The 72089-nt window shown below is 46.7% G+C and overlaps 1 protein-coding gene across 1 annotated transcript; it reads left to right on the top strand.

Annotated features, from left to right (window-relative positions):
• Nucleotides 1–17701: 17701 nt before the first annotated feature.
• Nucleotides 17702–50886, top strand: LOC131287008 (lachesin). Its single transcript, XM_058316059.1, has 11 exons — nucleotides 17702–17705; nucleotides 17781–17825; nucleotides 19224–19327; nucleotides 35078–35285; nucleotides 37415–37570; nucleotides 37654–37782; nucleotides 37866–38003; nucleotides 44741–44905; nucleotides 46636–46695; nucleotides 48112–48183; nucleotides 50723–50886. Exons 1-11 carry the CDS (start codon nucleotides 17702–17704, stop codon nucleotides 50884–50886), a joined length of 1245 nt encoding a protein of 414 aa, XP_058172042.1.
• The last annotated feature ends 21203 nt before the right edge of the window (nucleotides 50887–72089 follow it).

The raw sequence follows: 72089 nt of genomic DNA, 5'->3' as shown, positions 1-72089 counted from the left end.
AATTTATCATCTATACGTGGCGCTTGTATCAAATAAAAATTCATTATCAATACTTCACGGTATCTTGGCCACTTTCCCACTCTTTTTACTCGTTCAAATTTTCCAGTTTTTGCTGGCATCGTGAACTTTTCTCCTCTTGTACACGTTTTCCAAAATCAGATCGCCACTCATGATTGATGTTTAGAGGTGTTCTTTTTTGTGGCCTTTTAAGTTTTTAGATGGAGAAAAAAATCTGTTCTCCCTCGTCACCATCAGTCATCATCGATCGTATCGATGTTCGTTTTCTATTCGGTAAGCGAGCTTTCCGTCTGAAAATGCAGTACAACACCGACCAGAGCAGGTTCGGAAGAAGGTCAAGAGACTAATCAGTTTGACAAAAACAGACCAGTCTGCCGAGAGCTGTCAAACTCGGGATGTGACCAATAACGCTGACCGACGTTCGTCAATCGAGTGTCTCTCGCTAATTTCTAGCTCGCCAAACTCACCGGCCGCTGCAAGTTTGATGCGCTTTCGTGTCACTCGAGCTTGCGATTGATATTAAACATGCACCGAGGTTCTCCTTGAAGTTTGGCCTACCACCATATTCCGAAGCAATGTACAACCTCCGGGTTGACAAGTTCAAGCGAAGTTTCTAAAACCAATATTGATTATCTTTTTTGCTGGGGCTTTTTATTAATTTTTCTTCTCGATGATTTTCAACCGTCATAGCCCACAGCGTGTCCTGTTCGGATCATCGGTATTGGGAGTATTTCAAACCCACGATTGTTTTGTTTTGTTTATGGCAAATGGAAAAGAGCATGACGTCAGGAACGTCACGCTGCTCCAAAAGAGACGCACATTTTTATTGATATGCGTTCAAGCTTGTTCCAGTCATCTGTTAAACCCGGTTTGAAAAGCGGGTTGATATGGAAAACGAAGAAAAAAGAGGGAAAACCTATCCGAGCGTGTGCTGGAATGGAGACAATCCATATGTCAAATGTCATATTCATGAACTGGGAAATCATTGGCGCTTCGTTGCGATTGGCCTCGTTCCAAGGGTCCGTCCGTCAGTCAGGCTCGATCGAGGTTTTGCTCGCTTCGACGAGTCTCGAACGACGACGGCTGGATGCTGCGACTGGAGTTGGTTGGAGCTTCTGCGGTGGCCAACGATCAAAGGCAGGAAATTGTTTTGTCAAAATGACCCACTTGCGGCAGCTTCTCGTCGGTCCGAGAGGTCGGTGGTTTGGAGTCCGGAGTTGTCCCGGTGCCGGGACAACCACAACCAGCCGTACGATTGTGTGCGTGTGGTTTTGTGAGGCTCCGCTCGATTCTCGTGACATCAAAGCCCGTGAATGGGCACATTCGTTTTCCCGAGGCACAAATCGGGTAGTCGTCGTCCCCTAACACGGGGAATGGGGGGTGAGATCCCGGACCCTTCCGTCCGCCCGAGGACATCGGAAACGGAACTTTGTCTTACTTTTTTCCGGAAAGACGCGCCGGAGCGACGGAAAAAAATGGAACCCGCACGCAATATGGGGCAACTTTATTCCACCGGCCTTCCATCGGGTTACCTTCGGCGCCTTCTTGAGAGTTTGTTTCGTTTGTGGATGTGTTTGTTTTCTTTTATACTGTTTCGCTTCCCTTTGCACTGCACCCTTCCACGAAAAAAGCTTCCAAAACAAACAAATTCGATGGCAAGAAGTTTGCTGCCCCGAAAACCTCCCCCCCCTTGGCCCGAGCCTCATGACGAATGGCGTCATAAATATCCGGCCGTTGCAGTAAAGTAAAGCTCGTGTAACCACTGACGGCAAACCTATGGGTTCTCGCTGGCCGGGAGTTGCTGGCCACCGCTTTTTTTTCTCTCCGCGCAACCAACGACGGAACTCCGTTCCGGGGTGGCAACGTGCGTCACCTTGATATGATAATTTATTCAGCCGCTTCTGCAACTGGCAACGTTCGACTTTTCGGGGAGGGGGGCTGCAGAAGAAGGCGCCGTCGGGTGCCATAGTTTATTTATGACGGTATGGTTTCGGGCCGCCGCTGTGGTGAACTTGTTTCACCGTTCTTTTCCTGTTGTCTTTTTAGCGTATCCATAATGGTTTCTTTCCTTTTCCTCGTGTCGTTCTTTTGTCATGAGAAGCTAGTTGTGGTCCAATGGTAGTTTTATTGTGTATCTCCTCTAGGCTGCGTTTGGCGTTCCTTCCTGACAAGCCGGCACTCCAATGATGGGCAAGAATAATCGATGTCATTCGATGTCTCTGTTTGTTTGCGTTCTTTTAACTGCTTGACATGACATGTTTGAGAGGGTGATGACTTTTATCCTTTCATTTCCTCGCTTGATTAGCCTGTAACTTCCTCCTTTCCCCGTTTGATTGATATGATACGATAAATGTGAAAACATAAACGATACTGAGTCGCGCGTCGTTGGCTTCGATTGGTTTTCTATTGCTTGGAAATGAGTAGCAATTCGATATTGTTGTTTGTTGTACTGGTTGGTTTTTGAACATGTTTACTTAAATATATTGAAAGGAAGAAAAAAGACCAGGACCGATTATGTCAAAAGATTAAAAGACTCATGAAGAAGTGATGTTCGGTCAATCATTCAAACTTGACCCTTCTATTAAGCGTACCATTTTGTTCCATTCGTCTAAGAAGAACGGCTTGTTTTTATTGTCATGTACATTTAAATGAATTCATGAAAAAGCTTTTTCCGGAAGTTCATTAGCCGATTTTTGGCTCAACTTCGTCACTTTCGTAAATCAGAATGTTGTCCATCGTTGTCCTTTTTTTCCTTGCCTCAAGGCAAACACAAAAAGAATGTTTTTTTCTTCATTCTGATTCGTGTGCATTTTCTTTCTTCATTTCACCTCAATTAATTTACATCCTGCTGATGGGGAGAATCCTGCACTTACCCTCACCCCGACCGTACCGCTTCTGGTTTCGTCCGTCGTTCATCAAAAATCATTACCTTGAGGCGTTAATTCTTAACAAGCTTTCAGACTCAAGACGTTGAGTCGGGCGTCTCGAGAGAAGGGAGGAACAAAAACAACGATGAAAAATTCTCACCAGCAGAAAACAACGTAACAAACCGCAAGCACTCGGATAAAAAGCGCCCCATCGTCCCGTCGCTTGGTCGATTTCGGGGCGAGCAGGGGCGTGTTCTCGATCGTCACCTTGCGGTGTGAAAATCTCGCAGATGCCGCCTGAAAGCTGCTCCGATGATCGGCCTAAGCGGTGAGTTTATCGCTTTCAATTAACTAAACAAGGCCTGCCCGGGACCGCGAACTCGTGGCATGCAGATATTGTGGTGTAAAGTGTGTGTGTGTGTGTGGCACGGAGTGACGCAAAAAGCCTCCGCTGGCGAAACATGGAATGGAGAGAAGAAAACGAGACCGTACAAGAGCGGATCAAGCGCTGCCATGCAGTTGATTTTTTCTGCGTCTTCTTAGAATGATGTTCCTAATGTTCTGATGGTTGAGATTGAAGTAACAAAAAAAAGGGCCGACTAATGGTCACGGCTCAAGAAGGCTTTCCAAGATGTGGACTATTATGACGAGAGGAGCTTCGAGAACGGTGGAACCCCGTCTCGGAGGAAAGTTGAAAACATTTCAAACCGCAGAAATTTCATCAGCAAAGCCCCAAATGGACGAGCAGAGTTGCTGGTGCGCTGGTGAAACGTTCCGGCATGCGCCAGGGCACGGGGAAAAACTCCCGAAAAGATTCATTCTCAGCGGGCCCAGGCAGGGGAAAGCGGGAAGTGAGAAACGCACCGTAATTCATTATTTACGTTAAATTGTGCTACTGAATAAATTAAAATACTCCCTGTCAGCTCAGGCACTGTTGTGGTAGGGTGGGCGTCGGAGGGAAGGAGTAAATTGAAAGGCAGATGGAAAATTAAGCCAAGGCATGGGAAACATTCCGCTTTGCCTTACACGGGGCGAAGAAAATTGCAACGAGACGAGCAAAAGGAAAGCCTGCGACCGCGATGCAGGCAAGAAAAAAAAGTCCAACAGAGGAAAAACTTTCCCTGACTTATGCTCACGACCGCGGACAGTGAAAAGCGAGTGAATGATGAGATGATCGACCCGGATGGAAGGAAAAACGACAGGGGAAGCAAAACAAACTTCCATCTAGCGTGGTTGGTTTGTGGAAATTTCCTTTTTCCTCCTGATCTGCTAGTTGAATAGACTGCCTTGACTTTGATATTCCTCTATTTTTATCTTGGCGGTTTCTTTCAAAACAAGTTTAGAACTTTTTTTTGGTGTGCTTTTTTGTAAGACTAACAATCTCCATCGGAGTGGTATTTACATTTGAAGGAAAAAGTGCGAACGCAAATTGAGTGCAGGAAGTTGATTTAATGAACGGTGAATTTAGTACGAAGGTAACACAGTAGACTTTGACTTTGAATGTCTTAATGCTCTGCTCAATGCATTCCACTTCGTTCTATTTTTTCGTAAAGTAAGAAAATGAAAAGGAGGATTTAGGTTTTTTTTACATTCTTCTTTGTGGGTAATAATACGTTGCTATTTATTTGGCTTCTTTATTAAGTAATGACTTTTTGTGATGATTTACCTTCAAATAATACCAACTTATCATTCCAAGTAATCAATATTTTCTCTACATGCCTTTTACTTGTGTTAACAACCTCAAGCTTGTTTATTTGATCAACCTTGGTTCATTTCGGTTTCGCAAAATAAGAATATCACCTCCTTCTCCCACTTCCTCCTCTTCAAAGTTCCATGAATCTGTTCACTTAATTATCATAAAACGAGAAACATTACTCTTGCCGTAAAAGAAATAAAATCGTACTTTATGTTTCACCATCCAACTCTGCATTGGAATGGAAAAGGGGGGTTTTCTCCAAAGTACGAAGGGTTTGCAATCGTTCAGTCGTTCACCATCATGGTGCCTTTTGTGCAATCTGGCTCTCTTACAGACAGCATCCTCTTGATGGGCAATGGTTGTATCGCAGCTGGAGTTCTCCACCGGTGTGTGTTGTTTAAAGAGTTCTGGGCGCATTCACGCCGTGTGTATTTCATGCTGTAATTTCCCAACGTTTTTTTCGTTCTTTTTCTCAGAAAATTGTAGCTTGCACACTCATGGCACTCAAGGCACCTTATCGCCGCGTGCACGGACGAAAATCCAAACCGAACGGGATGGGAAATTTCTTCTTCCCGCAGTGGAAATGGAAAGGTGCAAAATAAGTTCCGGTAGCGAAGCATTTCCCGTTGGTCAGTTGCTGCAATGTTTCTTTTTTTTCTCACCCCCTTCGGACCCAGTTTCGAGCTCTTCTTTTGCCACCTCTGAACCGTAACTAGCCGACAAATACTTTTACCGGCAGACAGTTCCGGTTATAAATAATCCATGTTTTGCTGCTGGCTGCCATTTGCAGTTCGTGCCCGTGTTTTTCTCTCCTCGACCCGTCGAGTGAGCAACTGCAGGTATTTCGTTTTCCTATTTGAATCTATGCTCCGTTGCGTTTTGCTTGCAGCAGTCGAAGCGTGGTGGACCCTGACCCTGGAGGTCGTGGAGGTACTTTGAAATGGCTATGTTCGGAAAACGGAACCTGACCACGACACCATGACATTCCTGACACCAAAACCAGCACCGGTGAAAAAGAATTCAATATCAAGCGAAATAGTTCACGATTTGCAAATGGTCGAATGGTCCGAGAAAGACTTCTCGAAAAGAATATAAAAAACACTAAGAAACAGGATGTACGAAATTCCACTTAGGACCAGAATGCATTCCGAATCGAAATCGTTCTCCCAAATGTTTAAAAAATGAAAAGTAAAACCCGTTTGACACTTTCCCAAAATGGCACCAATAGCCCTAAACGGCACACGGATCAGGCAAGGGATTTTACCGAAGGAAACTCTGTTTGTTCTTTCTTTTCCTTCTAATGCTCAAGCTCGGGCATGCAACAACCGATTCCAAGATCCACAAGGAAAAGAATCGCCCGAAGGTGATTCAAATCCACTTTCCCGTTCCGTTCCGCAGTGCATGTCGTCGACGTGTTGGTGTGATTTTCCTCGTAAACCGTTTGTTCTCCCTCGAGACCCATGCAGCTGGGGGAAAAGGGTTCGACTGGGCTGGGCAAGGGTAAAGCACTGACAAAGAAATGAGCTTTAACAAATCCGGAAGCGAATTAGGCGCCGGAATGGAAACCCCTTGGCGTGGGATTGTGTGTCGGGAGGGGGGGCTGGGGAAATTCATCCAAAGGGAAAAACCCAATAACATAATGTACGTCCTCTTGTTGCGGAATGGTACGCCGCATAATAGAATCATGACAATGAGTTTTTCCTATGCATTCACTTTGCCGGCGGTCGTCGGTCTGGGCTTTTGTATGTAAACACGCGGCGGCCCGCAAACCAAAACCCCGCCACGCTCATAACGACATTACCGACCGAGCTCTTCCTGCTCGTTCGTTCCTTTATGGCACGATGTTCCGTCGCTTTCCGCCGGTACGACAGATAAACAGGGAAAGGAAACCCCTTGGAGCAAAGGATACAAGCAAATCCTCGGAAGATTCCACCGAAACGGATTGTCCGGGAAAAGTGTTTTGCGGAGGCGAGAGGGAGTCGAAAAGAGCGTGGAAACAGACTGGCCCCAAAGTTGGAAGGAAAATTCTTGCGAACCGATTTTCCTCCAGCCCGATCCCAACGTTCACGGGACAGCCTTTCCTTGCTCGGGGAAATCCCTTCCCTCCGCACCTCCGGAAAGAACCGAAGTGGCGAGACCAGGGAAAATTGAAATTGAATAACTCTCATTGTTGTTGATAGAGACATTTTTCGATCGTCGCTTTACGGGAAGTGCTTCAGGCGCACCGCGGAGGGGGGAAGGATCGGTGAGGGCGCGGATTGTGGCACCTTCCTTTACAATCCCTTTGTCACTTCGTTCAAGGGCATGCAGGAATGTCGGACGGTTTTCCCGAGCCCTTGATCCCTTCGCACGTTCGGTATATTCGATTCATTTTCCACCACCATTCTCTTTTGCCCAGCTGTATCTCTTCCTCGTCGTGCTTTTGGATACTTGTGCTCGTTACATCCGGTTGGGAAAAAAGGACTAAAGGGAGGGGAGGGTGAGAAAAAGCGGACAAGACGCTCGTTAGAATGTATGTTAAAAGCCTGTGTCATCATCGCCAGGCAAAAGATTGCCTGCGACGTTCGACGTTACGACGTTCATCTTGAGCGATCGGGAAGGCACTCACTCGAACGTCTTAAGGCATTTTCCGAGCACGTTTGGCCGGTGTTTTTTTTCCCCCATGCTCGCCACCAACATCCACCAGCACGCGCCTACTCATTGTTGAACCTTTATGTGTTTATTATGCCGCACGTTGGCAAGGAAAGGATGGGAAATTTGTCGCAGGGCAATCGTTTGGCGCCGAACGAAGGGCAAGGGAGCATGAAGGACGGAAAAAAGTACCCGGGTAGTGTCGATGGGATGGATTTGTTTGTTTATTTACTTTATACTCCTCACGTAATCCTGCTGCTGGTGTTTGACACATCTGTAAACATGTCGTAAGATTGAGCGCATGGAATGGAAATTGAGAGTCGTCGAATGTGAAGTTGTTCACCAAGAAAGGGGGGAAAAACAACTTAGAAATACGATAAGGAAGTTGAAAACCTGCTGTTGCTTTCCGATACCTGGAGTACTGAAGGAATAACTTCAGAGCGAATGGGATTTCGGAATAAACTGTTGCTCACCTTGGTTTGCTATACAAACAAGGATGACATATATGATAAGGAGGCAATTTGGAAATTAAGTATAACAATAATTTATTTACCTATGTTTTCACTACAACTCTTAATATTGAATCAATTGATGGAAATTTTTCTTGTATTTACTAAACACGTTTTTACTTTAGTCATTAACTAACAAGCGAAGCAGCTTATTAAACAGCACTCTTTTAATTAACTTTCCCACTTCAACAACCACTAGCTAACACTTCGATTAGTTTCGAAAACCATTCCTTCCCGAATGGTTGCGGAGAAAAATTCAATTACGTTCGACCAAAAAGTGCCCAACCGGTTCGGTTGCATGGTCGAGTCGGAAAACTCTTCCTCCTTTCTCATGGCCTGACTTTAACGAACCATTTTCGGCTTCGGTTCAGTTACCTGCAAACCGTATTGGACAACTCCTGTGGCCCGTAAAGCTCGTCGATAGCCGAAACCACTCAATGGCCAACGCTCTGCTCCAGTTCCGGGCCGGGTTAATAGAACAATTTCAACACTTTCAACTACCCGTGGCCTGGGAAAAGGTTCACACAACGGTCAGCGGTTCCGTGCGATGGCTAACGAAGAAATCGAAGGTGTCAAAAGCATAAAATTTAATTGACCACTATCTTTGCCCCTCTTCGCCCGGTGGCTCCGTGTATTAGTCCTCTCCGTCGTCAGGTGGAAAAGGATAATTTTTCGATTCGATCCCGACCCCCGGAAGGCCACTTGGAGGTTGGAACGCTACCGCCCGCATGACATATCAAGATTTTCGTAAAATTGTTGCCCACCACCGACGTCGTCCCCGGTGGGGAATTTTACGAGCTGGTCGGGAGTTTTTCATCCCGGTTCGAGGTCGATCGGGTTGGGCCAACATTTTTGCCACCGACCACTGCCACGTTCGACCGGACGGACAAAAGGCTGAACACCCGATGAACCGACCTCCGAGCTTGGTGTATAATGGGTGAAAAGTTTCGATCCGGTCAAACGTGCGGACCCGGGGGATGGAAAACGAGGGCGAGGGCTTCGAAAATAAGTGACCGACTCCACTAGTGAAGCCTCGGTCAAAGGTGGAAAATTCAAAAACCGTCCGGTCATCGAGGGCTTCGACGTTCGAGGGCATCAGCTCAAAAGTGCTCCGAAACCGAGACGAACCAAAGGCCGTGGAAATACAGTTTCAAAAACACGGGCTCACTGCATCGTACCGCATGCAGGGGCCAACTGCAGCATGAACCGCGGCACCGGAGTACAACAAAAAAAAAGACGGCTGGTAACGAAAACCGATGTTCAACGCTTCGAAATTTCCCGACCATTTTACGCGATTCGTCGATGGGCGAAAAAATAGGCAGCGAAATACCCTTTTAAATGGGAAAATGTAACCCACGGTTGACCACATTTTATCAGCTGCACATTTCACCAAGGGGAAGGGGTAGAGGTTGTAATTTTCTACGGAGGAGGAGTACAACTGGCTCAATATGGAATTTCACCAAGGGGTCAACTTTATGGCCTCTGATGGTATCGGTGAGAAAATTATATATTATCAGCAAATTATTACCATTATGGAACGCCGAGGTTTCACGGTTTCCTAGGGGGAAGTAGTTTTTCATTGTGGTTTTTGAAAATTTTCCACCTCTCTCAATTGGATTCATTCGAGCATTTTCGTTTCCACTTATGTTTCTTTCTCTGCAAAGCCTTCCCACCACATTTGCTCGACAATCGGTGCAAAGGAGTTGCATGTGTGCATTCAAACTGCTGAACTTTAGCCGTTTCTTTACTTTTGATGAATGGAAATTTCCCGAGGAAAATTGAGCTAAGGAGTTCTCGGGCACGACCTCGAGTTGTAAAGAGAAAAAAATTGAACAACGATAGAAACAACCGGAAAATCCTGAAACACTTTCTCCACTGCCTTATGTGGTTTTGATGTTCATCTTTTGCGTGTGTGTGAATGTAATATTAGCAAGAAAACCATGCCGGATTTCATTTATTACTGCATGGAATGCATCTATTGCTTTTTTTACCAAATATATTTATTTCTAACTCTGTTTTGTCCGATTCAAATTCATATGAATATTGCAATGTTGTTTCAAAAGAGAATACATTTGGCAAAGAAATATAATGTTAAGTATTAGTAAAGTAGATTAACTGACTTCATATAAGTTTATTTATTAAACTTGTTTAAAGCTTATACTCATTTTGATTGTAACTGTCATTTGGAAACATCATGTTTTCATTTCAGCAAAACAACTCCCTTTAAAATCAATCGTTACCCAAATCGTCCATAAAACGTGCGCCTTCCGGGCGGATCATGTTTAATTGTTCCCCGTTCCCTCCGCCCGAACCATCCGCTACCGTGTCGGCATTGATTTGATAAATCAATTGGTACAAAAACCTTTTGCCTCCCTTTTATGTTCGGGGTCCCTTTCGCAAAGCCGTCGGAATGAAACGGCCGTGCACGAAATTAGAGCACCATTACAGGGCAATTAAAATATTTTATTGGATGCAATCGTGCCCGGTGGGATTTTTTTTGCGAAGGCGTAGGGTGTTGGGGGAATCGGGTAGGGAGAGATGCTTTGGAATGCCGAAAGGGAAAACAATTGCATATAAATTATAATCATGGTATTAAAATCTTTGTTTTATGAGCATTCTTTCGTAACGTTTCCGTGCGCAAACTTGCACGCGCAAAAAAAAAAGAGGATGGCGACAATTTTATGGAATGTGTTTTCCACTCGCTTTTTCCTTCGCCGAGAAAGAAAACGCAACGGAACGGACGCAAATTCTGGGACAAAATTGTGGACGGGTGCTTTTATTTACTTTTGATGGGCTTTCCTTTCGGCTCACTTTAACGTGTCTGGGTTGGCTCGGCCGTCCATTTCCGGCCAAAGCCATTTCCATCACCCATCGCGTCTCGGGTGGGGAAAGACCCGTCGAAGGTTGATTTGCTGCGATTCGCCCCTCTCTTTCGCTCCGCTCTGACCGGAAGCCCGGGGACCTGCTGGCGGGAAAAGGGAGAAAAGCGAAAAGGAATCATTAAAATAAAATCATAATTTATCGCTGCCAATTATTGACAACACGGTTCGTCGTCGTCGTTGCCGTCGGCAGGGTAGGCCCTTTACGATTTGATTGCGGCATGAAGGACTGGCCGTGCATTTGGGCCCTGTCGTGCCGCTTTATCGTTTGTCAACCATCGATGACAGACTAATTGGAATTAAATGATTTTATGGTCCATGTTCCGTCGCCAGCAAAGCGGCAGCTTTCATTAATGAAGGGAAATTGGTGTTGGTACCGCGAAGGACGGATTAATACCTTTCCTCTCGTGAACACTTGCTTTGTACCGTCGGGAAAGTCAATAGAAATATATCGACCAAGTTCGAACGTAACACTGCTGGAATGAGGTGTCGAAAAGCCCGAGAAAGTTATTCAAAACGATATTCTTAAACTGTTTCCGTAAGCCAGAGTCTGTGGTCTGGTAGAATGTTTGATTAAAGTTTCTTCTTATAAGTCTAAGATGCTTGGTAATTACACCCAGGGGAAAAGTTTGAGCTCCATTCTGTTTTTTGGGAACGTGAAAAGTTTGATCGAGTCTCGGGAAGAACTCATGCTTGCGTGCTTGAAAAATTCCAGCTTTGGCAAAGTTTGATGAAGCCAACAAAAATCATTAATTCCCAGTCGATCATCCTGGTGAAACTTCGAAAATCGGTCGAAAAAAAGAAGAGCAATTTAACATCGCTTGTGTGTGATGCCAAGGAAAAACCCCAACACACACACATTTCCGGGTGGTTCCTTCGTTCGAGAGGTCAGCCCGGTTCCCGGGGGGATTCAAACTGTCCCATTAAAAATAAACAACACTATTTTACTGCAACTTATTTTTAGTAACGGTTGTGCAATTTTCTACGATTTATTTTATTTGCCCGCAACGAGCCCAAGGGCTCGGCTCGTAACGAAGCGCTAGAGCGCGTCCCGTGCAGAATGTTGTCCCATTCTTTGCTCGTGGTGAGAGTGGTACGTGGTCACAAAAAAAAAAAGGAACAACCCCATTCTTAGTGACCAACACTGGGCAGCAGCGCGAAAGGTGAGCGGAAAACGATTTCGAAAGCGTTCGATTGGAGTTGGAATGGAGTCCTGGTTTCTGGACCCCGCCCGAGGTAGGATCGATTTGGGGCGGACGGAGGCAGCAGTACAATAGGAATTTATTTTTATGACCAGTCCGAACCCCGCTCCTTCCCTTCCCGTGGCAAAACGATTCCATTTGAGCACAAAATTGCCTCCGGCTGCCGGGAGAGCAATCATACGGGACTTTAAGATGAAGGGCGTCTCTATAAATATTTACTCGATGTTCCGGAGCGCCTTTCCCAGTATCGGGAGGTCTTAAGGAGCGATCCTTTATATTTCCCCGTCCAGCGGAACGGAAGATGCCCACGGAAAGAAACGGCAAGATGCGCACGGGAAGCAAAAGTACAACTCCAACTGCAAACGGCGTGACATGTGCTCGGACCGACCGACGGAGGATTAAAAAGGAATGTTTTGGGCGTGGAGCAAGCAACATCGTTGCTTTCCGTCTGGGACGCCTGGCAGGTATTAGATTTTGGGGTCGGCCGTTGCGTGGGCAGGAAATTTCTTGCCGGAAAATGCCATTTGAAATTGTGCCATACTCTTTAATGCGATTGGGTGCGATTGGAAACGGCCCACACGGAAGATTAATGGTTGCGCATGGCCATGTATTTATCTTCCGGGAAGCGTCTTTTAATTCCTTCCTAATGGACGGGTAGACTGTGCAATAAGCTGTTTTTATTTATTTATTTATTTATTTATAGGGCTCATTGGCATGTCTTTCACTTCCATTGGATGTTTGTTTGGATCTTTGTTTTTTTTTTAGGAAAGGACAGTAATTTGTGTTCATAATTGTGTGACATCCCAAAAATAAAAAAATCTTTCTCAATCGGTTTAAACTTGTTTCGGACTCTTAAGTTTAATTTTCCCTCAAAGAGCTTTCATATTAAAACACAATTTGCCACGCTCACTTCGCCGGCGATGCATGAGTTTTTAATATTCTAGGTCAGTCTGACTCCACATCATCATCGTTTGGTCCAGTCACGGCCCTCCAGAGCTGGTGGAGACGCCTAGCCTTCGGTAAAAAGGGCTGCAATAAATCAAAAGATCAATTTCTCAACGTCCTTCCCGCCATCACGAACGCAGCGAACGCGGAAGAAGAATCCCATTTTTTCCCAGTCACTTCAAGGCGACACAGTAGTCAACCCGTCTGGCAGTCAGTCATAAAGTCATGTTCGTCTCTTGCCACCCCCAACCCCCCGCACCCGTACCTCCCCAAAGAATAACCACGCCACAGCGCTTATCCACCGGAGGGAGATCCTTCAACCTCAGCGTGGACAACGATCTGATTCGGCGTGACTGGTTTTTGCAGTAGCCAACGGCTAGGATTTGTTCAACCGTGCCGGAGCATCCGGGACTGCCGCGTTGGGCGACGGAGTGGGGTTGGAAAAACCTGCCCTCCGGCCTGAGCTGCACGACATCTGTTGTCTTTCGCCGCCACGCCGGGCACGGATTTTCCAGCACTGTCAACTTTTTTTTTTTTTGCAACGTAAAGATGCAGCACGGTTTGTTGAATAAAAGATTACTTGCTACGATGTGGCGAGCGACGTCCGCTTTTCCCCAGTGCACTTTTCACACGCTTTTCCTACGTCGCGTCAGTCATCCGGGTGGATGTTGAGCCCCCGTTTTTTTGTCGCCGCTGGGTGAGCGAGAGTTTTTCCAAGTTCTTCCCCCTCCCCCGGTAGCTTCCGTGTCGGAAATGGAGGCTTTTGATTCTGTCGTTTCGAGGGGTTATTTTTTCCAAACATTTTCCCATTCAAGCTTCCGAAACCGAATGCCTGGCGGCGGGAGTAGAGCTGCGATTCAGAGAAAATATTAAATTTCTTTTCCTGGTGAAAATCCTTCCAACCAGAGTCTGTCATTTTAACGCGACTCGAAAGTCAAACGAAAAGCGAAATCGCTTGGAATGTAAAATGGACACACAAAAATTCTGTCACCATAATAACGTCGCTCATAAATTTTAAGAACAGCGCGCGAGCGCGCAACGTTGGAAAATGTGACGGATCTTTTTTAGTTTAGTTTCGCTCCAGCTTGAGCTTTCGCCACCTCCCGCTACGATCTGCGTCCAACTCCAGAGTGTCCGATTTTAAGTGCTGGAAAAGACGGCCACTGCTGCCACCGACGACGATTTTCATAGACGAGTTGTTAGAAAAGGAAAAAAAAAATATTCTGGAAGATTCCCATTGCATCTTAAGTATCTTTGCCTTCAACTGGCAAGAAAGTTCTGGTCAGGAAAATGCCCTAGAAAAAAAGGAAAAGTCTCTGCTCTTTTGGAAGCATCGTGTTGCTGACCCCAACACCTTAAGGTTGCATTGCGGTGTTCTTTTTCGCTTGCGGGTGAGAAAAGGGATTCTAAGCCTTCAGGCTGGATTTTAAAGTAGATTGGAAGCTACTTGGCATAAATTATGCATGATTCTTTGTTCTTTGCAACTGGCAACGAAGTTTAAACCTCAACCTGATGCCTGAAGAAATTCATTGTGTTTCTTCTTTCGATGAAGTGAAATATCGTCGGTTTGGATGTTTTCTGTGGAAGGTAGTGAAAGTAATCCTTTTTAACGGTTTGAATTCTTAACTGATTTCAATATAGATAACTTTCGAAAACAAATATTTATTCCATGCTCAAGTTCTTCTGGTTACTGAATACCGATCACGAAACAATTTTTTTCCGAGAAAAATACCCTTAAGAAACTAACCCGGTCATTCGGGAAATATGTTAAACTTGCATTTGCATCTGCTAACGTCCCCCTTTGCGAAAAACGATGCAAAACTGCATAAATGATCAATGCCACACGCAAGCACCTGCAGCGCTTGAGAAACGGAACATTCGTCGCCAGAATCCCGCAAGAAAACTCCACCCGTTCGGCATGGTTTTTTCCCACGAGGGGGAATTCACGCTTGGATTAGGGAAATTTAATGCCCCGCAGCATTTTGCGGAGAAAAGTGCAGCACTGCACACACTGCACAGTCGTGTTGGTGTGTTTGCCAATGGTCCGGAGGGCAGCAGCATCGTACCTCGGGGCCCTCGTGTCTTTTCGTACGGAGAGCGATCGAACGCTTCGATAAGGGAATAATAAATGAATGCGGTACTGTTTGCGTACCAGTGAGGGAGGGTAGAAAGGGGGAGGTATCGTAACGTGAGCGAGGACGTTTCTTATCGGGTTTATCCTGCTGGATTATGTTTCCCAAGGAGGCAAACGGGTCGAAATTCCCGCGCTTCCCTTCGAAAGCTTGTGGCATTTTCCGTCGGAAAAGAAGTGGAAAAGTTCAAAAGTGGTTGATCCGCTTGTCGGGTGAAGGCGATTATCGAAAACGATGAAATTAACTTCCCGAAAGCCCATCACATGCTCTCGTAAGTCAATTTTTATACCCCGAAAGGGACTTATTTGTGGTCATTGGCATCGTTTAACGTCCTACCGACAAATGATGCAAGGTCTGATCCGGTCGGACAATCATTAAAATTTTCCTCCCACCAGAACGCTCATCCACTTTTACTCCACTACTTCCTGGCTACGGAAAATACTGCTGATGCAAATGTGTTGTCTTTCAATTGGTTTTCCCTTTTCATCCCTTTACATCGGACGGACGAAACTACCTTTCCACCCGCCCGGAACGAGTGTCTAAAGTGACTTTCCTGCCGAAGCCGATAACTCTTTCGACCGTTTATTGCTTTTTCCTGAAACCTTGCGAAAACGTATCGGTTCGGCAAGAAGGGTAAAAGGCTCGGTTCGTTCCCTTTCGCATATCGTTTCGGAAGGCTTAAAAATCGATGATGCCGAAAAACTTTCCCGGAATTACCGACCGGAGAATGGGCGGCCGTGGAGGAGGGGAGATGGCGAGGAGTGATCGTTTTGCTAAATCTTTGCCAAACTCGATTCCATTCCGGTTCCGGTTGTGTTGTTTGTGTTGAACTATCTGTTTTTGATCCCGAAACCGGGAGCGTGGAAGGATGACGGGGAGGGAGGGTTTTTCTCGAAGAAATCGCCCATATTTCCCTCCTAAATCAACCGGAATCATCATTTTTCGGACAGTTCGTTGGAAAGCGGGAACCGGGCATCGGGCGGAATGTTTTCGGCTTTACCGTTCGAAGATTGTAACTTTTCCAACAACCCCAACCAGCCAACCACCCGGGAAAGTTCGAGTCTCGATGAAAACCGTTACGTTCGCAGCCCATCAACGTGTGCTGCAACGAAATGCTGGAATTGATAAATAAAAGTTAGCCAAAAATTGATATTTATTCGTCTGTTTGCTCGCTTCGATCAGCTTTTCCCATCCGGATCGATTGTGTCCCGGATGCTGCCAAGGAAAACTGGAGGAGCTGAGAAAATATCCGTAATTGGTCTCCTGGGGCTGGTGGGGTGGAAAACCGATTCTCGACCGAGTGTGGAAGGATTTTCCGGCAAGTCGGGAAGTCAAACACGAGAGCACTCACAATCGAAGAGTTCTCCAATCGGCTCCTCGTGTCGATGCTGGAAATTGAGTTTTCGCTACCTGCGGTAAGCCGAAAGCCTCTTATATTTGTGCAAAAACTCTTTCCACTTTTTCCCCTTTCCCTCCCCCAATCCGATGCTGGTGGTTTTTCCGGGAAGTTTCCCTTTTTTCGGGTGCGGTGAGGGTTCTTACATAAAAGCTTCCAGCGTTATGTACACGCGCGCGAGGAAAGCGACCGCCAAAGTATCATAAATTTTGTACGGAATTTCTTACACAACAAACCATCACACCTTGGTGGTGTGCCAACGAGACAACGAGAGAGGGTTTTTCTTTGGCAGCTGGTTCTGCAGTCGCTTCGTGAAGCTCCAGGTTTCACGCGTCCCTCGCCGCATATAAAAAAGGAACCCCCTCCCCAACATCTCGCACCTTTCGCGTGAACTAAGTGGCTCTTTACGGCGCAACAATTTGGCAAGTGTATGTGTCTGTGGGTGTGGGTGTTTGTGTGCGTTTCAAGCCGACCGCAAAATGAAAGTCGCTAATAAAACGGGTGGCCTCCCGGTGAAAGGGGAGTTTTGTTCGTGCTTTTCGTAGCGGAAAACAAACGTGGACGTGGATGACGGGTCACGAGGTGAAAATCGGCATGCCGGTCACAAAAAAAGGGTAGCACGCCCGGTGTCGAAACTGCAACCGGAAACCGTGCTGACGGCTGTTAACTCTTTAGAATTTATGATTTTCGGTGGTAGAGTTATATGGCGGTAGGTAGTTTTGGTGTCCGCGTTTGCTTCATGGGAAATAACCTCCGGAATGATTGATACTTAATGTTGCGCCGGGTGCACATGTTGATGAGGTATGCTAAGCGTTTGGAAGTAAGATGTTTCCTCTTTCGTGGTGGGAAGGGTCGAAAAAGGGGTAATGCGTTTTATTGCGCTCGTCAGCATGACAACGTCGTAAACTGGCGTGAGAGGCCATTCGGCATCGTCGAATAGGTTTCGGAATGGTTAATGGTTCGCTAACAAGTTCACGAGTGACAAACGCCATTCGTGGACGAAGCTTAAATTGGGTGAAGACGCACAATGTTATTCGATTATATGAAACAAGTGAAAATGAGTGTCATTATAAAGTACTTTGAGTACAGTTTCGAAATGAAATTAAAATGGGATAGTTATTGTTTTAAACAATCTACTGAAAACTGAAAATAAATCCTTTCCATGAAGTATAGAAAACACAAGCGTAGATAATAATAAAATCAAAGTTTCAGGTTTTCCGGTATCTGTCAACCAATTTTTCGAACATCTTTGTTCTGAGAAAAGGGAATAAATAAGAGTACAACAATTTATGTTTCTAGTAAAACCCACTTCTTTTCCAACAGCACGTTTTTCCCAGCCTCATATACTCGAGCAAATTATTTCCCATGTTCACGTTCCCTGCGTCGTGTACTGTAATGCCACGTACAATGTAACTCATTTATCTAAATGAGTGAGCAAATCTAATGAAACTTGCCGGCCACGCAATAATATTTGTCTTCGTTCGTTTGCTTTCTCTCCGTTTCAGCCAAACAGTCACACATGCACGACAATCCTTCGGATTTTAATAATGGTACGTATATCATCGTAGCTTTAGTCGGTTGCCAGCGTAACCACGCCACTGTGCGCGGCCCAGGACACGCAATGACGTTCCGGGAAGGAAAAGATGCGAAAGATCAAACAGCAAACCATCACACAAACCGGACAAGCGTCCAGAGAGTAGCCAGTGAAAGCCCTTCATTAAGCTAAATTACCCTCTCTAACTAACGGATTGCGGATGTGTGTGTGTACGTGTGTGTGTGTATGCTTTGTTTTATCCTTTCATCCATCCTTTCATACCGCCTCCCCCCTCCCACTTCATCGTATGAAGCGTCACGCGTCCACGTGGAAAACCGGATGGAAAATTAATCCCAATTTCATGTCGTTTGCCCACGAGACAGCATCCCTCCCATTTGTTTACCTTTTTTGTTTGCTGCCCAGTGTGTGTGCGTGTGTGGCAAATGAGTCCTGACGGAACGGGACGCATAAATCTCCCTCCCTGTGCTTCACCTCTCTTCACCCCCCGGTTCGACTCTTCCAGTAGCAGTCCTTGAATATAATTCATTTCTCGTCACCCTCGTATTTTTCTCGCTTCAAAACAAAATGTACCTCTGAAAAAAATGTTCCCAACCAAAGTTTCCCTCGTGGAACTCGGTACAGCTTATTTACCTTCGATCCCTCCCCCTCTCCCCTCAATATTCATCCCCCTTGAATATGTGTGTGCGTATGTGTGGTTTTGGGCCAGAATCACCGGATGGCAAATGTGCCGAATAAACACCGAAACCCATCACTAAATCGTACAAACAGCATTGCCCTCCGTCCGCCCTTTGCTTCCACGCGTCGGGAGGTTGCTGAATTTAGCATATTTTTGTAAGGGCGATGTCATCTGACTCAACGGCAAACAGAGCGGGCTTTCGGTTTTTAAAAAAAACTCTAAGCTCATACGCACAAACGCACACACGGCCATCTGCAAAAAGGGCGGGCTCGCTTTTGTCCTGAAGAGCTCCTGGGTGAACGACTGTAGTGAAAAAACGAATGAGTGGTTGAAAAGTTCACCTTCAAGTACTTCCAGCCTGTTTTGTAATTAAATAATCTTCTTTCTGTAGAGGCTGCGTTTTTTTTTCGCGGCGGGTTAAATGCATGTAATTCCCGCTTTATTTTGCACACGCTGCCAGTTTATTTGGTTTCCATCTGCGGTAGCCCTCTCTTTCGATTATTTTTCCCTCCACATGGTGGTGTGGGTTTTGTTTTTTAATTTTCCCTCGTCCTTCTTTTTTCTTTTTATTACACAACTAGAGTGAATTGATTAACCCGGCCATGCTAACCCGTGTGTGATTTGTTTCTTTTTTCTCACCGTTTTTTTCTCTACCATGTCTCAACCACCGTCACGCGCCGTGGAAAACCGTGTCCGCACACACACACGCACGGACAGAGGCCAGTTTTCCGCGGTTTGCTGAGCCGATCCCGAACATTACGGTAACGATAGGACGTGACGCATTGCTGGCCTGCGTCGTGGATAATCTGAAAGGATACAAGGTAAGTCCTGTTTCCCCTTGCTCGTCACCCTCTCCACTCCCCAGGGGAGAAGGATGAGCGAGCCTCGGGAGGGTCATCGCGTAAAACAACGTTGGGTGGGTTGTTGAAAATGTGCTTTTCAATGTGGTTCGGGACTTTATAAAAACACCGGACCCTGTATGTGTCTGTGTGTGTGTTCTTTCAAGCCGTTATATTAGCGCGAAACCAAGGGATGGGTGATGTTTTTACCAGCCTTCTGTTTCTGTCCCTTCCCCTCGCAACAGTGACCGATGGTGCGTAGTGAATGGTGGAAAAACACCCACACCGAAAACCGATGGAGGTTTACGCTGGGATGCGGCTTGCGGTGGAACGGAACCGTAACGAAACGGTTTGATGGGTTTTGGGCTCGCACGCATTTGTTTTCGCACCGCGGGTCAGCTTTTCACTGATAAGCGATGGTACCTGTTGTTTTTATTCTGGTGTTTTTCGCGTTTTTTTTTTGTTTCGTTTCACCGGCATCATTTGGGTGAGAAGCTTATTTGTTTTAGTTTCCCCTTCGGCCACTGGAAGGGAAGAATGGAAGAGAGGAGTGAGACCCGGACCTGCTTTCCATCACACCACAATTAACGCCGCACGCAATCAAGCTCGACGGTTCGCGGTTTCCGCATTTCGGTTTTCGAGAGGAACGCGGGAACATTTTCGGATTAGAAACCTTGTTGGATGTGTGCGTGTTCCTGTGTGTGGCACTATCATTATCGATGCTCCGGGGCATTGGGATGCATCGGAATCGACCCGGACGGGTCGGTCGGTCCAAAGAAGCCCCGCGGGAGAGGGGGATTTGCGGGATTAGTGACCGACATTGCGCAAACAGGCCTCGTACCATGCGTGACACGTGGTCGTGGAAATATTTTCCATCCCGGGGTGTTGGGTCGGTTTTTTTACATTTTCTCTCCCACTCTCGAAACCGATGGGGGTGCATTTTGGTGTGAAATCCGATTGGGGAAATGCTTTTCACCTGAAGGGAAGGATAGGTCAGGGAGGGGTGGGTCTACTGAATGGTGGTTGTTTTCAGCGAAATCGTATTTTACGCTTGACGAATTCTCTAAAGCCTTTTTTGAGCAACTAATGGAGGTTGGTACGTTCCGTTCACAAAGGTTTTAGTAAAACAGTCCCCAACCAAGCTTTGAAAAATTAATAATTCGGTTTTATGTTTGAATGTACAATGGAGCTTTTAAAAGATTTTATTTCCTACGAAGTAACTTCTTTAAGTTCATTTCAATATTTGGATAACATCTGTAACTAATGTGTAAAACTCTATACTGCTTTAAAACTTCACAAACAGTTAAACACTCCCAAAGAGTTCGCAAGAGAGTTGAAAACATTAAAACATTCGTTACGCATCGCAAAGTTCTCGTTAACGTTTAATCGCTTCAAACTCGCGGCGAACCCAACAATCACGCGATTAAAAGCCTCTCGGACTTTTACACAAAATTTCAACTTTCCCTTGATTAGCTTACGCGAACGATTTACCACCCGATTATTCCCCTCCCTTGCCGCGCCGCCTCAAACCCAAAACCAACCCACGAAATGGAGGCGCCCAGTCGCTCACTTCCACTGCCATGATTAATTCCGCCGACAGCACACTGACACAATTGGATAAAATTTCCAACTTCGTGCTTTTCAATCCAACACTTCTGCGCACCGATTTGCACGTGCTTCACCTCCCGCAAGTGGCGAAGTGAAGCCGAAATCGGAAGGAAGCGCAGAAAAAAGGGCAACATAAAATAATTTGACACGTCGACGTTCGAGACAAGTTGTGGGAAAGCGGACTGGAAGGATGATATTTTGTTGATTTCCCACCGTGTCTGCCGCTCGCCCCGAGGTTGAGGTAGGGGGTACGGGCAAGGGGTCTTTACTTCACGCGCACCAGTGCTATCCACGGCTGAAGAAATTTAAGCTTCCCCGATCGGTTCATAAAAGTTGTGCGGTACGTGATCGAAATGGCAAATTTTCGTCGGCGTTCGATTGCACCGTGGCGAGATATACGATTCGCCCTTGGCTTCGTGTTGGTTGTGGAATCTTTTTCTGTGTCTGTATGTTGACGAGCAGTCTGAAAAATGACAGTGGATCTTTTTCACGTCGGGACGTGGAAGAAAATGGAATAAAATTGACGTAAAGCCATGCCAAAGGCGGAGGTTTTCTCACATGAATCTTCATGTCGGTGGCCTAATTCACCTACACCTACACACGAGCCGAGACATGTATGTGATTTTTCCGTGGTTTTTCTACATTCCAAATGATTGAACCTTCGCTGATATGTCAATCTGTCGGGTGGAGGTGGAAGGAAAATCCCCAAGAAAGCGCTGGAATCGCAAAGCAGCTCATCGATGACGTTGATCCACTTTCGTCTCAAACGAACGAATTGACAGCCGACATCGTCGTTTCAGCTAGTTGAGCTCTCTTTTTTTTTGAAGATTTCCCCCTTCCTATTCTGCTAATGCTGCAGCACGACGTAAGCATATCCGGGCCCCAAAACGAGCGCCAGCATGTGTCCTTTCCACCGATGGTGGGCGATGATCGATGCAAGGATTTAGGGGGATATAAAAATATAAAATTGATATATTTTCTATCACATCATCATCGCCGTGATCATCGCCCCCCTCGTTTGTCGCGCCCCCCCCAAAAAAAAGGACCCAAGTTCAAGCTCATGCAAGTCAACATGTTTCCTCCCAGAAATCGAATCGAAGAAAAGTGCCGAAAAGCGAATGAAATTTTCTCACCCACCATTCCGACCTTTCGGCACTAACCATCGGGAGGGAAAAGCGTTGGGAGCGTATAAACGAGCGAAAGCGAGATCGTTCTTTGGAAAAGGGACGGGTTGAATTTTGCGGACCTGCAGAGATCGAACATCGTGTCACAAGGGCAGGGATTATTGGGGTAACATCCGAATCGGCACCGGTCCCGGACCTTTGCCGACGTGCTCTCACATCGAGCATCGGAGGACCTTCGGTAATAGATACGTTACGATTGAAAGTGTAGCGTATGTGTGAACTAGTTTCAACCTTTCTGATGATGATGATGATGATGATGTGGGTTGGATTTAATATCAATAAAGCATAATTTTATTATTGATTTAAAATCAATTCGTTTATCCACGAAAGCGTGCAAAGTTTTCAAGCGGAAAGTTCTAGTTTTGAGGCCGGCAGAAGTTGGATAAAGTAAGCATTCAACGAAGGGTCTGAGTTGGGCATCACAAACATATCTTTAAACTTTATTCCCTCCTCGGAAAAACATCGCAAAGTAGTACGCCGAAATCCCCGAACTGTCCCACGCGAGAAACGGTATCATAACAACACGAGGATTATGGGGCTTTCGGGCTGCCAAAATCGGAAAACCCATTTCCACCGAAATCACCCCCCCCCCCACACTACACGAGGGACCGGTAGAATTTTCGCCGAGCGAAGGGAAATCGCTCCATCCGATTGTGTGTGTGTGGAAAACCCTATTCGCGCCCGCATTAACACACAGAGCTAGTAAGTGTTACGCTCATAAATAAATAAATAAAACCAAATGATCATCCTCTACTGCTGCCGCTGACAGAAAACCTCTCCCTCCACCTCCCACCCCACCCTTTGCCATACATTAACTTTTCCCTAGCGCTATTGAAGCGCCAGGGAATCGTGCGAGTCGATGTGTTGTCGATAGACGCGCGCCACGTGTGTGGATTTTCCTCTAACGCTCCGGGGAAGGTGGTGTTTATTCACCGAGGAAAACTTAACCACGTCACTCACCACCACCACTGCGCGTTGGCGTTTGACGAAGGTCGCTAAAGTTTTCGGAAACGATAAATCCGAGTATCGGAAGTGGACGATAATGTTCGAGGGTAGCTTCCGTCCGGCGCGCTCCTCGCTCGTTTGGGTTCGATGATAAAACTTTCGACTTTGCCGGCGGCTTGCCTCAAGTGGGATCAATGTATTAAATCGAATGAATTTTACCTACCGGAAGGATGTTGCCGTGCATGTTTGGTCTGATTAATCGTTGGATAAATTTAATTTGAATTCCAATAGGGTTCATTATTAGGTGTGAGGTTGGGAAATTAATTATTTGTAATTAATATAGTGGTAACGGAAATGGTAAATCAGATTTCATGATTTCAACGTTATCCGATGATTTAGAAACCATTTCCTTAACCACGTTCCCATCCCTAATAACTAAATACATGGGAAGGATTTCTTTCCTTCCGTCACTGAAAGAATCACGTCCACAATCACACCGGTCATTTCCGTGACGCTTGACATCCTTGCGGGACCTTTGTTCGATCTTCCCTCATTCCGACAGAAAGCCTGTGACAACCTTAAGACGGGCGGAGATTTCCATTTCCCGGTGAGCGCTCGGACAGGTCACGGCCAACTAACCCGGCGGCCACGGAAGGTCAAGCGCTGGGATTTGATCCTGTCACTCCTGTTGATTTGCCCTTGTCACCGGCAGCAACACACACCAACACGCCAGGCTGCACCGCCTTTGTTTGTTCCCCCCACCCCGTTGGACATCCTACACACCGGGTAGGGCGCCCCTCGGGGAGGACTTAATGTTGTTTACACGAGATCTCCTCCTCACCGGGACGAACGAATGTTCAGTTTCCATCACCCGGAGGCATCTGGTTGATGGGATGCCCGCCCATGATTTTCCGCCGGGAAACACAACGTTGGTAAACGATAAATCAAAACACCGGGCCGTGTTAACCGTACGGAAGGCTCCGAACCGAACCGGACCCGACCGACGTTGGCCCCCCCGAAGGCTAAGAAAACGAGATGCGCATTATGGGAGAGGCAGAGCAAGGGGCCAACGTTGGGGGTGAGAAAAAAGTTAAACATTCATCTCATCCCATCTGAGCTCTGGTACTCCTGCTTCCGCCTTCCACAGTCGACCTTCCAGCATCGCTGCCGGACATTTTCGTAAAACGAAAGCGTCTCCATGCTCCGGCGAACGTCGTTGTCGTCGTCGTTTTTTGTCTTCCCACTGCGCTCATCAGCCCTTGGGACGGGTTCTTGCTACCGGGAAAGGCCCGAACATGGCCAAGTTTCCACCTGACTTCCCTGACAGCAGCACCGATGCGGTGTTGTTTTTCGGGAGGCAAAGATAAATGAATGTCAATGAATCCCAGTTCGGAGGAAAGGGCGGAAGCTCGGAAAAACACGCCGAAGACGGCCACGACGAAAACACTTTCACTCATCATTAAATCTATGTTTTATTATTAAAATGCCTTCCCCGCCCGAGGGCCTTCAACACCGAGGTGTTGCTTCCTTTGCCTTCAGTGTTTTATTTGTCCTTTTTTATTCCATGTCGGAGCAATTATGTGAGAAAACTTACTGCCTCTCCTGTTGAGTCGGTTGTAGCATGGTTGGAATCTGTCGTGGGGAGGAAAGCGGTGTTGGAAAAATATTTCGAAGTGTTTGCAGCATCAACAATCAGCTCAACAGATCAAGCCCGGCCAGGTCAAACGTCGGAGTCAGTCGGGAAAACCCCTTCGGTAAGCCGTCGAGCCGTGTGGGGGAAAAGTGAAAATTAAGTTTGTCTTACAATTGAATTTCAACCATCCACAATTCGCCGTTGGTCGTAAAAAAGGGAAATCAACGGGAGAGAATGGAAAACAACATCATACACACACCATTCCGTTTGCTTCGTTGTCGTAAGGTGTTGCTTTGCGAGTTCTGAGGCACGTTTGCAAACAAACAGGTGAACGGAGTCGGAGTGGAGTTTCGGCACAATTTGGATCACGTAGCGCCTTTGAAATATGGGACTTACAAATTAAATCTGAACGCTTCCCCCGGATCGAATGTGGAATGCACAATAGGAATTTACACCGAGCACAATCGGAACCGAGGAATTTCCGTTTGTTTGTATTGCGAGGGCGAGATTCGGTGGAAGATTTATTGAGAATGTTTATGATGTCGACAAAGTTGTTGCAGGCAAGATCTGATAAAATTAATTTTGCAACCACAGATACAGAGTAGGTTTGATTTGAAAAATAAAAGTAAATACAGGAATAGAAAACTGATTGTATCGAAGATAAGAAATTTCCTACAGAGTGTTTTGACAATATTTCGGTAGGAAAGACAGCTTTAAGCAAAAGACGAAACGCAATTAACCGTAAAAGGATAACGACTCGCCCTCGTTCACCTGTTCGATTTCGCTTGGTCTCGAGTCCACGAGCAGCGTTTATCAGCTTAGAGCATCGATAAACGGATACAGTTTCCGGCAGGGTTGGGTAAATCCGTGCCCCATGGTCTCGACCAAGTGGATGTCGTGGCCAGCGTTCATCGTCGGTAAGGCATTTCCGGAACTTTTGGAATCTTCCGAGATGAAACCTCGGGAAACGGAATGCAACGCAGGGTCCGGTGGAGATTGGACACGGACGAATGTGAATACTTTCATGGCATTCGTTTGTACAATAACACGAAGAAAACAACGAACGCTGTACGTGATGTGACTATGAATGTTTATAATATATTTTTTACCCCCCGGGAAAGGTGGGGAGGTCTCGGACCCGGAGAGCAGAGTGTCCAGTTCCGGGAGAAAACCTCCCGATGGTCACTAGCAGCTCGGTGAACATTCCTGCCGAAGGAATTTCATTTAGTTCTACCACACGGCTCGTGGGTTTCCCATTTGCCGACGCTCTCGGTTCTGGTCTTGAGGTGGGATGTTAAGCTCCACTGACACGATAGCAATCGGTGGCGCAATGGTGCGCTTGCGAGGGTCGGTAGTGCAATTGAACGCCTTACAATACAACTACGGATATTTACGGACTCGGGAGGATGTGCATTGCTGCATAACTTAAGGCTCCAAGGCGAAGCTTTGGCCACCCGATTCGCAACTTTACTGCACCGCCGTGTTTCCCGAGGTTCCCGAGCCGTGATTCCGTGGATGCTGCGGTGGGTAAAACTGTGGACTGTGCGATTCCGATTGTTTCTCGCCCAGTGAAGATGTGCTCCACCATCGTAATAGACGTTCTCGTACACAATCTCGATAACGGTCGCTTTCGCAATGGTCGATGGGCAACACCAGTGCTGCTGGTCAAGCTGGTCCGCTTTCCGTAACGAGGGAAGACAGCTGCACATGGCGCTGGGTGGGGAATATAAACCTTAACAAAGGCCGGTTTGGTATTGGCACATCCCGATTCGAGGACGTGCCGGGGCATAAGCCCTCGGAAAAGAACATCTATACCTTCCCTCTCGGAAGCACCCTTCGGAAAAAATCCCCGGACAGAGCCACGCGGTTTAATGGGCTCGATAAACAGAAAAACATCTCTTTCTCTGATTGCATTTATTGCCATTGGTACCGACCGGTGGTCGTTGCTGATTTCTAGTTTTTCTCCCGAGCCGGAAAATGAATGAAACAAACGCGCTTAAGCTGCGATGGCTCCGAGGTCTCGTAAGCCGGGTTTTTTCCGAGTGCATTCACATCCGCATGAAGGGTAGGTTGAAGCGTTTTCGTGCTTAAGATGTTGGAAAAATGGCTGCTTGTCCGATGATGTTAGCGAGATGAAATCACGAGGTGAAAGAAGGACCAATCAGTTGAGGTAAACGTTTACAAAGTTGCCTTCTCCGTTACAAATGGAAGTGAGGATATTATGTTACTTTGTATCAGAAAATTTAAAATAGATGAGAGAAAATATTCAATCATTTTTAACACTTCCTTTCCGATTTGATGTTAGATAGAGAAAACGACCAATTGGATCTCAATTATGTGCATTTGTTAAAAAACTTCAAGACAGCAATAATTTTCACTTTTTGCTGAGCATACGGTTTTTAGTTCGAAAAATTTAATTCACTCCTCACCATCATCAAGATCCGAGTGGTTTGACCCGAGATAAAGAAAACCATTGCGGAAAAAGAACACATAATGCCATTAGCCTACCGGGGGAGAGCAAGTAAATGGCATCATCTTAGCGAAAGTGCATCCACTTCCCGGAGCGTACGCTTCAAATATTTCCCTCCACTTCTTCACGACGCGCTTTTCTATGGTTTCCGCGATATGCAGTCGCTTCTTTTCCAGCGAAAAACCCTCCTACGCTACGGAGGGCGATGGCATCTTCGCCGCCATTTTGTGGAGGTGCTGAACTCTGTAATTGACATTTATTTATATTTTCCTTCCAATCAATTTGCAACCAAGGACGAACTTTCCATTTGGAAATTGTATAGGAAGGGGAAGGGCAGTTGGTGGAAACCGTTGCGAATGTATTTTCTCCCCGAGCTGAAGTGAGGAAATCGTGGGCGGCGGGAAAAAAAGTGAGGGAAAATCTCATTTGAGAAATTCTTATAACAACATTGGTTCCGGAGTTCAACTTCCTTTTTCAACGTTAGCCACCCCTCCAAGGTTTGTGTGTGTGTGTCTTATTTGGTTCGTAATAGGATGTTTTTCCACCGGATAGTTTCCACTCCCTCCTCCCCACCCCCCTCTTAGAAGTGCTTGCGCTGTTGCTTTAGCCAAAGCGCGTCGATATCCGGATGCGATGCCAGCGTAAGGCCAACTTTATTTTTCCTGTGTTTTCCCGGATTATCTTTGCTCCCTTTCGACCAATCGAACTAAGGGAAGGGGGAGGGTTGCTATCTCCAGCCGGAAGCTGAATTGGTGCGCCTTCGTCGAAGTCTACACCAAATGATGTTTGCCTTTTTGCGCTGTAACGAGACGAGAAATCGCCAAGGAGCGATCGCAACCCTTCCTTTCTGGATCGGTTTGTTCGTTCGTCCGTATGTCTGTCTTTTTTTTGGCCGGCTAGGTGCACAAACACACACACACACATGGTTGTCCGGAAGGGAGCCAGACACACAACAACACGTGCGCTTCTTCACAATTGAGATTGAGCAAACATAAATAAATTGAAGTACCTTGTTAGGGCGCAAGAGGGCAGCGTACGAACGAGCTCATCAAAGATATATATTTTCCGTCCGAAACGATCGTTCGTTTGAGGATTTTCTCGAGGAAGGAAACGCGCCACTGTCCGAGAGGACTTACAAAGCTGCACTTCTTGGTGCAGTGGCGTTGTAAAGGAACAAAAAAAAACCAGAGCAAGTGCGCACAACTTTACGATCCTTCCACTCGGGCTTTTCATCCCGTTCGCTTCCGGGGTGAAGTTTTTCAGAAGCTAAACAAAAACCCAACGGAACTAAAAACCCCCAAACTTTGGAGCCACTGCACGTCGGTTTTGCAGCGAAAAGAAAACCCCGCCGGTCGGTGGAGGAAAGTTGTATTTATTTATATATTTATTTATTTGTCTCGCCCATACTTCCGCTTGTTCAACAGCTTCGTGTCGTGCCGGCAGAACTCCCTTTCCCTTTCGGGAAAAAAGGACCTCGCAACGTCGACCGAACGGTGTGGTCCATTTTCAAACTTTTTTGGAACTTTGCAGTCGACTTTCGACTGAAGTGGCTCGCCACTCATCGGGCCAGCAGAACTCAGCACAAAAAAAGAGCAAGCGTAGAGTAACGTGCTGCGAAATATATAAGTAAACTTTATTTACCACTTCATACTGTGTCGGAGCGTGTTTACGTGTTGCGCGCTCGCAGCGGTGGAGCAATAAAATATGGTTTAACAACCGGAAACGTACCCTGCCAGGGACCCGATTGCCGAAATGGGATGATCCGAAGGAAGTTTCCGGTACGTTTTATCTTCGAATGGGTTTTTACACATGGAATTTTTGGTTGAATTTACATTTGAAAAGCGAATCTCAATGCACGTTTAACAAACAGTAAATATATAACCAACATGTTTTACAATGTGTTGGTCTTAAATTAAACCAAATTAGTAAGCATTTAAAAACGGAACAAATGCATCGATGTTCCAAAGATAACCCCTTATTGTAGATACAATATAACATCGCTCCGTATAATCTTCATGGAATACAGAGTATTGAATACATGTTGAATAGGCTTAACATTAAGGCAAGATAAGATCCGATGCCTGGTCATTCCCCTTCTCGAGGATAATTATTGCCTCGAGAATTATACGTCCCTTCTGCAGTTCAAATGCTAACCCAACGCGCTAAAAGCATCCTTCCAACGGTGAAGACTTTAGTGGCCTGTGGTGCACTGGCCGTAGGGCATTATGCCATAATAAACGGCTTAAACTGAAGCTCCTGTTTGATGTGTCCCCACCATCTTCACCGTCAATGTGTAAGTAGATAAGTGCCACTGGAAGAACCGCAATGGAAGAGCCTCGCTAGGAACACGAATGCGTTCGATTACCGGTGTGTTTCCGAAAGCAGTCGGATCGGGTTGCACCGAAAGTGGCAACCCTCGGCCATTGCGGTGACCCTTTGTGCGTGTATTAACAAAGTGACAGTTGAATTAGCCAACACACAGCTGAGACCATCGGTGCTGTCAGCAGAACCCCATGGCGAACGATTCGACATTCTCCCCCCGCTCTGTGAGACCGTTTATCATCGATCGAAATCGGCTGTGGAGTCTCGACCTCAGTCAACAGGGAAATTGTGGTGGTTCGACGGGACAAGGCTCAGGGAAATTGTCTCTATTTGCAAAGCGGGACCGGTACAGGAAGGAGAGCGATGAAATCAATATTCTCGCCTCCGTTCGATTTCAGGCCACAGTTTAGTAAAATAATTAAACATTTCTAATTTCAACACCGCGAACTTTCGAGCCAGCACTTCCCTACCCTTTGACCCGTTCACCGGAAAAACTGACTGTCCTGCTCGGAGAGAGAAGGGAACTTTAAAGTTCTTCCTTCCCAGAAACGGCCGATTCGGCTCGGAGAAGCTTCCCGGTGGAAGACGGAAACGGGAAAAGCGATGTGAACCGATGCACGCAATGCAAATACGCCGGCACAACCCGGAAGTCTTCAGCTGGTTATGAGCTTCCAAGGGCCGCGTTAGGTCGTTTCCGGTCGGCGACCGGACGGATTGACGCGGTTGGCTGGAACCGGCGGAAGTGACTTTGGCAAACAAGGCACCATTCACTGTTTGACTTTCGCCCTCCCAACTTGAACGAGAGAAATCGATGATGACTTGAACCGGGAACCGAACCGGGAAGGCTTCCGTTGACGTCTTATATGGTAAAACAGCGTTAAAGGTTGAAGTGTTGAACGTAACGACTCAATTGGGTTGTTACTTGAAGTTCAAAACGAGGTTTAAAATTACTTACAGCATATTGAACACTTTAAACGTCGAAACATGTTTAAGTTTATGTGTTTTGTATTAGTCTCACTTATTTTGAAAAAATAACCTCGAACATTATAATGCCTCACCAAACTTTTCTTCAGCCTTCCGCCTTCATATTGATCGAACATTATCTTATTTACAAATCAATTCGAATGACGTTAACATCCCTTGCTCGTTACGCCGTGTTTCGTTGATCATCTTCATTAAGGGGCCATTTGCCTTCCACGCGGAAAATCTGATCCTATTTACTTATCTAGATTTCCTTTCCACCCCACCCCGCACACATTAACAGCTGATGATCGTGCACACGGCTAGGTTTAATAGGCCATCAAGCTGATGAAAATTTACCACCGAAATCCTTCTGCGGCAGATAAATTATCATGTCGAGCGCCCGGGCGAATATGTATGTGTGCTCATGAATATGCGATTACCCGACGTCGGGGATTCGAAACCCCATTGACTTCGGACTTCTTGCCGCCAGTTTCCCGCACTCCCCATTTCCCACTGTCCAAACCGAGTGATCATGAAAGAAAATCAATTTCGTATTCAAAACCCTCCGACAGGGAGGAAAGGCCGGTCTAAGAAACTGGATCGAACTGGCGTGGAGGAAAGGGAGGCGGAGAAATATATAAAAAAGAAAACCTTATTGCCTGGCCCTGGTGGAAAACGGACGGCAGAAAAGGCGGAGCGAGTACGATGATGACGATGCTGATGATGATGGTGATGTTGTTGGTGTAATCATGGCACTCGTTTGGGGAAGCTTTGGCACAATTGAACGATAAACTTAGCTCCCTGCGCTTTTCCCGGGGCAATCCTGCCTCCCCCCACCCCGCAACGTCCCTGGCGAATTCATCTGCCGCCAACCGCCAGCCAGCCAGCCAGCGCCAGGAATTCGAAGTAAAATATGACGAATAATTATTTTCTCTTGCCATCTTTTCTTCGAACGTTTTGAACGATGAAGTCACTTTGGAGTGTGTGTGTGTATTTTTTTTTTCTCTTGCTTTCTTGATGGTGTTTGCCTTTTTCCTTCATTCTTCCACCTTTTGTTTTCTTTTCAAATTTTCCCCAACCTTTTGTGCTGTTTTCTTCCTTCAGCGCTGTTAGGATTGGTACAGAAATTGTACGAAGCATTTTCCCGACGAACTGTGTTTCCACCGCCTGTTCAATGGAAAACAGACCGAAAACAGGGAGAAATACAGAAAGGAACACACACAAAAAAAGAACCGATGGGTGCCGGCTTTCAATATAGCGAGGCTGAAAGTGGGAAATGTATTATTCATAAGACAGCTTATTTAACACTGAACTCGGTAGCAAAAAGCGGACTGTCTTCTGAGCGGCAATACAAACACACCCTGCCCCACCCCCGAAAGAACGGTCCAGCCTTTTTACGTACGAAGTCGTCGACTTTGTCGTGCTCGTTAGAGAAAAACGATCCGGGAGAAATGAAAGGTGGTCGCGCTCGGGAAAGCGAGCGGAGGAGTGGAAAGAAGAAAAGTCAAACGATCAAAGACCGCCAGGGGATGGGGGTCCGTGCCACCCACGTGGAACATATTTAATGTGGGGTGGGGATAAGAGTCGGGTTAAGGGTGGGAGGAAAAACAAGTATGAAGGATTGCGACTCACAACCACCCCCCAGGAGGAGGAGATTCTCGTGGAAGAAAAACCCACCAAGCTAATGAGTCAGCATACTAACGCCAAGAAGAACAGTTTTTCTTTCCCCCGCCCCCCAAGGAAAGGACCTCCGAAAGGATCGAAGGACAATAAGGAGGAAGTTTTTCCCGACATCGGGCCACCCTGTTTGATCAAGCTGCAGTCAATTAATTTTCAATTATTACCACCTCGATTATGCTGCGGGTACGAGCTATGTTTTTTCTTGTCTCGAAAAACTTCTGCTAACCGGTTCATTGTCGTGTCGTAGCTTTTTTTCTTCTCCCTGCTGCACCGGAAGGTAATTTATCCCGGAAGGCTTTTTCCTACTTGTCTTGCATGACATTTGTGTGACATGAGAAACTTTACGTACCTTACGGTAACTCCTTTTAAGACAAACCGGGTTAGTTGACATTCCACGACCATGTACTTGCATTGTTTTTCCACCAGGTTACACCATCAGAGACTCCGAGGCTCGTTTAAGACTCGCAAGATAATAAGATCCGACTCGTTCACTCCCGAGACGAGGGTCTGATGCGGGTTACAGCTTGTTAACGTTGTGTCCTTCTCTTTATGCGGGGCATTTTTCCTCCCTGTTCTACCGAAACCGCTCGAGGCACCGCTTTTCATGCAAAGCAGACTGCGGGATCTAGTGATATTATTAATTCAATTGCGCAAGATACATCCAAAGGTTCGTGTTTCGGTCGAGTCTCAGAACGGGTTCCAACGCTGTGCTCGAACGTCGTTACCTGGTGGGTTCGACAAAAATATTTCACATTGATGCCATCAATTCCACCGGTAAGCTACACACGTTGTACACACGTTGATGATGTCGTCCGAAATCGTGTTCATTAATTCGCTGCTCACCTGGTTGTGAAAAACCGACCATTGCCGAGAATGGTTCCGACGACCCCGCCAAAAAAAACGACCATCTTCACCCGGTGTCGATCGTTCGCTCGATCTCGTTCTTCTTGCGCCATCCAATCGGTTCAAGGATTCCACTCTATTAGGAACATTTCCCACTTCGAGTTGTTTGCCCGTTTTGGTGCAATGTGTAGTTCGTTTTAGTTTTTCTTTCCACTCCCGTCGTTGGTCAGTAGTAGCAATACACACTTCGTGTTCGTTTGTTTTGGTTTTTTTGGGTGCGAAATGTGTGCTTTTTTTGCCACTTTTCCTCTACGATACTTTTCCCCCACCGTTAACGACAACGACGACCGGAGTCCTCTCGGAAACTGCCAGCCACCTTCTCGGCACCACTCGGAAACGGTGGCCACTCACTCAACGGCTCTCGCTTTTATTTGCGGAATAAATTGATAAAATTTGAATATAAATGGAATAAAACCCCCGAAACTCTTACCGGAGTATTACTCAATCTACGTGTATTTTTCCCGCTTCGGCGTTGTTGTTGTTGCTCGACCGCTTCATCGTGTCCGTTTGCTGATGGCTTTTCGCACCCCGTACACCCGGGTGGAAATCGTTTCAGATTCTTCCATTAGGTTGTTCTTTTATTTTCCCTGCTTTCGAAACTTACCTTCGTTTCACGGCATTCCTACGGCTTGACCATATGTGTGTCGGTTGGTGGTGGAAAATCAAATGCGGAAAGCGTACCTTTTCTTCCCCCCACAACCCCGTTGGAGCTTGTTTGGGTCCATATCCGCTACCGTTTCCGGTCGCAGAGAAGTTTTCCCCCGTTTTTATCTTTTGCTTTGATGGCATTAGACCTCCTTGCCGTGCCGGAACACTTCTACTTATCCAACAAGTCCGCAAGTGCTCCTTGGAGATGTGACCAGAGCGACCCGGGAACCGGTGGAAAACAAGCTCCTCCCTGGAATGGATTTTGTGCAGCAAAACGGAAGGATTTTGGGTCACGCAAAGCAGTATTGTGGATGCAAAACAGGGGGTTATTTTAAATCGGTCCAGGTTTTCTTTCGATTTTGTGTCGCACAAGATGGAAAGGCAGTTACGGTAACAGGTATTTGCATCTGCCGGAAAATAAACCTTTACATTCGATCTGAAAACGGGGATAGTTCGGTACCGGTACCTTAACTAACTCAAGATTCGCCCCGATGTATGGATGAATATGGAATAGAATGTGACTTTCTTCGCCCCCAAAGGAATGATCAATATTTCCCTCTGCATGATTTATTTAAGGAGAAATATGTTGCTGTAATTTTGGGTAAGGAACAACGTACAAGTGCGCTTCACTATCTACACGTTTTGCTTAGAATACGATAACAAGTGACCAAACGAACCCAGCTCGATGTAAATTAAATCACATCCAAGGGGAAGTAAATGCTTGCTTGGGAACATTTTGCGGCAACAAGAAAACCCCTTACGATAGTCACAGTAGTTTTCGTCGAACACGCTCCTGAGCTGATCTACATTTCCCTCGCGGTTCCAACTCGTCAGCCCGAGCGCTAGCGTCGACAAGCTGCGCCAATTTCGTAAAACATACGCAGTCCCTTGTTTCCGTACGGCGGGTCCAGAGCTTTACGACGCGACCATTTTCTTCTGCTCCGGCTCCGAGTCCGGGTGGGTGTGGGTAATTTCATTTGCACTTTCCTCACCCACCCCTTCCCTTCGACGAAGTAGAGTGCCCAACCTGAGGGGTTGAGCCCGGTACACAACAAACATTGGGATTTATTCAATTTCTAAAATTCATTATTCATACAGTGGCAAAGTTTGAATTAAGCAATTTATATTATTATTCAATTTGTTATTTATTACGACACAACCTACTTGCCGGGACTGCACAACACACACACACACACACACACACCCTGGTTGGGGGTCTTTGCGACCCAACGGTACCTGTTTCAGCCCTTCATAAAGCCCCGAACTCGGTTGGACTGATGTGACATCGACAACCTCATCCGTTGGGTTCCGATAGCTTCAACCACTAACTCGCTCCTGCTCACAACATTCCATTTCGTTCCCTCTCTTCCTCACAGGTTGCCTGGGTGCGGGTGGACACGCAAACCATACTATCCATTCATCACAACGTGATAACGCAGAACCCACGCATTAGCCTCACGTACAACGACCACCGGTCCTGGTATCTGCACATCCGGGAGGTGGAGGAGAACGACCGGGGCTGGTACATGTGTCAGGTCAACACGGATCCCATGAGATCGCGCAAGGGATACTTACAGGTCGTGGGTAAGTTCCGTAGCTGGGTCAGGGTTTGGTTAACGGGGCGGTTTTCCCTCGGAACATCGGGGAAGGGCAATAATTCGCAGTTGATATTTCAATTATGGCATACTTTGATGCGGCAATTACTCGATGATGGTGTGCGTGACGAGGACCGGCATGTGGGATAAGAATACCGTCAGACCGTGTCGGGATTCATGTAGTAAACCCCTGTAGTACAACGTAATTAGATTCTTTAACAGTCATTTCACTTATGTGGCTTGCTTTTAAGTCCAAAAGATTATTTTTTCGTTCGTTTGAAAACACAAAACTTTCATCCAAATTTGCGTTTCTTTGATATAATTTTCGTTTGAATTTGATAAACTCACAACTGTTTGACTTTCGTTTTCCAAATTCCACGAGTAAACAAACTGAACCAAAACAAAAGCAAAGTTGAAAAAAACAACCGAAACGGAAATGACTTGAGTTGATGATAAGTCAACCACAAATAGCCAGTTCGAGGAAACCCAATCGGCGATGATTGGGCATTCGACCACGGCAATAAACCAAATGGTTGTTCGTGGAAAATTTTCCCCTCGCCCACGAACCACGCGGAAAAATGCGAGTAGAAATCATTGTTATTCCAAACAATTCAGCCCAAGTTTTTTCTTGGAATAAGAGTAGACTGCAAAAATGGGAGAACACAGCGGAAAGCAAAAGCTTCTGATCGATGATCAAAGCGAAACGTTACTGAATGCCGATGGGAAGTAACAATAAAGTCATTTTTTTTCCTTAGGAAATACACTCCCAAGCTAAAGAGAAAGTGAAAAGTCGGAAATAATTAGCGTCCGAATTGGTCAAGATAACATTTCTAGCGTTTCCCATTCCAGCGCGTCATAACGAGCCAACTCAAACCGAATAGATCCGACGGCTTCAAGAGTGGCAAATCGTTCTCATCGCTTTTTATTTCCTTTTTTATCGGTTTGCGATTGTTTGTCCGTCAGCATAAAGTGAAGAGCGTGTCAAAATTGAAGCTTGTTTATTTATTTATTCACCAGTCCCGGACCAGCACATTGTTCTCCCCGAAGAGATAATCCCGTGAACGTGGAATGTAAATTGAATTCGTTTGATTTGACAATGACGAAAGCAATTTGCATTTATCGGCTAGCATTCGGCGGTTAATCTCGCGTGCGTTTCCGGAAGCGGAGAAGATGTGCATCCGATGTGGCTGATAAATGGCACCCGACACACACACCCACACGCTTTTGTGTGTACAACCTTTTATCGGCAAACATATCACAATCGCTCTGTGACACTATTCCCGACACACACACACTCCTCCTATCGGGCCACCATGCTTTAGCTCAATGGCTGGAGTGAATGGTTTTTGATAAATCATCCCTTAAACCGACCACCAAACAGCATCCGGTGAACATCAAAAACAAACGTCAGGCGTGGATTAGCCTCGCGACAAGTGTGCTGATCGGGTTTCCGCCGGCGCGATAATCAACAGCACCACCCTGACCTACACACACGAGGGATGAAAAATAAAAGCGATATCATTGCCGAACTCCCCCCCACCTATGGCTATCATTATGCGCGATAGTGTTGGTCAAACAACTGTTGTTTCAAAAGTGGGAGCCGATTAACACGAGGGATCACACTTGTTTATGTTCGATACGAAACGGGAGGTGTTGGTTCGGGGTTGGATGAAAGGATAAAGTTAACGTTGAAAGCACCCTGTCAAAGCGCTTCATATTCTGACGGGGAAAAGCAACAGCGTTTTTCCAAACACACCCACACACAAAGGCGGATAAACATACACAAATTTCAACTCCGTTCGATGAGAGTAAAATATCGAATTGCAATATTTTCATCACGTGATTAAACGGAATACTCTTTCGGAACGTATTGTTTATGTGCATCGAGATAACAACGTTTCGTATAGATTGTCTGTTTTTCCTTATATTTCGCTTTCCTTGACATGATTGATAAAATTCACGAAACTTTTGTTTGACGAATAAACCACGAAGTTTTTTATTATTTCTATGTTCCATGAAAATTCATTCGTAAAATATTATGGTGCTTATTCAATAAGCGTTTTCAATCATGAAAATTTGTTAAAATGGTTTTTCTTTTATCCAATCTGTTTCTTATAGTTCCACCAGCGATCGTAGAGTCGATGACCAGCAACGATATGGTGGTGCGGGAAGGCACTAATGTGACGCTCAACTGCAAGGCGAAAGGGTTTCCCGAACCTTACGTCATGTGGCGCCGGGAGGATGGGGACGAGATGGCCATAGGAGGGGAAAATGGTAAGGAAAAACGTCTCTCAGTAGATATTTGTTGATGTCTTTAAAACCGTCATTTTCTTTGTTCTTTTCTACAATATCCACAGTGAATGTAGTGGACGGGGAAATTCTACACATCACCAAAGTAAGCAGACTTCATATGGCGGCGTATCTGTGTGTGGCATCGAACGGTGTACCTCCATCGATCAGCAAGCGGGTGCAGCTGCGGGTACAATGTACGTTTGCCTCGAGGTTGTGCAAATTGAGTTCAAAATGCGTGGAATGAATTAACCTTTCGCACTCGTTTCCCCCCACGCAGTTCCACCGATGCTGTCCATCCCCAATCAGCTGGAAGGCGCCTACGTGGGGCAGGACGTCGTGCTCGAATGTCACACGGAGGCGTATCCGGCATCAATCAATTACTGGACGACGGAGCGTGGCGATATGATAATATCCGGTAAGCCTTCAACCTCAACATCCGGGTTACAAATGCGCTTCGGCGGGGAAAATCGGTCCCGTTTGATGAAATTAATTCCACAGTTGGACAGTTGCTGGGGCTGAACTTTGACAAGGCTTCAAGCCCCACAAAACGCACAAACAATCCCCCCCGGACGAAAACGACGATTAATAAATAAAAGGTTTCGAATGGGATGAAAGGGTCCTTTCCGCTCGAGGGTTGGTTTTCCCTCCCTTTTCCCGCTAAGGAGGTTTGTTTCGTCGGTCAATCTATTGACTTAATACCTTCATCGCGCTCACACACACCGAGCGAGGACGGTCCCACTTTCGGAGGCCACGCTCAGAACTTTCCCACTTAACACCAATCAACCGGCAATCAATAAAACTTAACTCAATTTAGAGAATTAGTTACGAGTGAGCGAGGAAAGAAAGCGAATCAACCGGAGTCGGCCCGGAGTGGGTGGAAAGCTCGTAAAAGATCAACACACCAACCACCCTCGAAGGTGCGTGGAGTGGAAGGCAGCTGGACGAGACGATGCTCACATTCGGCCACTTTTTGAACGGAACGGCTTCAGAAGCTGCCACTCGTGAATAAATAAAACCGTCCACCGCAAAACCAATCGAAGAGCCAATCGTCACACGGGCGTCCAAGGAAACACACAAACACACACACGTACAAGTATCAGTATCCTTCCGTAGGCGGACGGTCAAATCTTGGCACGAAATGTGTCCTTTCTCCGGAACCGTGACATTTTCGGTGGGAATCGTTCCGTACAAAAAAGGAAGTCAAATCCAATCAAGAAAGGACACGGAAATAAATTATCTGTCCATGCGTTTGGAGTAAGCGTTTTCCGGAAATAAACACACACACACTCGCACGGACACATAAGTTAGCTACAGTCCCGGACGGAGTTGGGTGGGAATTTTCGGAACGAACCCATCGGTCCGCATCACACCTTCGTTAATTGAATTGAGGCTAAGTGATAGGAATACGACTTCGACTTTTTGGCGTTAGCCTGAACCGATGTCCGATGCCGGCGTGATGCTGCTGTCCTACATGACCGTGTGCTTTCCCTCAAATGTGTGCTGATACGTGCACTTTGGATTGGATTTGACGTGGCTCCGGAGAGGTGGAGGTGGCAGCTTTAATTGGCCCTAAATGGTGTCACTTTTCCTGCCAACTGGCATTAACAGCCAATTTTGTGGCAAAGTGTTGAAATGGTCCGTTTGGTGAGATGGTCACAAATGTGCGCAATCGTTCGATAGTGGTTTGATTGCAGCGTCAAACCGGTCGATTTGTTTTGTTGATTTAATTTTCTCGCTGAAGTGTTTACATTGCAAACGGAAAACTTTCTTTCATCCACAATCTAATTTAATATCAATTAGAATTTCTACTTTCGGTCAAGTGATTTTCAAACGGAATGATACATTTGATTAAACTAAGCTTTTATTGGTATTGAAAAAATACTTTGCCTACAAATTTCAATATGTGCTGTTTCGAAGGCAATCAAATTACCATTTTCTGTTCTCAGATTTTTTTCTCCATTTCTGTAACGCGTTCCTAAGCAAGATACTCCATTGCGTTTACTGTGTACCGCAAACCGAGAACCGGATTTTCCGAGCCGGTGCTTGCTCAAATCAAACAGGAAATAAATGACACCGATATCATTTACCAACGTCGAGCGGAACGGCAAACCAGCATGCAGGCAGGAAATGAACCCATTGAGGGACCCATTCAGGCGAATAAAGATACCACAAATATGTTGGTCCTTCTGCCGCACGACAAGCACACAGCCACACACACCCACCGCAAGCCGACACTCGATAAAGAGATAAATCTCGGTGATAACGGAGGAAAACTTCACACATTACCCTGTTAAATATTGGTATCTTTCATCTTCAATCTGCTCCCAACCATCCCGGGGTGGGTGGGGGATTCTTTTCCGACCCCGTGTGGCCTAAACTGTCACACCGCACAATGTAGTGGGAAAGCACGAGAGTGCTGAAGAGTTGAGCGCTGGTTCCGAGTGAAGCCCAACTCCCAATTTCCCAAGCCCTCGACTCTTCCGTGATTCGCTTGGCTCGACCATGCCAATCCCATTTCAGCATGATCAGATAACCGACAATAGATGGTATCCTTTGCCACGCGCCCTCACCGGCCGGTGTGAGACTCGACCGAAAGATGATGTGCGCCGCCTCGGAGCTTCGGAAACAAGGTTGCATTTTGTGCTCCAACATCCGAGTCGGGGTCGCTTCTTTTCCTGATTCTGGCAGCAGAAGGGTTAACATGTTCCGCAGGGGTTGCTTTGCGTGGGAGGAAGGAAATGGAAATGCCAAGGGTGGATGCATTTTCAACACACCATGTATGTGTGTGTGTGTGTGAGGGTGGGCGCACATCAAAAGCACTGTCGTAAGCGTACGGAGCACCGGGTGACGTTGTCCCGGTGGAAGTCATTGACGCACAGATAAACACATGCTGGTGGAAAAAGCACAGCACAGCTTTTCCGACTTTTCCTGCCACGGTGGGGCGGCATGTCAGTTGCAGGACCGGGTTGAAGAGAGAAATAACTAGACGGATGGCAGTCGAAAGGGCAAAAGTTGATGGCAGGCAAGCTCACGTGCAACCATGACGAACCACTTGATGAACAAGAACCACGCTAACCCTCGCCATGAACGAGTCATTTCACGTTCCTTAGCGTTTGTTTGGATTCATTTTTTTTACTTTTTCCCAAACCAAAACGAACGATAAATCGATCTTTCACCATGGAAGGTCGGCACCTACCGGTATCGGTTTGACAAACAAGTCAACTTCAGGTAGGTGAAACCGGGTTGGCTTTGTTGTTGATGATAGCTTTCGCTGTAAAAATTCCAACGGCCTATTGACACGATGGGCTTCCGATCGAACGAGTCCTGGTATGATGCGTGAATAACTGGACTTTTCATTGGAGAAATATAAAGAGATGGGATATAGCCAGATGATCGTACGTTCGGGATGACTTGTTTTCCAGTCTGTATGGTAAACAAACATTGGAAAATAGCCATTGACCAGTGAACAGGCAAATGGCTATAGGAAAGGCTAGTTTTATGCATGCGTTGACAAACCAGATGAAAGGAGCGTCCATGCATCGCTTTACTTTTATTACAAGTAAATAAAGCAAGCAAGTTTATTTTTCAAAATGTACATACTTTAAGAATAATGAAACAGTATTGAGAAGCATTTTCGTGCTTCATCATTTTTCAGCAGAAGCAATTATAATCTTGTTTACGACTGATACATTCTACTGCATCAATGACATTGTGGGAAACTGAAACAAAAATAACATTCTTCAGAAATCTTGTGCTACGAGAAAAACATGCAATTTGCTGATACGTTGGTATACACGAGGAAAATAATTGGTTTGATTTCGATCGTAAACATAATATCGATCAATGCCTGGATATTTAAAGGATATTTTATCGTTGTAAACAGGGGATTAATTTCATTAAGAAGGAAAACAAAATGCTATTTAAATTTTAACTTCCTTTACTATGAACTAACTGTTGACAGCTTACTTTAGAAGCTTACATCAGTAGTGTTTTGTATCAAAAATGTGCACTATTGTTTGAAATGTTAACCGATTATGTTTATGTTACTTCTTCGGCCGACACTCAACACATACCTGTGAGAAAAGATTGTGCAACCATAAATTCCGCGGCCAAACATACAATTTAATTCTCCCATCGTCTCGTGCCCGCGTAATGTCACTGCTAATCAGACCCCTTGTTCGCAACTAGCTCATTATGGTTGTGGTTATGTTATGATAATGCGTCCACTGTTTCGAAATGAGCACCCACTCCCAGTACCGATTGGACGCATATTAAATTACCCTCACACATGGCGCACACAACAAAGCGGTTTCCCGAAGCGGCAACAAAATGGTGCATTCGTGGGACGGCCAACCGGTGGAAAGTGTGGAAGGCGACGGGGGATTTTAGCAACCAGTTATCTATTTTCCACCGCCATTCGTCCTTTCCATCGGGACGAGCGGGATGCTTGAATGTGTAACAATTTAGCATATCGACAGGATGTGTCCGAGACAGGAAGGACGGTAGCAGGGGTATGGAGGGGCAGTAAATGGGGCCACTGAGCGGGCCGGGTTGAAAGTTTCCTACTACGATCGTCCTACTATCATCGGCCACTTCCTTCGCGGCGGAAGGACATCCGTCGGTGGACATTCAGGGTGCTGCGTAATGCTGCGATAAATTAATCCACGGAACAAAACCCCCTCGGGCCGCCCCGTTATCGCGAAAACAGAACTCATCGAAACAGAATTATCTGTGTTAACGTTTCGTTCTCTATAATTAAATCAATTTAATACTACACAAACCCCCGCGTGGATTGGCAAGCGGGAGCGCTAGACTAGCCCCGTGGAACGGAACGCGACCAGCTGGAAACTGGAAAACACCGACTAGGACGGTCTCAATTACGTCCGTTAACATGGACGTCCACTGTGGGTGGCATGCGGTTGCGTCGCAGTCCGCTTCGCTTTTCCAGCGTGTGCTTTTCCAGCTCGTAGACTGCAGCTTCCGTCCGGAGCACAATGCACGAGTATCGATGAAAAACAGCGGAATCGATTCGTCGGCGGTGAAAACTGCCTCGTCCTCGGCCTCGTGTGTGTGTGAATGTGTTCGTTCGAACACCGGACGCTCAACGGTACTCCGACCGTAAGCCCGACAAGCTCCGGGAATGTGAGTTGAGCTCCTGATGAGAACTTCAGCGTTTCCAATATCAACTCATTCGAATCTAAATTGCCCGCCATAACTCAGGACCAAGAACACATGTTTGTAGATCTCCATTTTATCTACCCGTGTCGTTTCTATCCCCCTCCCCCATCCAACCACAACCCCTCGAGAATGAACGAAGAGAAAAAAGGAAGCGAAAGACGAACAGGGACAGCGCATTCCTCGAAATTGTGTTGAACGAGACAAGGACGAAAAGCACAGTACATTTGAAATGGTTTTGGATTGGTTTCGCAGCGATGCAACATAAATCGTTACGGATCGATTCACTCGGTGGTGAAATGGAAACATTCTTCGGGCCTCTCTGGAAGAAAATAAATTGGCCAACAAGCGGCGCAAGGGAAACGCTCGACGACGACGACGACGCCATCGTCATGATATTCTCGCAGTTTGCAGGGATTTTCGGTAAAGAGCTTCATTTGTCTTGTGCAACAGAATTATTTGAGGTTTTGGTGGTATTTCCCGCAAAAGTTTTACCAATTTCGATGCGAGTTGACGAGCTTTCAACCTTTTAATGTTTCAAAACCAATAAATGGACTCGTGGAAGTAAAAATATTCATAACTCATTGTCTACAAGCAGTATTTTAAAAGCGAGTAGTATGAAAAGGTTCGGTTTTTACTTATGCCGGTGTTTGCCAGGAGTTGATTGGAAGGAAATTGGTCTCCCTACCATAAAAGTGCTGGACTGAATTTTAAATGAATGACAATTCCGACCCTGTCCGCAAACTCACACAAAAGCCTCCATCAAAAACATGCGCCCGTCGCAACAAACAGCCAGCACCAGGATTCTCATTTTCTACCACAACCCTACGCTGCGACAAGCGTGTAGAGGGTTTTATTATAGCGCTTGCTAATAAAACAATTAAATTTGCACCACCCTTCACTCGAGTGCAGCCCGGGCTGGCATTCCATGATGCCACAAATGCACCACAGCTGTCGGGTCGATCTGGTGGATCTAGCACATACACACACACATACGATTCATCCGTCACGGGCAGATCAGCAGCTGCGTGGTCCGAGGGCGCTGTATGGTTTGTGTCACATGGAATTATAGCAGCTTTTGCTGGTGGACGGTGGACGGCATCAAAGCTTCCACCCACAAAACTGGAACACATTTTCAACTAGTGCGAGCTTCAGGTTCGTGCTTGATGTACGAAGCTATTGCTCAGAGCAAAGGATTTGGTGGAAAAAACAGCGGATCCTAAATTTGCTGACCAGAGCATAGTTGGATATGCAATTTTAATGTAATCACAATGGTTTCATGAGTTTGTTTTTGTACATTTTTGTGGATAAATAGTACAGCAAAAGCCAGTGGATGAATATTTGAATAGAAACCAACCGAAAGGCAGGGGCTGGGAAAGGGGAAAGTACAATAATGCCACTCATTTGCACCACGAGCAAAAAGAACAACATATTATATGCACTTTGGCACCGGGCTTCAGCTTGTTTAGAAAATGGGAAAGATAATTAAGGATAATCAGCACGACAAGTACCTTTCGTCAATTCGGTTCTAATCCAAAAAACACGCTTCAACACCAGAATCGATTCCATTTACTGGGGATTGGAGCGGCTAATGAGGGGCTCAATTTTGCCTCGTTGTAAAAGTAATGCTGCATCATTAGGGCCATAAAAGAACCTATCTGTTTTGCATTACAACGAAGCGGATTTTATGGTACATGACGCAGGGTTGCCACATGCTACACGGAATTGACGATGGAGGCGCATGGTGTTTGAGGTTCGATGGAGGCGCATGGTGTTTCATGTACTTATATTGCCTCGAAAAATTAAAATCGTTTAGTTCAAAAACCAATTTAAAGACCATCCTTTTTTCTGCTTGGACTATAAAACAAAGGATGATTTAACACTACCTTACATTGGCTATTAGGCCCTTTTCAGGAATGTTTCTTCCACAACCCTGGGATTAAAACTGTTTTTCTCTCTATTGTTTTCCACTTTCAGATACCTCCCGGACGGGCGATAAGTTCGAAACGATGTCCCGCAACACGGGCTATACGAAGTACATGAGCCTGAAGATCCGCAACGTCGGCCCGGCGGATTTCGGCTCCTACCGATGCGTGGCGAAAAACTCATTAGGCGAAACCGATGGACTAATCAAATTGGACGGTAACTGAGCCCTGAGATCCCATATCCTATCCTCCCAGGATCCCTCATCCCAAATCATCCAAAGGGGGAGAAAGGGCTTGCACTCCCTGGGCAGCGGACCGTAATCCTACCGATAGCCGATCGTGTCCAGCCGCAAGGACCTGGAAGCTTTTCAATGCAGCTAACACGCACTGCATCGCCAGTCTTCGGTTCGGTTCCAGAAGCAACATAAAACACTGGCCGAAAGGGAACTCGATAGGTGAATGCCATCGCGCCATCGTTTACCCCGTTTTTTGCCAGCAGGAACTTTCCGTGAACGCAAAATTGGACCATGTTCATTGCTTTGTCCGAGGTCATGAGTAAACAGGACATCCGATACTGAACGGTGTCCACAGGGAATGTGTCATAGGTGTTTTTTTTTCCTCCCCGAACGTTCGTTTACGATCCTGGGTTCGTTGGTGTGCGAAGAGAAAAGAGCGAAAGCGAAACATGGTACGCAATACCATCGTTCATCAAAACTCACCCAACGCCCCCAAACAGCGTGGGTAACCAAATTAGGACGAATCGGTGCGATTTACGAGACGGAAAAGTTCACGCCACCAAAGGGTTCCCTTGGCTAGGGAGACCCTTTTTTTTCTTGTTCACGCAGAAACGGATACCACAAAAAACGGAAAACCCGAGGGCGACGCATACCCGCGAAACCGGTGTGTGCGTGCACATAATAGTGGATAAACTTTTGATTTCGCTGGAAAATGCATTCCCCCCATTGTTTCGCTCCATAATTAACGGATGTTGTGCTTCCGCGACGGCATCCGCCGATTGGCATCGTCCGCATTCACCGCTTGCGTCGCTTGCGGGCCGGCGTTCGGCGCTGATCTCGGATTGCGCCAGTGTAGGCTTCGGAGGCAACGGCAACGCATGTAATTGAGTTTTCCCGAGCTAATGGAATTTCATCGAAACGGATCTACAGCCACACAAGTGCACTTCGTCGGTTCGAATAAAGGAATTCTCCGTTCTGGCCGACTGGATTTCAATACAAGAGAGATGTTGTGGCGCTGATTTTTCATGCTTTCCCTGAAAACTAGGAGGGTTACAGCGTGTACCGTGTTCAATGTGGTATCGATTTGAAGGGGAGTTTAAATGTTTCAATACATTGAACGATAGACGGGTGGCTTTACTGGATTCTTCAGGATTATTTACATTTTTATGCAAGTTTAAACCATATTGATTTAATGCGTCTAAATTAAAATAACTAACCCAAACGAACTCAACTGATGATCGTCATAATTTAAGCCACTCACCATGGAAAGGGTTTTATGAAACGCAACCAGCTTGCTATGATTGGTTTCAGGAAGCTGCATTCCGCTAACCCACGATAGGCCGAAATCGAAAAACCAATTTACCGAACCACCAATATTCGCTCCGACCGTCCCACTCTAGCGCTTTTCCGAGAATGACGTCGTATCGAGAGCACCGCAATGGCCGACACGGCCGGTGAGTTATTTCACTCGGAAACAATGACAAAACTTAGAGCTACGGAGGGTGCGAAAATAATGAAACAGATCAACCGAAGGCCCTCTTACATCAACAGTTATTTATCGCACAGCGTCCCGGAACCGAGCGAGTGCTGGCGCGTGTCCTTGTTGTTGTTCCACTTCCCACAGCACAACACCACCATCACCACCACAACCGAGCGGACACCGAACTAATGATGCCTTTCATTTGCCTTCGGTTTTTTAATTTATATTCAGAAATACCGGCCCCGACGACAATATTGACAACCGAATCACTTTATAACAATCGATCAAAAGGTAATTTAAATGTAAATTTTAAAATGTATTTTCATTTCATCCATCCGATGTGCCCCTCCCTTCCCCAGCCGATCTCACCTTTCCCTCCCATCACCAGCCACTTCACCCACTCGACTGTGGGGCGTTGGGTTTCCCACTTTTTCCAGCCAAGCCCTTCCCTTCTCCCATCACCACACGGTGTGAGCGTATTCATGAGAGCACTTCTTCCATCGAACCGTGTTGCTGCTGCGGTTTCCTGATGAAACCGTTCTTTTTTCTTCCCCCGCCCTATTTCGTTTCATTTATTTCGTTCGTCCTTCGTCGAGTGTTCGACCGGGCGACGTCGTCCGCAAAGAAACCAAAAACCGCACAGAAAATACCGATCAAGTGGGTGAATTGATGATTTTCCCTCGCAACTGCCTCGAGTTGGGCGGTGAAATGTTCATGTCCTGTGCCATTTCTCTCTCTCTCGGTGCTCTGTTTACGGTACCTTCAATCGGGCGCCCTTGGTTTTGGGGCCGTTTTTGGTCGATAGCATTTTTACGTTCACCATGAATGGCAAATGGTTTTTCCGATGCAAAACATGATCAACTTTTCCAATTTCGGAGTGTGTGTGTTTTTTTTCCTGTTTTCAGGTCAACAATATTTGTTTCATTGGAACCGAATCACTATCAATCAACATGTCTATACTCCTGTTTGCGATCATGCATCGGACTGTGACGTTCGATCGTTTCATTCATTTTCCCTAACACCTGACGAGTGCTTTCGGTGCCCACTTTAAATTTCCCTTCCACTGAATATCAATCCTTTTTCATCAAGAAAACCTCCCTCGGTGAAGATCACCCATTGCTCAATATATTTTCTACCAATCCCTTCCTTCTCAGAATTCAACCATCCAAGACGAACATGGCGATGATGTTGAAAATGTCACCGATGATTTGATGATACTGTTGAGTCTTTTGAAAAGTTTCCAAAGACTTTGCGAAAAGAAGTTTCCATGAAACTTTATTCCTCCGACACCTTGATTATGCAAAGCGAGCTTCCTTTAAGGAAATCAATCTTCGAGCTCTTCCTCGGGGAGTTTTCACCAAGATTCGTCTTGTACGACTCTTCAAACGCGCCTCTTCCGTCTTTATTGGAAAACTTGCGGTTTTGGGGATATTTTCTGAAGAAAAACGACACAAACCACTCCCAAGAGCCAGTTGCTGTGAAAAGCTTCAAAGAAGTCCACTGGTTAGTGGTACTTTGAAACTTCTTGGTCAGCAGTTGTTTTCCCTAACATTCTTTTGGTTATTTGCGATGAGTTTTAATGTCAAAAATACACATAAAGCTAAAGTGTTCACCACTTTGTTCATGATTACCATTTGTTTTACTCAACTTATTTAAAAATTAATTATTTAATGAACCAACTTAACACATTCTCACGTACCATTTCAGGTCGCAAAGCAAACAAAAAACACGACCCCATGATGGTGGGAGACTATGGAGTCGAAGAGTGGAAAGAAAATGGTGAGTTTAAGTCCCCTTTGTGGTGCCCCATTTACTCAATGTGCTAAATGTATCAAATGTGAAGTGTAACATTCAACAATCCACCAAGTACCATCCTCACTATTTGCATGAAAACCTCCTAGATAACAAGCTCTCGGTGGTAGAGTATCGGAGCGTAAAATGTGGTTACAGAAAAGGCACCCCGTGGTTATCACTATATCACGCGTGAACTATTTCAAATGTGGAAATCAGCACCATCCGAAACACCACGTTCACCACATTCCACTCAACTGGGATTAGTTTTGCCATTTATATCTGAAAAATGGACCAAACGACATAAAAATAAGGTGGCAAAGTAAAAACTGAATTGATTACAAACCACATATCACGACACGGCAACTACTCGATTGTCGCGTGATGTGGCGGTGGACAATCAATTTTCCATGGACAATCCGTGCTGGATTCACCACCACCTAACTAAAGTGAAGAGAGAAATAGGTCGCCAAGCTATGAGAAAAAAACTAAATACCAGTTAAAACAGATACACACAGAGGATAGGAAGAAAACCACGAGCAATGGTTAACAAAAACTGTGAAAATTGTGAAAAAAGCGATGGAAACAATCGATTCAACAAATAACATAAAAGAATTCCTCCGAATTGTACCAAACAATGACGTGCCCGGCTACCACTCAATACACGTAATGGAAAACACATCAAGCTAGAAAACCGAAGCGGGAATGTGTAATGGTTTACTGCACACCGCTTGGGGCGCTTGTGTTGGCCCTTTTTGGTTCGCTCAATAAAACTATTCTCCCTCCGAGAATTAAGACCCATGATTGCGCCAACCGTCGAAGTGCAACACTCTGCGTGAGTGGTGCAAACGTGTCGGAAATTTGGTGTATCCCGTTGAAATTTACGAGTCAATTATCACTTCATTGCCAAAACCACCACTTGTGTCATTCGTTTGGATTTTTTTCTTCTTCTCTTGTTTTGCGAATGAAATCGGCATAAAACAATGCAACACAAGGGACATTGGTTGAGCAAAAAGTCAAATAAATTGCTACCACAGCCGATCCGAAGTTGTTGAGTGGAACGAAAGGATATTGACATTTTCGAGCGGTTTTCGGTGTTAAATTGAATTGTCAAGCTGTTGACTTTTTTACCGGATCAAACGTTTTTTTAAAGTGTTGCCTTTAAATTAAAAACTTTACACCCCGGCTTGTTTTGATCCACAGCATACTACGATGTTTAGCTTCGGTTATATTGTCAGTGTTTAAATGAACTCGCACACATTCGCCAAAACCCATCAATCACAGTGGCTGCCAGGAAATGCTTTATAAATTGCCATGCTAATCAGATTATCATTGTATCATAATTAATATCTAGCGCTGCTCAAACCCAACACTATTCCTGGTAGTAAGAAAACTATGACGATTCAATTACTCCCTGAAACATAAAACTCCAATTAACACCGACCAAGCACTCGAGTTCCAGCACAGGTTCCGGACTCAGCTGGCTCCGTCGGTAATTGCAAATCATGCAGCGATTTTCACCCCGAAAATGCGATTCCAACCCGAATCCCCGCCCAGCTGTCCCGCGGCATCCCCGGTTTCCCCCCAGCGTAGCCAATAAATCTTTGTAACTCATCTCGGTTAGACGTGTTTCGCAGCTTGTTAACAAATGGGGTTTGTTCGTGTTCCACGTAACCGATAAGGTGGTGGCTGGGAGCGGGGGGAGAAGAATTTGAGAGAAGTTACGAAAGGACCCCTAGGAGAACCCTTCACCGAGTTCGGTGTGGGCGTCAAACGGAGGAATCGGCGGAGTGGCCTCCGGGCGCACATTATTTGTGCCGACTGTCCCCGGGAGGTAATTAATTACATCGGGCTTTTCCGGAGGTCAGCAAGTGAGTGAACCGGGTGCCCACTTTGACAGCTTTGACGGGGAATGAGAGAAGCGGGCAGCAACGGCTGGGGACCGTTCAGCTCTTCTCTCCGGTCCGGGGAGATGGTTGGGAAGTGGCTTGAATCTGTCCTTCTGGCCGAGGACAGTCGCACTTTTCGTTCCTTCCGTTCCCGGCGTGAGAAGGTGAGAACAGAAAGCCTCCTCGGCGGGAAAGGACGGAAGCAGTTCGCAAAGTACAATTAATTATGTTCGAGCGTGCCTCAATTATTCGCCCATTTATCAATGCAGCTCGCCCGGGGAGCAGCTGCAAATCGATTCCGGGCGCTCAAAACTTCATCCGCGGGCGACGCTGGAACACGCGCCCCTGAGACACAGCCTCCGGTGTAATACTAATTGTACTACCTTCGATTTCACTGCGACTCAACCCTCAGGAAGGTAGCACGAAACCGGTCTCGGGATTTGGCGAGAGCTTAGCAAAGAACACCCCACGAACGATCTGCAAATCACTGGCTTCGGCAATCAATTTTAACCACACGCATGCGATGCGATTAACATTTTATTCCGCATCATGTCTCAAGCCAGCCTGGCCCAAGATGCGTGCGTTGGCGTAATCTAGGCCGTCTTCTAACACACTCTTTTCTGCCCTTCTCATTGCAGGTCCCTCGATACGGCATCCACCGGGAGCGTTCCACAACGGGGCCGCGTCTGGCCGAGGTATTCACGCGACGTCCTACTGGTCATGCTGCTGCGGCTTGCTTTTCCTGCTGCAACTCCTGTCGATACTATCGCAACGCCATCTGACGGGTGATGGCAGGAGATGAAAGTGAATAGTGCAACCGATCGCCATCGTTAGCCATCGCAGTTGGCGGGTGAACGTATCCAATGCTTGCTAAGATCCGACCGAAAAGAGTTTCCGCTTCTTGGAAGCTAACGAGCTCTTTTCCGTGGATGGAAAATGGTTGCGTGCATAAAAAAACCCACGCCAACGATGGAAGAACAAGGTGGACACTCGAGCCGAAAGCAAACCGATGGGAACGAAAATACTTCCGTGCGATTTCAAACCGAGTCTCGCAAACCAACAGCTAGTCAAGTAAGTAAGTGAACGCGTAGTCAAAATCCAAATCCGGAAGCGAAGCCTCTCTTACAAAGGGAGCCCGTTGTAGGCAAATGAAGTAAAAGTATGTTTCTCGTCATCCGGCACGGTTCCGTGGCAGAAGGAAAGGTTGCCATGGTGATTATGGAAATGAATGCACAGTGCGTTGCCATATTGGAAAAGGGTCTCTTGCCAAGCAAGCGAACGAACAACGCTTCCACCGATTTTGTTGCACTGCTGCTTTCGACCGACGACGTCTGATTGAAACAATCCAGCAGGATTAAACATTTATTTCAATGTCCAACATTTTCGTCCGTCGGAGGAAATGCAGAGAAATAATTTATTCAGTTCATTTCACTACGGTTCATTTTAATGGGTGATGTTGTTCACACCCTCGTAAGGATGCTGTGCAATTATTAACGAAAGAACGTTTTGCATGGTCGCCACTAGGGGCATGAATGAACGTTTCCTTCTCCAACGGACCCGGTGCCGAGATTAGTGTTGAATCGTAATGGTTAAGTTTAAGTTACCTGTAGCCGCAAAGTATATAAAATGCAAAACACTGGAATCATTAGATCTGCTAAAAAAAGAGGAAGGGCAATACTGAAACTCACTGTAAATAAAACAAAAACCGCTATTCCGCTATACGGTAAGATCAAAACGTCAAATTCACCCTCGCTCGACTGCGCAGGGTTGCGGTTGTTTTAGTAGAGGTTTTAATTTGTAAGTGCATAGGCAGCAACAATCGAACGCCACTGGTCGAATTTGAAAGGAACACGCCGGTCGTAATGACGACCATCGAAAATTAATAACTCTGACTGGGCGCGAAGTCCGTTTCCGAAGCACCCTTGTTCGGTGATGGCCGGTGTGCAGCACAATTCACCGGTATGAGATTACGTAGCTCTTTACTTCGAGCCTCCACTGCAACGCGTTCCATTTGATAAACGAGCCACTAAATGCTGCTCTCCATTTACTCGCGATCTTCAGCCATCGTTTTCGTGCGGTGTAATTATGAAATGGCCCGAAACGTTTCGCACCGATTGATGGGTGCGATGATTATTTAATTGCTTTTATGGCCTCCGCAGTCGAAAGCGCGAGGTAAATGGAAATTTATGGGCCGGTTTCGAGTGATGGTTCGCTGGAAGCGTGCAATTACGGTAGGGTTTTCTAGCAGCGTTGAAGTACATTCGATCGCCTGATGTTGCAGTCTTCTACAAATTGCATCCAAATTGAGTTTCCTTCGAGTGTTTAGTGGGTGTGAAAAGTCGCTATGGGGCATTTAACTAATTGAAAAGTAAGTTTGATGCTACGAAATGTTCGAACATTTGCCAATCATTTCTGGTAATGAGTGATTTAATGCAAGCATTTCACATCAAGTTGATGAGTTGTAACTTTAATGTTGCGTAGAGCTGCTTATAGCTCATCTAATTTCATTCATTATATTTTTCAACCGGATCTGGAGATACAACAGAATATGCTATCAACAGAGAAAGAAAAAGCGGAGATATTTTATACCTAACATGGATTTCTACTCTCTGCGGGACAAAGTTAATTTTCCGATGCTTCGACGAAAAGCTGATCCAAATTGATGCATTGACGAACAGCCAACCACACACAGTCTCGTATAATTAGGAACAAGTATGCAAAAAGCTCTTCAATGTTGGAGCCGTCAGCAAGGTAAATTATTAATCAATCCATCACCACACCAGGGTTTGATTATGGAAACCGAATCGAATCAGTTCCGTCGAATGATTGATCGGTTTGGAAAGGATCGATACCTTGTTGGTCGATATCCGTTGCGTGGAGAATACACGATGCCACTGCCCAAGTCCTCGGGATCGATGCCTCTATGAATTTCCACTACCTTCGAGTGGAAGAAATGAAGCGAAGTAATCAGCAAAAAACTCACTAACAAACCGAAGCAAAATGACGACTCGACGAATATTAGTGGAAAATCGATTCCTGATGGCTGCTTCCTGACGCCAAACCCCACGGACATCTCTTCCATGGTAGCTTCGGGTAAGCCACGAATGATAAATGAATCGTTGAATGCTGTATTGGGAGTCTTTCCGTTCGATGTCGATGTCTATCTAACCTTTTGCATAATGTTTTCAATCAAAGCAAATGCAAGCAAGCGGAAAAGCGAAGCAGCAACACACGCCAAGAGAGCAGGAAATGGCAATTTGACCTTGGATTTGCTTTTTTGGGGAATGCCGGGAAAGCCATCAGTGCGCGTCCTGGTACGGAGAAGATTAGGATTTGAATAAATGATTGAATCAACCACCGTTTTGAGTCTTGATTTTCAAGATTGAAGGCTCCATCTTCCGTCTGAGGTAATAAGTTTCCTTCACTGCCCCGTCTTCATAAAATCCTCTTTACCATACCGGCAGAAATGTTTTCCGTTGGTTTGGGGAAAAGATCAACATGCATTCGGAGGCATGGAACTGGGGAGTGGTATGTGCGTCAAACGAATTGGAAAACATGCCAGTAATAATGAGACGACTGGCAAACGAGCAAAGCAAACAGACCTATGGACCGTGGGCAGGAGGAATGAGAAAAAGATGCTGAGATTTTACCGAAACCGAAATGCCATACGGAATCGGTTTAGCTGGAAGGGAAGCGGGAAAAGCCACATCAGCGCACGGGATCGTTGGAAAATGTCATGAAGGCAGTAAATGCTTGAACTGAAAACCAAATTATTTTCCTGCCCACGTCAGCCGTGGAAACACGTCGGGTCGTTTTTTTTTGTTTGACTTCTCCTCCCACTGGATGGTTTGTTTTTTATTGGGAAAACATTTGCTTTCCTTGCAATCGGCAAGTGGCTTTTCGTGGTTGATCTGTTATCCACCGAATCGATTCGATTCGAACGAGAAAAACCGATCCAAGAAAAATTTAAACTCGATACACAGAAACATCCCACCATCATAGCATGCCAAGAACGTAACGGTCTCATTTTTCAAATATTGATTGAGGTGAGGACAAAAATAATCCACCATGAAATATGAAGGTTGTGGAGAGATTTGATTTCTTGTTTTTGCAAATGAAAGCAATATTGCTATCGAAACGTATGTGCTTGCAGCTAATATTGGCATAGCGAGTATGGATTATCCGACAGAGTCGGAATTGACAAACCCATTGATCCGGTACTCAACTTAAGGATGCAGAGTACTTGAGATGTTTTGGTACTTCACATTGTGGAACGAAAATAACTAAAAAGAGCACAGTAAACAGCTTGTGTACAACCAATCAAATTCGATCAGCGCCCATCGATTGACTGTGCTGTTTTCATATCCGTAGGAGCACTTGTTAAAAAGTAAACCAGAAACCGACCGGGGAAAAAAACTAATCAATAAGTCTCCCACTCATCGTCCCATCGTTGTACAGCTCGTTCGCACGGGTTCTGCCAAAAAAAAAAAAGGTGTAAATACTAGTGTAAAAGGCATTGCAAGGCGGTCTCACGACGGGCAGAACAAATATTCCCACTTCGGTTGCGGAAGCAAATAACCCCCGAGGACCGGAAAAGCAAGATACGAACGAACGAAGGAAACAAACGTGTACAAGCAGGATTCAGCCAACGAGAAACGCATATAGTTGTGATCGCTAACGATCAAAATGTGTACAATATTTAAAATAAAAACTAGAACACCCGTAGCAACAAGATTACCAGTACGCAGAACGATAAGTATGATATGTAAATAATTGCGCAGGGAGATTTAAAATAAGTAAGCAAACCATTCTTCTAAGCCTCTAGCTGAACAAAGAAAAAAAACACAAGAAAAAGTAATGACAAAACATAACACTGCTATATGCCCTAAGTGATGCGTTGTAGAAGCAACAATTGCTGTTTTGTGAAGTGAACGAAAAAAAAATGTAAAACGCGTGAGAGGTTTAGTAGAGCGATGTTGAAGTGATGTTGGCGAAGCGAACTGAAGGCAATAGAATGGCAAAAAAAACACATCAAAATAAAAATGGCAAGAGACTGTGTACGGATGGAAGCGTGTAGTGCTGAGATGTTTAAAAGATGTAAAGAGCAAAGCTGCATGAAAGGAGCGAAATGAAATAAAAACAAACAGATGAACACATTTGAAGAAAAAAAAACAACACTACCACCATATCGGCGTTGCAACACTGTTGTCTGTGACTTTTACCCGTTGAGAACGATCAGCTTCGCTCAATGTATTCGCTTAAGGAGGCCGCCGGAATGACGAGAGTGAACCCCCCTCCTCCTCGCTCTTAGGAATAAAGCTACTGCTGATGTTGTTGATGACGATGACGGCGATGCAACTCGAGAGTGCAGTCGGCCCATTTTCCGGAGGACTTTCGAGATACTTCTGGTGTACGCTCAACGAGCGCTTTGCATTCTTGTGTGTGGCCTATCATGCGATGGGGATTCTAAACGCCGTACCCTCTCGAGTGGAATACTTCACGGAGGGTAGTCGTTTTCATCCGCCTCTCCCTTCCCCCTAGCCAGAATGCAGCTTGAGCACACGGACACACGCTAAATATTCGCCCCCTCGGGGCAGAAGGTGCCTTCATCAAAGCGCGAACGCAACAGCGAGCAACCGACGCAAGGAATTCTGATTTAACCACTTTGCTGCGAGAAACAAACGAAAGCGGCTTCCAGAATTGTTCGGATCGGAATTCGTGGCGTTTTCCGTGGCGTGTCTCGGGTGCAAGCCAAAGGGAGGGAATGGTTTTTGTCTTCGCTTATGCCCCCCCAGCGGTTTGTGCCAGGACGAAATGAAAGAAACAAATGAATGGAAAACGGGGGAAGGATAAAGTGTCAGTTCTGAGGAGTGTAGCATTTCACCCAGCATTCCAGAGCATAACCGAGAAGGAATGGGAAAACCTGTTGGAAAATGTGGGAACAACCAACGAACATACACATTCAGAAGGTAAGTGATGCGGGCCAAAACCACGTCACGATCGCTAAAGTGCCACGCTGTGAATGGACATCATGAGTGTGTTGGTAATGGCACTCTAAGCTGGAGCTAAAACAGAACCAGTTTTTTTGAGTGGTAAAGGTAAGTAGTATGTAGAAAAGAGAGTACTAGCTCAACATGGCTATGCAAATTGCATGTGTTTATCAGCATTTTAAATATAAGAGGTTAACGTAACAGCATTTTCAAGATGGAGAGTTTAACGATGAACCCACTTTGGTTGAGGTCACGTCTCTTGCACCGATCAAAAAGATGAAAAAAAGTGGGTGTAATCTTCTTTCATCACTATGTTAATGAACAACGCCAAGCTGGAGCACGATGTATAATAAATAAATCCAACACATCGGTCGGTCCTCCTCAGCTAGCGTTATCTGCCACGACCAATTATGATGTTGCCACGAATTAGCGCCCGAGGATAAATATTTCCCAGCACGTACAGCTGGTCCGGGAAAACAACCTGGACACACCGGGATGTCAGACGATACACTCGACATTTCCACCACACATACACACACATCCACACTCGTGTGAAGTTACTAGACACGTTAGTTCATCACACTAATTACACACTCATCCTTCTCACTTTTCACCACCGGAAGGACCTGCACTTCCGTCCGTGCTTGGATGGAAGGAAAAAATATAAATAAATACAGTACGTGCAAACACAAGGGAAGAGTGCGTTCCGGAAGCCCCGGATCGGAAGTGAGTGAACAAAGAGCTGCAGCAATAATATCGTTACACCGTCGTATGCCTTTGTCTCGTCGAGCTGTTGAAGCTGTTGATGGGTTCTTATTCATTTGTTGTTTTTTTGTGAGGTTCTTATCTCGTTTTTCACATTCTGACGTGTGCAAAAAGGGATAGGAAGTGATTTTGTGGAATTAAGAAAAAAAACGGAAATTCGCCAAAGGTAGACGTGGAAAGAGCAAAAGGAAAAATTATCTAGCCGTTTCGCATGGTGGTGGTAAAAACTAACCCCAAAACCTCATGTTCCCGGAAACGGAGTTATCGCCGTCCGGCTTCCGATAGGACACTTGTTTGGCCGCTCGCTGCACCAAGGCGCTCGTTGACCGAAGAACCGTCAACGAACCGGTTTGCCGATGAAAATCCCCATCCGTTAATGCTGTAATCCCCTTTTAGCTTATCCTGCACGTACACAGGATCGGTGTCATAGGGAACCCACACCGGGAAGGGGGACAAGGGACAACGTGCACCAGGAAACACGATGGAAACCGATACCATCGGAGGCAAAACGGGAAAACTCGCTCTTTCCCTTTCGCTCCGAGGCAAGTGCAAAACACTCCAACTCACCAACCGAGGAGGTGGAAAAGCGGTTGGGGGTCAGCATTTCCCGAGGAGGAAAAGATCACCCCTCCTCAAACACCTCCCCCCGGGCGAGTCAGCACTTCGTCGTCTTTATCGTTTCCCTGGCAAGGGAAGGGAAAAAGAAAATAAAAGAAACTGGTGACAAAGGAAAGGCCGCCGCAGCGTGCCACAACGTGTCCGACTTTGGCGTAGCTTTACGCCACCGGAGATCCGTGGTTTAACCAACGGTGTCGTCCTTGGCGTCAGGATAAATGCTAAGATAACATAGCGATTTCCACCCGACCCCATTTACCGTAAGCGTCCTTCTTTTCCGAAAACGATCGAGGAAACGATGCCGGATTGTTACTGCTACGGCTTTTCCAATTTATGATAGGAATGGGTAGTTTTATTTGTGAATTCACACCACTCCTTAAACTTTATGGTGGAAGGAAAATATCAAAACACGTCATAGGAATTATTTGAAACGTTTAAACAAGGAATTAAGACAGTTACAATATTCTCAAGTCATTTTAGGAACCATACTTTAAGATTTCCAATCGGAAAAAGAAACATATTAACACGAAAAGCGAAAATCCTTTGTGTAAATCGTCCTGGCATTAATGAAACTATGCTCTTATCGTTAAAATTACCGTTCTCGCTTTCCGTTACTGCCTACCGAAACCCAATTGAGGAAACCTCACCGGAAATGAATATCACCAACACGATCAGGGAGCGCTTTGGCGCTAGGCCGGAAAAGTAACATAAAATTCTATCGGATCATATCAAGCGACAACGGTCCACTATTGGCGATTGTACGCCCGATAATACGCCGGATCGGCGTTCGAGAAAACCGTGCCACGAGGGAAACCACACAACCCAATGTGTCCTTTTCCTTGAGCGTCATCCTTCGTGGTGGTTTCGGAAACCGGTGGCGGAAGTTATCATGCTCTAGATTCTCCGGTGTCCGCTTTCCGGGAAGTCGTTTTAGCTGGAACCGTGGGCTTAGTGAAAACCCCGATTGACCACCAGAACACTTGCACTCCGTTTCAACGGCCGGTAATATGATGGGGCCCCTTTTCTTCACGTCAGTTTCTCTCCCTTTTCCACTAGATTTTCCCTTTTCTTTTTTCTCCGAGCCTATTTTTGTGTAGCAAAACGAACGTTGGACAATTTTATTCGCCTTCCTCCAGCTTTCGTGCCATCGGAGACACCGATCGATTGGGCGGATGTCAACACCCATTGTCGAGGGGGGGTTGGGAAAATCCATCAGGTGTGGGATATACCACCACCACCCAATACCGCATTAGACGGCGCTTCCCTGGCGAGGTCGCGAACGAAGCAGAAAGTGGTCAGTGGAATTTAAGAGGCGATTTTAGAGCCACCAATTTATGTATGGCCATTACGTTGATCCTCGGGTATTTACGGGTTTGTAAAGCTAGGTTTGGTGTGTGTTTTTTTTATTTTATTTCCCTTCATCACGAAGATAACGAAAGATGAACGGAGGTTGTGGCTACGTCTAGCCGAACGCGACGAAAGGTACGGAGGATTGTTGGCGGCTTAGTGTGTTTTATTAGGCGAATAAAAAAGTTTTCCAGTTAAAAAGGAAAGAGAAGTCAAAACATGAGAGAGGGAGAAGAACGTACAACAAGACACCTTGAACCAGATATGAAAGCTTGAGTATTTATTAAAGATTTACATTATTATTTTTTTTTTTTCTAAAACAGAATGGCAACGAAAAAATTTCAATATTAGAGTTTGTCGAGATCAGCGAAAGAAACGTTCAAAAAACAAATCAAATTTCTTCCTCCCACTTATGTCTCTGGTCACGAAAACCTTCCCCAACACCACAACGGCTCTCTTTTCCATATCGCTTTCCCCACCCAAACGAACAAGAAGTTCCGAATCGGAAAGTAGATTATTTTTACCGCCTACCATAAACTTTACGCGTTGACCATCGGTGGACCATCCTGGAAAAGCTGGAGTGGAAACATTTACGGCCGCTAAACTGTGTCGGGATGAAGTTTCTTTCTCCTACCATTTCGGCAGGTTGATAACAAGAAAAGAGAGAGAGAGAGAGATGGAAACAATCTGATCGGGAAAACGCGGGAGCAAATTTTAAGGCGATAAATTCCGCTGCCTAAGCTCGCACCCGCCCCGGCACGCACGGTACGATGATTTTCCAATTTTCCGTCAAGGCAGCAAGTTTTCCCGGCGCGCCGACTGCTGCTGGCCACCATAAGTGTCCGGTTTTGCTATCACTTTCCCCGGGGGAGGGGGGAGGGAAAATCAAGTCTGTCCCAAATGTGCCTTTGTTTTCCCGGTTTCCCAGCTGGCGCTGGAGTTTTGTGTTTTCCCGAACGTCATCTCCCTCCGATGGAAACGGAAAAATAGGAGGGAGTAAAAAAATGGCAAAAGAACAAGGTGCACACGCCACGTGCCTTTTGGCGAGCAGAAGGACACACTCGAATATCGAATCGAAAGTCCCAATAAATTTTCCAGCACTCTCTGTCAATTGGGAAAGTCTTTGCGGAAGCGTTAACTGCACAGTGGTGGGGGGTGGGAAGAGCGAGACGACGGGAGAAAAGCCATCCGATTTGGCGAGTGGGAAAGCAAACGCAAGAAAAAAAAGATAGATCGACTCTGGCGAGCTCCCATAAATCTTCGCCGGGTTGAGGGCTTTCCCTCCCTGCTACTAGTGTCCTCCCCGCTTGTTCCGTGCCTTTTCGTTTCCACCCAACTCCAAAGGAGAAAATGTTGAAATGGTGGCAACTTTACGAAGGGTGGTGGGCGTTCTTCGATTGTTCAATTCTTTAATCTCACGCGATTGGTAACTTTGTCGCTCGGGTAGGGTGGGAAGGGGAAACGGGGGGATGAGGGGTGGTATGGGCTGAGATTACGTGGGCCGAGGGAGCCGCCAATACAACCATTATCGTTGTGTTATTGATCTCTTCTTCGCTCGGTGGTCAAAACCCGACGCAGGGTGAAGTGTTCTCACAATATTCCTGCGAAATTTCCCTCCGTTCGATGGTAAGTTCTTCATTGGTGGTTTTTCGCGATTCAACAACAAACACACACCTCGCACACACACACATACCATGGACTGTGCTGAAAAAAGGGTGGATGGTGGCAGGTGGAACCTCATGGTACCGTGTTTGGAAACTTTTTCGATTCCATGGCACACTGGTGCCCTCGAAGGAGTTACTTTTTTCACCCAAGTTCTGGCTGGATAGCGAGTTTTCCCGTTGGTTTTTCTTTTTTCCCACTTTTTTCTTCAAAATCCGGATGTGTTTTAGTTTTTTACTTTCATCACTTTCTTTTTCTCTTTTTTTCCCGGAATATTTTTGTTTGCTTTGCTTTTTTTTCTCCTTGCTTTCGAAACCAATTCGTCTCATTCGACTGACGAAGCAAAAGCTGCCCACCATTTTCCCGATTGTGTACAGTGACAAAGTGTGTGTGAGCGAGCTCTCCAAAGTCTTCAAGTCGGTCCGGACCGCAAAAGTGACTCCCGAGGCCAGCAGCTCGGGAAGCAGCTGGAAGCTGATAGAACTTTTCGTTATGTTTCAGCGCAACTTTTTCCACCCGAACATCAGTCATCGCGTGAAAAACGGATGCGCGAAACGCAAGAGTGAAACAAGCAAGCAGGAAACGTAAGGAAAAAGGCTCCGTCTTGTGTTTTCTCCTTTCCTTTTCACCAAGTTCTTGGAACGAGTGTGGCTCAATGTCGGCGGTAGGATTTGTTTCTCCCACTCCGTGTTTGTTGGTTTAGTAAGTAACTCTTTGTTTTGCCAACAGTTTATCGCATTTGGCCAATTACGAAATGGAGCATGGTTTGGTCAGGCTTTCGGAATGTTTTATTGTACTTGTGCTGTTGCTCGCGTAAAGCATGTTTGAGTAAACAGGTTTGTGTGATGAATGGAATACGATTTTCGTTTACGTCAAACAAACACGAGTTTTTTGTTGGCAGACATTCGTTCAAATGTTTATTGTTCACATTTTCGATGAATCACCTTAGGGTGAAAAAAAATGCACTCGAACAACCAAAAATAGCTCTCGTTAAAATTTTCCAATTTATGTTCCGTTCCCTCTCCGTGCAATTATTTGCCCACTAAGTGCTCAGCAAACCATGAACATCGACAGAACTCAAGAAAACACTCCACAAATTAGTCAATAGACGAAGAAGAACATAATGTCAAAGGAATTCAAAGCCCGACTGTTCCTTTTTTCATCCCACAAAGTATGTTCAACTGTAATGCAAAGCCATGATTTTTTATTTTTAACTTCTCGGCCTCAAGTCCATCGGTTAGTCGGCTTACCGACGACCACCATCCCTCCGCTTCTTCCCTGCTCCGGCTCAACGCGCCCGCATGCTGCAAATTGGAAATTAATGAAAATCTAAAATGAAAACTTTATGAATTTTCGAGATTATGATTTCCGTCTCGATCCGTTACGGCGCGCCGTGTCCTCGGTGTCGTCTTGGTGGACCATGAACGTTCTTCCCAGACGGTGTCGCACTCGTTTCAGCTTCATGCTGCGTCCGATTTCGCTAACGATTATTGCATAACTTCATCCACCGAGAGTGTGGGCCGCAAAAAGATCTAGCCCTGCAGTAAGGACAAGAACTTTTCACGATGTCCCATTTCCTTGGCAACGGCTCAATGGTGGCCAACCCCAAAAGAACACTCTCCCCCCTGGAGAGCCATCGTCGGGAGGTCAGATCATGGAATTGGCGTCATTTTGCGCCATCGCGATCCTTTTCGTGCACGACAGACGGGTGAGATTTCTCCCGGTGCCCTCGCCTTTTACGGTAGTTGTTTCTCATTAAAACCAAAGTCACGGAAAACGACACGTTCGACTTTTCCAACCCCCGTTGGAGCCCGTGCCGGGGAAATGCAGCTTGCAGTGAAGTGAATTTCTTCATCCAACTGGTGGATTTTATTTTTCTTTCCCGTAAGAAATATTTAACAACCATATCGCTGTTCCTCCCGTCAAAAACTCTTCGATCGCTAACAAAGTCGTAAAGTATGGAACTACATTATTGAATTGATTGTGTTTTGCGTCCCCCGTGTTTCTCCTCACCCGAAACCACCCGCATTTATTGCTCAATTTCTTCTCGTGCGATCTGTAAATTCTTTTCCCGCAGCAGGGATAAACTTTCCAATCCTGTTCCTGTCATAACTTCTAATGGTTTTCAATTTGTTTTCCCCCCCAATGTCGGGCTCGGTTGTGAATGTGCAGGCCGGTGCAGGAAGTGAACAAATGTCGCTGCATTTCCGACACAAAAAAAAAAAACGGACCGGGAATGCGACACGGATTGCAGCTTTTCGCAGTAGGAGAAGTTTCAATCAATTTCAACCACAATCTGCGACCTCCAATCGAGGAGAAAAGCTTACTATTGGCAATGTTACGGTTGGTTGGTTGTTTAGGACATGAAATTGCACAATTTCGAAAGGACTGTTGGTGGTTGTTTACTGAGTTTCTTCTAAACACGAGATAGCTTCGCCTGTGTGCGTACACACTTCGCCTTCCATTGTGCGTGTCTGATACCAGAATCATATTCCTAGAGAAAGATATGGATGTTGAGGAAAATTTCCTAGAATCCCATACATCACCGGAATTGCGCATATATTTGCCAGGAAGTCGATACGTTAGCAATGGAAGCAATGTACATGAGCTTCGACGAAAGGAAACACAATGTTTCCATCACATGGGTGCGTTTCCCGGAATACTTTATCGGCTTACAAACAAACCGTGAGGAATCAAGAGAACAAATCATTAAACATATTTTGCTGTTTATGAACAGGATTTTATTGTCTTTTAAAGCCATCTCCTCTTTTCAACTGTTTGTATAGTTTCATCAAACAATTTGTTCAACTTTCTCAACTGAATGTGGACGTTTCATGAGCAATGAAACTTTTAAATAGTTTCTTTATTTCAACTGGCTTTTATTGACTATCGTTTCAACTTCTATAAACTGTCTCTTTTAAATGCTGCATAAAAATGTTTATAACCTATCACCATTTCGATGTTTTCACTTCTGCCTCGTTATGTATTCAGTTTCAATAAGACAGTTTTGGACTCAATTCAACTTCGATGCTTCTCGTTTAATTTCAGCGACACTTTCCGTTCTCGATTCCTCTTCGGTGGTGATACAAAATTCATTGCAATTTTCTTCGCACTTCAAAACCCAACCCCTTTTCCACTCCTACGAAAAAAGTTAATGGGGAAATTCGAACCACATTTGTGAGAATTTTTCTTTCATTTCGTTTCCCCTCACCAACGAAGGGCAAAGGTTTTCCCGGGGAGAGTGCCCTTCGGTGACACGCATTCAGCCGGTCGCTCGCCAATAATGATAGTAATGCTGCGCGCATATGTACAAATAATATGATAACGGCAAATTTGCATTACGAATGCATGGAATATATGCGAATAATTTGCAGCAAAACCCGAACGCGACACGGATACGCCACCGTCGCCACACACAAACACACAGGGCCACTTCAAAAAGAGGGTCGGTTGGTGGTTGACGATGCAATAGAATGGACGCCGTAGCGGCCTCGATGTCACTTGCTAAACTTTTCCCCCTGCCCCCGCCGAGCAAGTGTCCTCCGGGAGTATATTGACAAGTGTATGTGTGCAGCCAGCCACACGTTTGGTTGCAACTCCTCCGATGGAGCACATCAGGTTGATCAGGTCGCTTCAGTGCAACACGACAAAAACAGACCCTCGCTGCACAACTTCCATCCTGAAGAGGGTAACCAGTTCTTTTTTCTCTTGTCCATATTGGTGGCTCCGTTAGTTGCCCGAGCAAAATTGAGTATCAACAACGTGAAGTGCATAGTTTATGAGTGCGACCTCGAAGCAAACGGAACGGGGCTCTCGCTACCCGTACCGTTAGTTTGTGCCACACTAATGCAATATGCAGTGGAATGTTACGAATTCCCAGTATAAAACTCAGCCGGTCGCGTTCGATCTGCCGTTCGGTGCAGACGTGATTTTGAAGCGCTCTTAAGAGAAGCGTGTGAAGCGGACAATAATTAAAAAAAAAAAAAAAAAAGTAGTGTGCAGACTAATTGGCGTGTGCGTGAGTAAGCAGAGGTGACGGACTCATAAGTCACCCGTTGCCAACGCAATCGGAGCGAGTGAGTGAGCGTGTGTGAGCGGGTGTGAGCGTGTGCAAGAAACGGGGATTGACAGCTGCTAACGGTAATTTAACGGTTTTTGCGGTACGGCGAGGCGTCCGGAGATAGAGGTTTGACCTACGCTAGGTACAGAACAGCGGGTGCGGGCGTTGACCATGGCCTCGAAACAGCAAAAGACACGGTTCTCGACTCGTTTGGTCGAAAAATTGCAGGGCGAAAAGCCGTCGATCCGTCTGCCGTTGAGCCGCCTGCCGCTGCCTTCTTCGCGGCTAGCCAGCAGAGACGCAGGAACAAAGCCCAGCGTGGGACAGGAGCAGTTGGCCACACCACCATCGGCGCTGTCGATCGAGGGTGGTCAAGGGAGTCCGGAGGCAGTCGGGTCGCCGGAACCGACGATGCCCTCTCCTCGAATCGAAGCAGAGCCAGGCCTGGTGGCGTCTCTCATCGAGAGAGTAAACGCGATGAGAGAGGAACTGAACCACCTGGCCTGCAAACTCGAGCGAGAGCGTCAACTGCGCGAGGCGCTGGAGGAGCGGATCAAGGCGGAGAGAAAAGAGGACAGCGTTTTGATCCCCGAGTCCATAGCGGAGATTCAGCGCTTGGTGGCTGAACACCTGCCGGGTGCGCGGAGAGGGCGACGGAATACCTCCCGGCAGCAGCAGCAAGAGCACCAGAATCAGAACCCGGCGTCCAATCGATCGCTGAAGCGCAAGCTCCAACGACAGCGAAAAAGGGCGAAAGAACAGCAGCAGCAGCAGGAAGAGCAGCATCAACATAGCTCTCAACAGCCACAGCAGCAACAGCAGCAGAAGCTGCTAAGCATGTCGCAGTCTCAAGGCCAGCGAAAGCAGACGGAACCGCTGGAACAGCAGCTGCAGCGGGAGGTGCTTCATAAAGAACAACAAAATTATGCTAGAGTTGTAAATTCAGCGCCAGCGGTATGCCTCAGAGAGAACCTAACATCGAGCCAGCCCGAACGAAGCACAAATTCGAGGAAGGCAGCGGCACGAGACAGGCCTAAGAACATCAAGGTAACGGTCCCTGAAGGGAAAAACTACCTCGATATGTATCGTCAGATCCGTACCGACAGCTCGATCAACGACCACGTGCTACAGGCGAAGAGGATAACCGACAAAGTCCTGTCAATAACCCTCAAGAAAGCGTCGGATGGCCAGGCCGCACTCGCCATCGTGCAGAAGGCCCTCGGGGGGACAGGACAGGCCAAGTTAATGGTTCCGCGAACGGTCGTCATAGTGACCAATATTGATATGTTGGCTACGGTGGACGACACAATTGAGGCTATCAAGCAGACTTTAGGTGTGGAGGTGACAACATCGGACGTCTCACAATGGACCAATAAGAGTAGCGGCCTTCAGACTGCTAGAATTAGCGTTCCTGTAGAGGCCATGGAAAAGATTGCGGACCGGCAGGTGGTCATTGGACTGACTCGATGCACAGTAAAGGAGCTCCCGCCAGTACCAGTCAGCGAGCGACGTTGCGTGCGCTGTCACCACCGAGGTCACCAAGCCAGAAACTGCAAGAGCAGGGCTGATCGCACGGAAATGTGCCTTCGTTGCGGCTCGAAGGATCACAAGGTACGGGACTGTACTCTCCCTGCGAAGTGCCTTGAATGTGGCGGCCCCCACATCACCGGGAGTTCAAACTGCGATAAAGGACCAGAACAATGCTCCCCGTAAATCGCAATTCCTCACAGCGCACCGTGGCCAGATTGAGAGTCTTGCAAATCAACCTGGCACGAAGCAGAACGGCGCAAGATCTACTACTGCAGACAGCGAGGGCCGAGCGGGTGGAAGTCGTCCTTGCCTCCGAGATCTACAGGACTCCCAACAACAACGGGAACTGGTCTGTGGACTCGACGGGGAAAGCGGCGATAATAACAACGGGCACGCATCCCATTCAGCGTGTTTGGAACAATGAGCCGGGCATGGTGGCAGCACAGATAGGAGGTGTCACGTTTGTGAGCTGTTATGCGTCCCCTGGGTGGTCCATCGCTCAGTTCAGAACATTCCTCCAGCGCCTTGAGATTGAAGCTCGCGCACATCAGCACCTGGTCATTGCTGGAGACTTCAACGCATGGCATCAGCATTGGGGCAGCTCGCGTACAAAGCCAAGAGGGGTTGAACTGTTTGAAATGGTGGACCATCTCGGACTGGCAACACTTAACCGAGGAACTACTCCAACATTCACCGGTAATGGAGCGGCCACCCCAAGCGTAGTGGACGTCACCTTCGCCAGCCAAACAGTGACTCTACCTGACACATGGCAGGTACTAGTGAACCGCTATTCATACAGCGACCATCGCTATATTCAGTTTGAAGTCATCAGCGCACCAACATCGGCGGCCGGGGGCGTTCGCCACCATCAGGGAAGAACAACAACAACCAGACAGCGTGTAGCGGGGACTCGGTGGAAACAGCGCCAATTTGACCCCGAAGCGTACAAGCTCGCGCTACTGGCTAGCAACTTTTCCGAAGCAGCAAACTCTCCTGAGGGGCTAGTGACGGGCCTCACTAGAGCCTGCGACGAGCTCATGGAGAGGAACACCTCGTCAAGTTACCTCATACGACCGCAAACCTTTTGGTGGACAGCGGAAATTGGCCAATCCCAGGAGGAATGTCTCGCAGCCAGCAACCGGTTACTCTCCATCCGAGACCCAGCGGGGAGAGTCTCCGCCGAGAACCACCTTAAGGAATTGAGGAAACAACTTAGCCGTGCCATCAAGGCCAGCAAAAATGAGCAGTTCAACAGACTTATTGAGGAAGTCCAGGAAAACGTCTTCGGTTCAGGATATCAGGTTGTGATGACTCGCCTGCGAGGTAGCCGAGTACCTCCCGAAAAGGACAGAGCAGCGCTGGAATGCATTGTCAATGACCTATTCCCGGACCATGAATCATTCGAGTGGCCCTCGTCGCAGCGCATCGCAACAGAGAGTACCGTACGGGAGGTCAGTGAGGAGGAGATCTGCGTCATCGCATCCAACATGTCCTGCAGAAAGGCGCCAGGGTTAGACGGCATATCCAACGCGGCACTTAAAGTGGCAGTTAAGGAGCACGTTGGAATCTTCCGCAGCGTGTATCAGGATTGCTTCGACCTAGGTGTCTTCCCCGCTCCTTGGAAGAGACAGCGCCTGGTACTTCTCCAGAAACCCGGCAAGCCGCCTGGCGAGTCTTCGTCCTTCCGCCCTCTGGGAATGTTGGACGGCGCAGGGAAGATGTTGGAACGTCTAATTGCCGATCGTCTGAACGAGCATCTCGAGGACTTGGAGACACCTCGCCTGTCTCCCAACCAGTTTGGGTTTCGCCGGGGACGCTCGACTGTGATGGCCATTCAGCGGGTGGTAGACGCGGGGAGGCTTGCGAGGTCTCACCGTGCAACGAACAGGAATGCAGATCGGTGTCTAATGGTCGTTTCCTTGGACGTCCAAAATGCGTTTAACTCCGCTAGCTGGTTGGAGATTGCCAAGGCCCTACACGAGAAGGAGGTCCCAACTCCGATTATACGAATACTGCAGAACTGGCTCCAGGATCGCCAGTTGGTCTTCGACACCGACCAAGGCGCGGTTGAAAGGCCGCTGTCGGCAGGCGTTCCACAGGGGTCCATCCTTGGCCCCACCCTGTGGAACTGTATGTATGACAGCGTGTTGTCGGTTGATCTACCGGAGGGGACGGAAGCAATAGCCTATGCTGACGACATAGTGCTACTAGTTCCTGGCCCGACCCCCGAAGTCGCCTCCCGCCGAGCAACCGCAGCCACAGAAGCCGTTAATCAATGGATGATAGCCCACCGTCTTAGTCTAGCACCACAAAAGACGGAAGTTCTTATGGTGTCAAAGTTGAGAACAGGACATCGGCACATCCCAGTGGTTGTAAACGGCCAGCAGATTTCGTCGCAACAAGATATCAAGTATCTGGGAGTCCGGATACACGAGCGCCTATCGTGGATTCCACACATCAGGGAGGTCGGAGAAAAAGCAACAAGGGTTGCCAACGCAGTCACGGGCCTGATGCGGAATCACAGCGGACCGAAAGATGCCAAACGGCGTCTCTTGTCCGCGGTCGTCGAGTCGACATTGCGCTATGCTGCTCCCGTGTGGCATGAGGCCATGGAAACCACAACGGCACGCAGGACTCTTTGCCGGGCCCAGCGGAAATGCACTCTTAGGACGGCCTCTGCATTCCGCACGGTGTCGTACAAGGTGGCTGCCGTGATAGCCACCGTAGTGCCGATATGCCGCCTGGTAAAGGAGGATGCGAGGTGCTATGCCAGGCTGCAAACAGAAGGAAATCAGATGAGTGCCAAGCAGGTTCGCGAGCAGGAGCGGATGACCACTCTCCAAATCCTGCAGGAGGAGTGGGACGAGAAGGCGGCCAGACCGGGAGCCTCACGCTTCGTTAAGTGGACACGTAAAGCAATCCCAGACATCACGGCCTGGATGCAACGAAAGCATGGAAGCGTTAACTTCCACCTGTGCCAGGTTCTCTCTGGACATGGATTTTTCCGAGATTACCTGTGTCGCATGGGTTTCACGCAATCCCCAGACTGTCGACGATGTCAGGGAATTCCAGAGACTGCCGAGCATGCCGTTTTCGAGTGCCCACGGTTTACTCAAATTCGCCGTGAATACATCAGCGGACTGGCGCCTGGCATGCTACAGACATTCCTCCTCCGAGGACCTGAGGAGTGGAGTAGCGTGACGGAACTAGCAACACGGATCACGTCGATCCTTCAGTCGGAGTGGAACGAGGAGCGCGCCAACCTGATCACGGCACGGCAGGGAGATGCAGCCCAGGCAGCAGGAAGCTTACGGACTCGCGATAACCATCGAAATGCTCAACAAAACGAGCGGGTGGCAGCGGGCAGGGCTGAGCGTGCGAGGCAACAACCATCACAAGCCCCTCTATCTCCAGGAACCCTTGCTCGCAGAGTGGCAGCTGCAGAGCGAGAACGTCGATACCGTGAGCGGCTCCGGCTTCGACAGGCTGGAGAGCAGCAGCAACACCATCAGCAACAACAACAGCTACAGCGACAGCAGCAACAGCAGCAGCAGCAGCAGCAGCAGCAGCAGCAGCAACAGCAGCAGCAGCAGCAGCAACAGCAGCAGCAGCAGCAGCAGCAGCAGCAGCGGCTCCAACAGCAGCGGCCACACCAGCAGCAACAGTTACCATCCGCACAAGTCTCTCGTGAGGAGCGGCGACGTCGTCGCGAGCTTCTGGAGCGCGTAAGACAGGTTGCTCTTGCACGTGGATACTTTGAGGAGCTATTCCTGCTCACGCTCCCTACTATCGACGATGCTGGTAGCAGAGACAGCTTTGGCAGCAGTAGAAGTAGCAACAGCAGCGACAGCGACGGTGAAAGCGGTGACGAGGCTGACGGCTCACGCCGACGAGCCCTCACCTCTGACGAGGACGCAGCAATCACCGAAGCTACAACGTCAGGCCGCTAGCCCGTGCATCACTATCGCAGAGTTAACGCAGAGACAAGGCAGTGACGCCGACCAGCGTAAACAACGGGTGGCAGTAACCACAACTGGATATGTCCAGCGGAGTCAGCGCAAGGGCTTTGCGCGAGCCCCAAGCGGGTCGCAGCGTTAAAGCTCCAGAAAGGAGCCATACCCCTCCCCCAGTAACGCCTCGCGGCACTAGTTGGGGGGGATGAGGGTTGCGCCCGTCAGGTGGTTTAGTCGGTAAAAATCCGGCATACGGAGTCGCGCCCGTATCTTCAGAAGATTCCCCTGACGTAAAACAAAAAAAAAAAAAAAAAAGTATAAAACTCAGCCAGGTAAATAGGGTAATTAAAAAATATTGCACGAATATGTCCCCACTCTCGGCAATGGAAGGAGTGTAGAGCTAACATTCCGAAACTAATGATTGATTCAGAGGACCTGGTCGGGTGGTTTTTGTGGGACATTTCAAACATTTTGAAGGAAATTATTTGTTGAATGGCTTTCACTATTGTGCATTCGAATACAAAGGGGTGTTTTAAACTGACTTTAAAGTGAGCAGTGGTATTTTACTTCAACGATCGTCCACATTTCCACAAGGACATGTCTTTTTGCTTGATTTTCCTACGTTAGAACCCAAAGGGTGACAATGATTGGCCAATCGCAAACATATCAAAACATATCGATTGATGCCCCAAACACACACACAGACGGTGCTGTGATTTATTTCCCCCTCACAAGAAAACCACACACCCATAAAGTGGCTGGCAAATGGAAAATGGCGAGTTTAGAGAGAAGAAAAAAAAATATCTCACACGTGGAGCACGAGTTTTCCAGGAACAAACGACGAAGGAATATATCTCTTCATTTGCCAGGCTTTCAAATTTTCGTGGTGAGGGTGTCGTTGTCTTTTTTTTTCTTACTTCTGTGCCTGCCACTTGAAATCTCCGTACGATTCGTTCGAAAATCGGAACCCCGAAAAGCGGCTGCCGAGCGGATGAACGTGTCAAAATAAATCTTCTCCATAACAGGTTGCCGTCCTCCTGTTTGTGCCGGTTCTTCGCTTGTCTTGTCTCCCTACAAACAAACCACTTGCCAACGGGAAGGAAGATGACAGATTCGCACTCCTTGGGAGAGAACCGCCCGGCGTGACTGATAGCCTCGCCATCAATAACCGGTGTGCGAATTTGCTCGCGAACACACGCGAGCTGTTCGTGTGCAGTTTGTACAAACATACGCGCGCTCCGTGCGCATTATGTTTTCATGTTTCACACCCTGGGCGGGGGCCCAGAGTGGGTTCTGAAATGGAGATGAAATTCGATTGTCAGGAACACATTCACACGACGTGTGCTCGCGTCCGAACGGAAGCGCGACGAAGATGAATTTAGGAAAAACCTACACGGCTTTGATGCGCCTGATGGATGGTGAATGCTAATAAGGTTGCGTCACAGGTATGCAAAACAGGCGCCCCCGCCTGTGCCCCCAAATTAGTTGTTGCCTTTCCTGAGACCACAAAACACGAGTGTGGATTAACTTGGATCTTCACTTGACGTATGCTTTTTAATTTATCATATCACATTTTGAACAAATTTTGTAAGACACGTGACAGAAAAACTTACTTAAACAGTGAGTTACTAAAGAACCAACTGAACATTCCCTACTTGCGTTTTAAAATTTCTCCCATCGATGTGTTGGCACATTTTTTCCTCATTCCCGAATTGAGACCACTTTTCTGTTCTGGCCTATTTTAACGCCTCCACCAGCGATCGAGAACGATTGATACGTTCGATTGGGCTCGGCTGGGGTACGTTCGTCACGTATTCTTGGGCTCCATCCGTAAAAAAAACCCCCGTCCACGAATCGACAGACGAATCCGATATGTGGAGCTTCCATAAATATGCGCCTCACCGGCTCAATAAAGAAGAGTGAAAGCTTTCACTGGCAAAAAGTAAAACCATCTCCGATTTTCGGGTCCCGCAGTTGATTCGCCAACCGAGGCGAGATACCGATGGCCCTGATGGCACACCGCCTCGGAACACAGGGACAGCTCGTTCGCTCGCTCGTGAGGATATTATTTCATATCAATATT

Source organism: Anopheles ziemanni, chromosome 2 (assembly GCF_943734765.1).
Source record: "Anopheles ziemanni chromosome 2, idAnoZiCoDA_A2_x.2, whole genome shotgun sequence".
In the NCBI taxonomy this organism is placed as follows: domain Eukaryota; kingdom Metazoa; phylum Arthropoda; class Insecta; order Diptera; family Culicidae; genus Anopheles; species Anopheles ziemanni.
This window is presented reverse-complemented; position numbering and strand designations above follow the sequence as displayed.

Coding starts and splice junctions, on each gene's coding strand:
- LOC131287008 (XM_058316059.1), top strand. Junction 19,328..35,077: donor ATAATCTGAAAGGATACAAG/GTAAGTCCTGTT, acceptor TCTTCCTCACAG/GTTGCCTGGGTGCGGGTGGA. Junction 37,783..37,865: donor GGTGCAGCTGCGGGTACAAT/GTACGTTTGCCT, acceptor CCCCCCACGCAG/TTCCACCGATGCTGTCCATC.